The following is a 54,928-nucleotide window of genomic DNA, read 5'->3' as shown; positions in this document are numbered from 1 at the left end:
ATCTCAAAAGTAAAATAAAGCTGGAGAGATGGCTTAGCAGTTAAGGCACTTGCCTGCAAAGCCTAAAGACCTGAGTTCAATTCCCTAAAACCTACATCAAGCCAGATACCCAGAGTAGCACATGTATCTGGAGTTTGTGGCTAGTGGCCCTGGCATGCCATTCTCTATTTCTCTCAGAAAGAAAAGAAGGAAGGAAGGAAGGAAGGAAGGAAGGAAGGAAGGAAGGAAGAAAGGGAGGAAGAAAGAAAAAAGGAAAGAAAGGGCTGGAGAGATGGCTTAGCTATTAAGGATTGCCTGCAATGCCAAAGAACCTCAGTTCAACTCTCTAGGACCCACATAAACCAGATGCATAAGGTGACGCATGCATCTGAAGTTCATTTGCAGTGGCTAGAAGCCCTGGCATGCCCATTCTCTCTCTTTCTCTCTCACTGTCTCTCTCTCTCTCTCTCTCTCTCACTCTGCCTCTTTCCTTCTTTCAAATAAATAAATAAAACTAATTTTTTTTTATTTAAAAAAAAGAAAGGCAGCGGGGCATGGTGGTGCACGCCTTTAATCCAGCACTCAGGAGGTAGAGGCAGGAAGACTGCCATGAGTTCGAGGCCAACCTGAGACTCCATAGTGAATTCTAGGTCAGCCAGTGGGGGCAGGTGGAGGACAGCCCAACTTACCTGTAATTAGAATCCAGAAAGAAGGAATGTGGAAAAGGGAATGTTTAGGAAACAGTGGCTAAGAATTTGACAAAACCAAGGAAAGATGTAATATCCCAGGTTTTAGAAACTGTAGCAGGGTATGGTGGCGCACACCTTTAATCCCAGCACTCAGGAGCAGAGGTAGGAGGATAGCCATGAGTTCAAGTTCAGCCTGAGACTACATAGTGAATTCCAGGTCAGCCTGGGCTACAGTGAGACCTTACCACAAAAAAAAAAAAAAAACACCTCCAAAGGACAAGCCTTTTCTTTCTTATTTATTTTTATTTTTCATTTTTTGTTTTTTCGAGGTAAGGTCTCACTGTAGCCCAGGCTGACCTGGAATTCACTACGTAGTCTCAGGGTGGCCTTGAAATCATGGTGATCCTCCTACTTCTGTCTCTTGAGTGCTGGGATTAAAGGTGTGCACCACCATGCCCAGCAAGCCTTTTCTTTTTAAATTTAATTAATTTATTTTTCTCTAGTGCTGAAGACTGGACCTAGTACCTTGAACTTGCTAGACAAGTGCTTTGCCATTGGGCTAAATCTCTAACTCAGATTTAAACAAAACAAAACATTTATTTATTAGTTTTTTGAGGTAGGCTCTCACTCTGGACCAGGCTGACCTGTAATTAACTTTGTAGTCTCAGGGTGGCCTCGAACTCAAAGCGATCCTCCTATTTCTGCCTCCTGAGTGCTGGGGTTAAAGGTGTGCATCACCATGCCCAGATTTATTTATTTATTTTTACTTATTTGAGAGAGAGAGAATGGGTGCACCAGGGCCTCCAGCCAGTGAAAACAAATTTCAGACACATGTGCCAGTGAAGGATTCAGGAACTACAGGGATACCATGACAAGCTTCAGAGTCACCAGTAGGCCTAAGTTTCTGTTTCCTGGCAAAGTTTAAGTAAGAGTTTAACAGTTTCTGAAAAAAACCACAAATTGCTTATGCCGTACATTCCTGTGGTCATAAGATAAGTTGCCTAAAGTGTTGCTTAAGTTCCTCAAACACACACAGCCAATCACAATAAAGGTTACCTAATCTACCTGGCATTCCCTTAGCCCCTGCCCGCCAATATCCTAAGCCAATCAGGAGAGTACAAGTGCAGTTACTGTTTAAAACAACCAATCATCTAACCATCCCCTACTTCTATGTTCAAATCCCTATAAACACTCTGCTCTCCTGTCACTTGGAGCTTTTGCATGAATCCACTGTGCTGGTGAAGTCAAGAGTCCAAGCTTAAGCCCGAAATAAAGCTCTTTGCCTTTGCGTATGTGTCTGGTTCTCCTTGGTGGTCACTGGGGGCGCCAGGAACTAGACATAACACCAGTTTGTGCATCTGGCTTACATGGGTCCTGGAGAATCAAACTTGGGTCCTTCAGCTTTGCAGCAAGTGCCTTCACCACTAAGCCATCTCTCCAGCCCAAACCCAGTTCTTAAAAAAAAATAAAAATAAAAAGAGGGAGTGGAGAAATGGCTCAGATATTAAGGCTCTTGCCTACAAACCCAATGACCCTGGTTTGATTCCCCAATACTCACGTAAAGCCAGATGCACAAAGTAGCACAGGAGTTCGTTTGCAGCAGCTGGAAGCCCTGGTGTGCCCATTCTCTCTCTCTCTTTCTATTTCTCTCTGCTTATAAATAGATAAAAATATTTTTTAGGGCTGGAGAGATGGCTTAGCAGTTAAGTACTTGCCTGTGAAGCCTAAGGACCCCAGTTCAAGGCTCGATTCCCCAGGACCCACATTTAGCCAGATATACAAGGGGAGAGCATGCGTCTGGAGTTTGTTTGCAGTGGCTAGAGGCCTTGGCACGCTCATTCTCTCTCTCTCTCTCTCTCTCTCTCTCTCTCTCTCTCTCTGTCTATCTCTATCTATTTATCTGCCTCTTTCTCTGTCACTTCCAAATAAATAAATAAAAATAAACAAAATTTAAAAAAATATTTTTTAAAAAGTAAAAAGAATAATATACACAGACATGGTTTTGAAAGCTTATTAAAAAACAAGAGGAAGGGCTGGAGAGATGGTTTAGTGGTTAAGCGCTTGCCTGTGAAGAATAAGGACCCCAGTTTGAAGCTCAATTCCCCAGGACCCATGTTAGCCAGATGCACAATGGGGCACACGTGTCTGGAGTTCATTTGCAGTGGCTGGAGACCCTGGTGTGCCCATTCTCTCTCTCTCTGCCTCTTTCTCTGTCACTTTCAAATAAATAAATAAACATTAAAAAAAAAAAAAACCAAGAGGAAGCCAGGCATAGTGGCACACGCCTTTAATCATAACACTTGGGAGGCAGAGGTAAAAGGATCACCATGAATTCAAGGCCTCCCTGAAACTAGAGTGAATTTCAGGTCAGCCTGAGCTGGAGTGAGACTCTACCTTGAAAAACAAAAACAAACTCAAAACCAAGAGAAAAGTCTAACATGGCCGCTGGATCACAGTTGGCGATGAACAGGAGTGGGCGAAGTCAGAAGACAATGGAGTGCAGCTTCAAACTCCTGAAAGAAACCCGTCCCTCAGGCACTCTAACACACTGTGATCAGATGATGCCCGGTAGAAACAACCTGGGAGAAGACTGATCGTGGCTAGTTTCAGAGGTTCCAGCTCACTGTGGCAGGAGGAAGGCATGGTGGACCACAACAGTTCGCGTCTTGTTTGCCATAAACAGTGGCGCTATAATGGAAGGGGCCAAGGGCAAGAGACAGCCAGCAAGGGCACACCCTCTTCTTCCACCTTCCAGAGTTCCACCACCTTCCAACAGTCTTCCTGTCAGTGGATTAAACTGCTCACTCAGTCAGAGCTCTCATTGATCTAATCGGCTCTGAAAAAACTGTCACAGACACACCTAGAGGATGTCTTAATCCGATCAAGTTAACAAAATCAACCTTAACAACTGGGGAAAATCTCCCTAAAGAAAGACAGCTGGGAGGGAGGGAATTACCATGGGATATATTTTATAATCATGGAAAATGTTAATAAAAATTAAAAAAAAAAAAGAAAGACAGCTGGGGGTGGAGGCTCACACCTATAATTGTAGCATTCCAGAGGTCGAGACCGGAGGGTCACCTGAGCTTCACAGTAAGTTCCAAGGCAGCCTGACTTACAGCACTAGACCCTATCAAATAAATAAATAAATAAAACATGAGAAACAAAAGCATATGTGTGAATACAGAGACTTGTACATGAATATTTATAGCAGCTTTAAAAAAATTATTTGTGAAAGGAGAGGGCCTCTTGCAGCAAACAAACTCCAGATGCATGTGCCATTTTGAGCATCTGGGTTTATATGGGTATTGAGGAATTGAACTTCAGTCAGCGGCTTTGCAAGCAAGTGCCTTTAACTGCTGAGCCACTGCTCCAGCCCCAGCAGCTTTATTTTTACTAGCCACAACCAGGAAGCAACCCAGATGTCCATCAACAGGATATAAACAAATTGTGAGATATCCACCCAAATGTACTATTCAGCAATAATAAGGAATAAGTGTGGAATATACAACCTATGGGGGGATAGTCTTCTACAAAAAAGAAAAAAAGAAAGAAAAGTAAAGTAAAGGTGAGGTGCGGAGTAGAAGAAGCACACGTAGACAACTCTTCTGGAAGGTTCATTGTGACAGCCAAGGGTAAAATCTGGGGGGAGCTGTGGGGCCCATAGGAGATCCAGGTGACATAAAGTGTGCTTCTGTGCTGGTGAGCTCAGGGTCCAGGAAAGTCAGTGGACGGTTGCAAGGAGAGCAAGTAGAGGGAAGAGATGGAGCTAGTGTGCTGAACTTCCATGGCCATTAGATGAGGAAAGAAGATGGTTAGGCTGGTAGTGACAGAGGTTAGGAGCAAGGCAGTTAGTGATGCAGATTAAAAGGCTCTTGTGAGCCGGGTGTGGTGGCATGCACCTTTGATCCCAGCACTTGGGAGGCAGAAGGTAGGTGGATCACTGTGAGTTCAAGGGCAACCTGGGCTAGAGAGAGAGACCCTACCTCAAAGAAAAAAACAAACCAAACAACAACATAAGGCTTTTGTGAGCTGGGCATGGTGGCACACGCCTTTAATCCCAGCACTCAGGAGGCAAAGGTAGGAGAATCGCCATGAGTTCAGGCCATCCTGAGAATACACAGTGAACTCCAGGTCAGCCTGAGCTAGAGTAAGACCCTACCTCAAAACTAACAAACAAAAATAAATAAAAAAAAATAAAAAGGCGTTTGTGCCTCTCCCAGCTGTCCTATTAATCTTCAGACCTTGTATAACTTTATCTCCTCTCATTTATAGTCAATCCACCCTCAGATGGTCCTGAAACAATATAACTCCATTGCCTGGGTCATTTTTGACCGTCCTTAAAACCAGAAAGCCAATAAGAGTAGGAAACAGGCTGGAGGGATAGCTTAGTGGTTAAGGTGCTTGCTTGCAAAGCCAAAGGACCCAGGTTTAATTCCCCAGGACCCACGTGTTAGCCAGATGCACAAGGGGTGCACACATCTGGAGTTGGTTTGCCATGGCTGGAAGCCCTGGCATGCCCATTCTCCCACTCTCTCTCTGACTCTAATAAATAAATAAGAATAAAAAATTTTTTAAAGACTAGAAAACCCTAAAACCTCTCTACACCCCACTTCAGTCTGGAGTCATACACATCTTCTAAAAGATTTTAGGGTCTTAGTTCTTAAGTGGGGACTGTTGGAGGGAGACAGACATTAGGCTTCGAGGTCACTGAAGGAAGGACCCAATCCTGTTTCCCTGATAACATTAGAAAGAGAAGAGACATTTCTTCCCAACCAGAGGAACAAAGTTCTCTGGTCTTGGGAACCTGTCTATCACTCACCTGGTCAAGAAAATACCCCAAACCTATAGACTTACTAAAGAGGTGGAGGAATAGTTATGCCCTTGATGAGATAAAGCCTTTCTCACCCAGCCACGGAGGAAGCTCCTCCCATGGTGTACTTGCTTACAGACCCTCACTGCTGAGCTTGCCTGCTTTTCTGAATTTTAACTCAAAAAGTGTAACTTTCCCCCCTTTTCTTCTTTGAACACTGGCTGAAACCTTCAGCATGCTTGCCCTGACACCTTTGGGCTTTCCGCCTTTGTATTCCCATCTCCAAGCCCTGATTCAGCATCCCTCTTCTCTCACTTTTGGGAACTGTCCCACACCCAGGACACTTTTTCTGTATTTTCCTTTTAAAAAATTTTTTTTTAATTTTTATTTGAGAGTGATAGAGAGAGAAAGAGTCAGAGAGAGAGAATGGGTACACCAGGGCCTCCAGGCACTGCATATGAACTCCAGAAGCGTGCACCCCTTGTGCATCTGGCTAACATGGGTCCTAGGGAACTGAGCCTCGAACCAGGGTCCTTAGACTTCACAGGCAAGCACTTAACTGCTAAGCCATTTTCCTTTTTTTTTTTTTTTTTTTTGAGGTAGGGTCTCACTCTGGCCCAGGCTGACCTGGAATTCACTATGGAGTCTCAGGGTGGCCTCAAACTCGCAGTGCTCCCCCTACCTCTGCCTCCCGAATACTGGGATTAAAGGCGTGCGCCACCAGGCCTGGCTCCATTTTCCTTTTTAAAGTCTACTTTTACCTACCGGTAGCAGCCAGCTTCAGTCACAGTTTATAGGAGGAAGGAATTTGTAGAAGGAGCTGGCCCCCTTCTACAGATCCAAGCTGAGACAGCAGCAGCACCAAGGCAAGCAAGCACACTTCGGGAACCAGACCCAGCAGTAGCACAGCTCATATCTTAGGCTGGAATTCAGATCCGCCCCCAAACACACCCTAGAGCTGGACCCTGGGGTCCACCCCCAGTGACAGTCCTCCAACCACGCAGCTGGAGCTCTAAATTACAAGCTTTAATAGACTCCTGAATCAACTGGGGGACATCCATTCAAACCATCACATCCCCCTCACCTCCACATTCCTTAACTTTTCTTTGGCATACCACACAAACTTGAGAGCCTTAATCATCAGAGTCCAGACCGTCTGGGCTGAGAGAGACCCCATTGCTCTCAACTCCTCTAACTGTAGGTTGTGAGCTTGGGAACAAGAAGAGACTGGCGTTTGCCTCTGATGGGCCCTACTCTCTCGTCGGCATAGCAGGGTGGGCAGTAGCTGGGAGCCCAAGAAAGGTTGTGGAGAAGGTGGAAATGGAGAGCCCACCAGAGCAAACTGAGATCTCTTGTTCTTCGTGACTGAATTCAAGGCTGGCTGCGTCAGCTTGTTTAGGGGGACAATGCTCTCCAGCTATGTTCAGGCTGCCTGGCTGAAGGTGCAAAGAAGCCTGACAGTGATGTTTGTCCAGAGATGTGCAGTCTTGTAAGTCCGTCCAGGAGAACTTTCTGCAGCGATGGGAATATTCTACTGGATCTGTGCTGACAAATCCTATAGGCAACAGACACATGCTGCTGAAGGGCACTGGACATGGAGCTAGTTTGAAGGCCAGTATGGTGGCTCACACCTTTAATTCCAGCAGTAGGGAGGCGGAGGTAGGAGAATCACCATGAATTTGTAGCCAGCCTAGGTGACAAAGTAAGTTCCAAGTCAGCCTGGGCTACAGTGAGACCCTGCCTCAAGAAACTGTTTTAAATACACAGGGCTGGAGAGATGGCTTAGTGGTTAAAACACCTGCCTACAAAGCTGAAGAATCCAGGTTCAATTTGCCAGGACCCATGTTGCAGTCCGGTTCGCATTGCTGGTAGAAATCACCCAACCAAAAGCAGCTTCTGGGAAAAAGAGATTTGTTTTGGCTTACAGGCTTGAGGGTAAGCTCCACGATGGCAGGGGAAAACTATGGCATGAGCAGAGGGTGGACATCACCCCCTGGCCAACAGAAGGTGGACAACAGCAACAGGAGGGTGTGCCCAACACTGGCATGGGAAAACTGGCTATAAAGCCCTTAAACCCGCCCCCAACAATACACTCCCTCCAGGAGGCATTAATTCCCAAATCTCCATCAGCTGGGAACTTAGCATTCAGAACACCTAAGTTTATGGGGGACACCTGAATCAAACCACCACATTCCGCCCCTGACCCCCAAAAACTGATATCCATACATGATGTAAAATACAATGCATTCAGTCTGACTTTAAAAGTCCCCATAGTTTTTGTCAATCCCAATGATGTTCATACATCCCCATAGTCCAAGATCTTTTAACTGAGCCATAATACCAAAAAATAACCTCAAAAAACCCAGAATGGCACTGAATAAATATTCATACTGCAAAAGATGGCACTGGGCATAGCAAAGAAGCATTCAACCAATACAAGATTTAAAACAACCAGGCAAAACATCAAACTCTGTAGCTTCAAGTCCAACAACTATCCAGTGACAAATCTTCAAGTCCGATAATTCTAACCAGCAACAAGTCTCTGGTATTCCAATTCCGCCTCTCCAGCTAGGCTACTCACAGTCCTGGAAAACTTCATCAGGGCCGGCAGCTCCTCGGCAGCCATCTCATGGTCCCGGCATCTCCACTGGGTCTCCACTGCAAGCCACAGTTCACCCTCATGGCCCCATGGGGTCTCTATGCAGGCAACCAGCAAACCTGCTTCACACTGCCCATGGCCATTTCCAAAACACAAAACCGTGTTGCAAACTCAATGACCCTCTTTTCCAGCATTTCTTATACTCCACGATACCAGGTAGGGTGTCAATTTGTTAATCCAGGGGGGATTAAAGCAGACTTTGAAGAACAGGACTCCTTGAGCAGTCAGGCCCCTTCTAAAGTCTACATTCTTCTTGTTGCCCCAGCACAGGTCAGCTAGCCCGGTCTCAAAAGTTGTAATCTCGGGCTGGAGAGATGGCTTAGCGGTTGAGCGCTTGCCTGTGAAGCTGAGGACCCCGGTTCGAGGCTCGGTTCCCCAGGTCCCACGTTAGCCAGATGCACAAGGGGGCGCACGCGTCTGGAGTTCGTTTGCAGAGGCTGGAAGCCCTGGCGCGCCCATTCTCTCTCTCTCCCTCTATCTGTCTTTCTCTCTGTGTCTGTCACTCTCAAATAAATAAATAAATAAATAAATAAAAGAAAAAAAAAAAGTTGTAATCTCTCAGTTGCAGCTGAACAGGCAAGAGTTCACCCAAAGATTTTTCTTTCTGTGCCATATCCCTCTGCACACACCAGTTCATTTCTACGCAAATCAACCCTGCACAACTTCTCAGGACTTGGGCATAAGAGCAAGCTTCTCACACAAACTGCTAGCTCAGTCCAGGCAAAGCTCTTTCACACCCTCATAAGCCAAACCTCACAGTCCATAGTTCTTATTGCATTCAGGTCTTGCAGCTCAGACCAGAACAGTCCATCAAGCTGTACTTACAGCACTGCAAGGCATATCTTAGGCCAAGGTTTCAAATCCTTCCACATTCCTCTTGAAAATCAGCTCCAAAAGGCCAAAGCCACATAGTCAGGTGTCTAGCAGCAACCCCACTCCTGGTACCACTTTACTGATGCAGTCCGGTTCACATTGCTGGTAGAAATCACCCAACCAAGAGCAGCTTCTGAGAAAAAGAGATTTATTTTGGCTTACAGGCTTGAGGGTAAGCTCCACGATGGCAGGGGAAAACGATGGCATGAGCAGAGGGTGGACATCACCCCCTGGCTAACATAAGGTGGACCACAGCAACAGGAGGGTGTGCCCAACATTGGCATGGGGAAACTGGCTATAAAGCCCTTAAGCCCACCCCCAACAATACACTTCCTGCAGGAGGCATTAATTCCCAAATATCCATCAGCTGGGAATTTAGCATTCAGAACACCTAAGTTTATGGGGGACAACGGAATCAAACCACCACAACCCAGATTGCACGGTGGAGTGGGGGCTTGTGCATGCATCTGGAGTTTGTTTTCAGTGGCTGGAGGCCCTAGCCTGCCCATTCTCTCTGTCCTGTTCTCTCTCAAATAAATAAATAAAAATATATTTAAACAAGTAGACACACAGATATTTTTTGCTAGTAAAACTGAGGAACCAAATTTGTAATTTAATTTAATTTTAATCAATTGAAATTTAAGTAGTGTACCCAGAAAAGTTGCAGGACACAAATGAGATGCAGCTGTATTTCTGCATACCAACAATGAACAACTTGGAAAGGAAATGAAGAAAGCGAGTTTACCTACAAGAACATCAAAAAGAATAAAAATACACAGGAATAAATTTAACCCGAAAGGTGAAAGATATGAATACTGGAAATTGCAAAGCACTGGTGAAAAAAAATGAAGACATAAATAAGCAGCAAGACATCTGGTGCTGAGGGGTTGGAAAACATATTTTAAAGATGACGGAATGACACAAAATGCTCCACAGAGTCTGCGCTATCTCTACCAGCCGTAAAGCATTCTGTGCAGGGAATTGGACACAGGGTGTGCGCCTGTGATCTTAGTGCTGGGGGGCTGAGGCAGGAGGAGCCCCATGTTCAGGTCAGCCCGGACATATCAAGACACTGTCTCAAAGACACCAAAGAGCAAAACCAGTCCTAGTCATCCATAGGACTGGCTGCTGTCTCAGGGCAAGTTTAAGAAATAAGGACTTTTTTTTTAGAGGAATATGAGGGTTAAGTTAGGTCAAGATAGAATGGAGTCACCCAGGATAGCAGGAGGGTGACAGAGACATAAGAAGTGGGTCATCCACATTCATCAGGGAACCACCCAGACATTATCCCTTTCTTGCCTAACAATGCCCCAGGTCTAGGTTTCCTGCCCCCTTATCTCACCTAGTCAGTGTTCTGGTCTCACACCCTAGCTATTTCCCTTCCTCACCTTCCCTCAGCTGAAGAACTCTATATAACCCACCATCTGTAATCTCAAAGTTGGCTGTGCTCCACTCTTGACAGTCAGTCCTGGCAGCTTGCGCTTTTCCTGAATAAAAGCTTCCATCTTTGCCTCAAGTGGTTTCTGTGGTATTGGTCACTCCCAAACCTTACAGGTTACTAATGGGAAAGGAGGGAAGCTTTTGCACTAGGATTATATCAAGATTTTAGGGACTGGGGAGATGGCTCAGTCAGTAAAGTGCTTGCTGTACAAGCATGAAGACCTGAGTTCAGGTCCCCACATCATGGGCATGGCAGCACATGCCTGTAAGCCCAGCGCTGGGGAGGCAGAGGCAGGAGGATCCCTAAGACTAGGCTAGCTAGTCTAGCTAATCAGTGAGTCCCAGATTCAGTGACAGACCCTGTTAGAAAAATAAGGTAGAAGAGGGATGAGAATGACAACTAATGTCAGCCTTTGCATACATACAAACACAAACATGTGCCCATACATACAAACATATATACACACATCTATTTATTTATTTATTTTTAGTTTTTTAGTTTTTTGAGGTAGGGTCTCACTCTAGCTCAGGCTGACCTGGAATTCACTATGGAGTCTCAGGGTGGCCTCGAACTCACGGCGATCCTCCTACTTCTGCCTCCCGAATGCTGGGATTAAAGGTGTGCGCCACCATACCCGGTCTATAAGCACATCTATACCATACACATATACACAAAAGTAAAAATGAATAAGTAAATTTTTAAAAATCAGTGTCTTCTACCTACACAAGACCTTCATAATAGGAGTAAAAGATGATGACATCAGGGCTGGAGAGATAACTAAGCAGTTAAGGTGTTTGCCTGCAAAGCCAAAGGACCCAGATTCAATTGCACAGGACCCACGTAAGCCAGATGCACAATGTGTCTGGAGTTCATTTGCAGCAGCTGGAAGCCCTGGTGTAACCATTCTCTCTCTCCTTCTTTGACAAATAAATAAAATTGAAATGCTAAAATCTGCTTATAAAAAAGATGATGAGGGCTGGAGAGATGGCTTAGCGGTTAAGCGTTTGCCTGTGAAGCCTAAGGACCCCAGTTCGAGGCTCGGTTCCCCAGGTCTCACGTTAGCCAGATGCACAAGGGGGCGCACGCGTCTGGAGTTCATTTGCAGAGGCTGGAAGCCCTGGCGTGCCCATTCTCTCTCTCTCCCTCTATCTGTCTTTTTCTCTGTGTCTGTTGCTCTCAAATAAATAAAAAATTAAAAAAAAAAAAAAAAAAGATGATGAAGCCAGGCATGGTGGCTGGGCTAGAATGAAAGACCAAAAAAAAAAAAAGATGATGACATCAAAATAAAGAGAAACTAATGGGAAGAGGCAGGGGATTTAATGGAGGGTGAATTGAGAGAGGGGGAATGGATCAGTGGAGGAAGGGAGTTATCATGGATTATTGTATATACTTATGGAAGCTGTCAATAAAAAGTTTTTTAAGCCGGGCATAGTGGCGCACGCCTTTAATCCCAGCACTTGGAAGGCAGAGATAGGAGGATTGCCATGAGTTCGAGGCTACCCTGAGACTACATAGTAAATTCCAGGTTAGCCTGAGCTAAAGTGAGACCCTACCTCAAAAAAAAAAATAAATAAATAAAGTTTTTTTAAAAATATCTGTTTCTTGCTTCATCATCACCCAACCCTTGGGGTGTCAGATCCTGGTCCTATGAGCAGCGTGTGCTTCTCACAGCACCAGGCCCAGACGGTCCTCAATTCGTTTCTACAGGAAACACTGACAACAGGACAGCAGAGAACAGCGATGGAGGAGACAGAGACCTTGTGTGACCATTCAGAAGGAACAAGCTAGGCAAGTCACCTCAAGTGACTGAGAATAAGAACATCTACACAAGATCATTGCAAGGTTAGAAGCAGTTGAGACCATGCTTCTGAAACAAGAAAGGTCGCTGGTTAGATCACTTTAGACAGATTATTATTTAATTAATTAATTTATTTATTTATTGTTTTTTTGAGGTAGGGTCTCACTCTAGCCCAGGCTGACCTGGAATTCACTCTGCATTCTCAGGGCAATCCTCCTATCTCTGCCTCCCGAGTGCTGGGATTAAAGGCGTGTGCCACCATACCCGGTTTAGACAGATTATTTAATAATTGATAGGATAGTAGTAGTCCACAGATATGTTCTCCCTGATAGCATGTTTGCATGGATTATGTGAGATGATGTAAGTATTTAACAGCATCTGGAACATAATAAGTACTTAAAGCACATTAGCTATTAGCAAAGCTAAAATGAGGTTTGAGACAGGAAAGTGCTCTACTGAACTACTGCAAAACTCCACTAATAGGGCCCAGCTGAACTCACCTGAAAACCGTACTCTTTGGGAAGCTCGAGAGTGCACGCAGGGGTCTCCACTGCCAAAGTCCACTTCCATACGCACACTTTCTGTAAGCAAGAGCACAGTGGGGGCCACGCGAGGCCTCGAGGCCTCCAAGGGCTGCTGAAGAAGCCTACTCTCCCATGGCAACCCTGCAACTCAGGTAACTAAGCAAAGGACCGCAGCCAAGCACTGAACAGGGAGGCCCTGAATCTGCACTGTGGAGTCTGGTCATCAGAGAACAACACACACACACACACACACACACACACACACACACACACACACACACGCCTGCACCAGGCGGCCTGAGCAGAGGTGGCCATGCAGGAGGCTAGCCAGCTTGCAGAAGCTAACCCAAAGCACCCTTTACCTGGATTTCGGCATCTGAGATGGTGGCCAGATACTTGGCATCACGAGTGATGGCTATCGCTCTTATGCCATTACCTTCTGGGCAGCTGTCAAAAATGGTGTGTACAGGGATGCTGCAAAACAAGCCAAGGGGGAATGGCCCTTTTGGGGGACACCTGACTCCCCAGAAGAGCTAGGGCAGCTCAAACCTTCTCAAAACATAACAAAGCATGATCTATCTATGCAAATGAATATTTATATCTAATTACTATTTATGTTCACATAATCTATTGTCCTTTTTTTCCTTGAGACAGAGTCTTGCTCTGTAGCCAAGGCTAGCCTCAAATTTGTAATCTTCTTGCCTCAGGCTCCTGAATGCTGGGATTACAGGTCTGAGCCACTATACACAGCTGAGTTGATTATTTATTAATAATACATGAGAACATTTGTCTTAATTAACTTAGTCATTACTATTCATTATTCCACAAAGAGAAAAGCAGCCCTGAGATGTGATGCAACACAGATGAGCCTTGAAAACATGAGCTACTGAAAGAAGTCAGACACAGAAGGTCACCTGCTGTAGAACTCCATAACATGAAATGCCCCTAATCCACTGGGGCAGACAGCAGACTGGTGCTTGCCAGGGGCCAGGGGAAGAAAGAATGATGAGCAGCTGCATTCAAGATGATTACGTTGTTTTGGAATTTGATAAAGGTGGTGGTTGTAACAATGTTGTGAAAGAACTTTTATGTTATTTTATTTTATTTTTTTTTTTTGTTTGAGGTGGGGTCTCATTTTAGCTCAGGCTGACCTGGAATTCACTATGTAGTCTCAGGGTGGCCTTGAACTCATGGCAATCCTCCTACCTCTGCCTCCCAAGTGCTGGGATTAAAGGTATGCACTGCCATGCCTGACTGAACAATTTCTCTTTGTTCTTTTTGTTGTTGTTCTTGTTTATTTTTATTTATTTATTTGAGAGAGACAGACAGAGAAAGAGGCAGATAGAGAGAGAAAAACGCACCAGGGCCTCCAGCCACTGAAAATGAACTCCAGACGTGTGCGCCCCCTTGTGCATCTGGCTAATGTGGGTCCTGAGGAATTGAGCCTCGAACCAGGGTCCTCAGGCTTCACAGGCAAGCGCTTAACCACTAAGCCATTTCTCCAGCTCTTCTTATTCTTTTTTTTTATTGACAACTTACATAAACAATAAACCATGATACTTCCCCCCTCCTCCACTTTCCCCTTTACAAATCTACTCTTAATCATATCCCCCACTTTTTTTTGTTTTGTTTATTTTTATTTATTTATTTATTTGAGAACAACAGACAAGAGAAAGAGGGAGACAGACAGAGGGAGAGAAAAAGAGAGAATGGGCATGCCAGGGTCTTTAGCCACTGCAAATGAACTCCAGACACGTGTGCCCCGTGTGCGTCTGGCTAACGTGGGTCCTGGGGAATTGAGCCTTGAACTGGAGTCCTTAGGCTTCACAGGTAAACACTTAACCGCTAAGCCATCTCTCCAGCCCAATCATATCCCCTTTTCCTCTCAATTAATTTCTCCTTTATTCTGATGGCATCATTCTTTCCTCCTATTATGAATACTATTTTTTTTTTTTAGGTAAACTTGGTGGTGTCAGGCACTGTGAGGTCATGAATATCCAGGCCATTTTGTATCTGGAGGAGCATGTTGTAAGGAGTTCTACCCTTCCTTTGGCTCTTAATTCTTTCTGCTACCTCTTCTGCAGTGGACCCTGAGCCCTGGAAGGTGTGATAGAAATGTTTCAGTGCTTAGCACTCCTCTGTCACTCCTCAACACTATGGTGACTTCTGAGTCATTCCAGAGGTCACTGCCATTTGAAAAGAGAAGCTTCTCTAATCAAAAGTGAGAGTAGCATCAATATATGGATATGACATTAAAGAAGTGCTTACCAGGGTGTTTGGTGAGCATAATATATGCATTTAGCCAGACACCAACAGACTTTATATCCCTAAGGCTCATGACTTCCTTCATCACAGGTTTTTAATATCAGGCATGTATTCTTCCCTCCTGTGAAGCAGGCCTCATGTCCAAGTAGAGAGCAGTTGGTTTCCCCCGTAACAGACATACCACTATTGCTCATTTGGCCTAGCTGACCTAACTTAAGGCTCTCAGTGTTTTTTAACTCCACTGATTACTTCTCTCTCCCATAGGGCTATATGCAGTGTAGCTTTTTCCAGCTTTCTGTCAGCTAGTCTAATAGGAGGAGGTTTTCAGCTCAGCTCCAGCTTGATTTTTCAGTCATCGTGCAGCCCAAGCATGTAGAGTCTTCAGCAATAGGCTCTTACCATCTATTCCTGGTGAGAAATCAATGGCCTCAGCAATAGCCTGTAATGTTTTGGGAGCATCAGGTATCTCCCAGGTCAACAACTCACTGGACGGTATCCCACCCCTGGCACTGAAAATTTTCTAGTAACAATCTATTGCTCCTGAGTACACCATTTTTCAAAAAAGTAGGTTTCCATGACTTATTCATACCCTCTTAGATTCTGATTAACTTTTCCCCTCATCTTCCTTTTACTCAGTTTCTTCCCCTGACCTTACTTAGGCCTTTCCACCTCCAGTAATCTGAACTTCTACTTACATATATACAATACCATCCCCTTAAGTCCTTCCCTCTATTTCCTTCCACATAGCCCCTTTGTAGCTTACTAGCTGCTGCTACCAAGTTTTGCTCCAACTCCCATACAAGTCTAAACATTTGTAGCTAGGGTCCACATATGAGAGAAAACATGTGGCATTTGGCTTTGTGGGCCTGGGTTACCTCACTTAATATATTACTTTCCAGATCCATCCATTTCCCTGAAAATTTTGTAACTTTTTTTTAACTGCTAAATAGAACTCCATTGTATAAACATACTACACCTTCATTATCCATTCATCAACTTAGGAACATTTAGGCTGGTTCCATTTCCTAGATATTGTGACTAGAGCAGCAATAAACATGGATGTGCAAGTATCTCTATGGTACTGAAAAGAGTCCTTAGGATATACGTCTAGGATTGGTATATCTGGGTCATATAGTAAATCTATTTTAAGCTGTCTCAGGAAACTCTACACTGATTTCCACAATGGCTGTACCAGTTTACATTCCCACCAACAGAAGGGTATAAGGATTCCTCTTTTTCTGCATCCTTGACAGCATTTATTGTCATTTGTTTCCTTGATGATAGCCATTCTGACAGGAGTGAGATGGAATCTCAAAGTAGTTTTAATTTGCATTTCCCTGATGGCGAAGGATATAGAACATTTTTTTAGAGTTTATATGCCATCTGTATCTCTTCTTTTGAAAACTATTTATTAGTTCCATAGCTCATTTTTAATTGGGTTGATTTCTTATTGTTTAGTTTTTTTTTAACAACTTTTTAAAATTCATTAATTAGAGACAGAGAGAAAGAAAAAGAGAGAGGGAGGGAGGGAAAGAAGGGAGGCACCAGGGGCTCCAGCCAATGCAAATGAACTCCAGATGTGCATGTGCCACCTTGTGCATCTGGCTTATGTGGGGAATTAAACCTGGGTCCTTTGGCTTAGCAGACAAATGCCTTAATGCTGAACCATGTTTCCAGACCCCTTATTGTTTAATTTTTTGAGATTTTTGTATATCCTGGATATTAATCCTCTGTCAGGTGTATAGCTGGCAAAGATTTTCTCCTATTCTGTAGGTTGCCTCTTGCTCTGTTCACACAGTGTCCTTTGCTATGCAAAAGATTTTTAATTTCATGAGGTCTCAGTGGTTGATTAGTGGTTTTATTTCCTGAGCAACTGGGGTTATATTCAGAAAGTCATTACCTATGCAAATATATTGAAGTGTTTCCCCTACTTTTTACTCTAGTAGTTTCAGAGTTTTAGTTCTGGTATTAAGGACTTTGATCCATTTGGACTTGATTCTTGTGCATGGAAAGAGATAAGGCTCTAAGGGCATGGTGGTGCATGCCTTTAGTCCCAGCACTTGGGAGGCAGAGGTATGAGGATCACCGTGAGTTAGAGGCCACCCTGAGACTACATAATGAATTCTAGGTATCCTGCGCTAAAGTGAAACCCTACCTTGGAAAAAAGGAGGGGGGGGGGGAGGCTGTATTTTCATCCTTTTACATATAGATACCCAGTTTTTCCAGCACCATTTTTTGAAGAGGCTCTCTTTTCTCCAATGAAGATTTTTGGCATTTTTGTTGAAAATCAGATGGCTTTAGCTGCCCAGATTTACAACTGTGTTCCATTGATCTATGCATCTGTTTTTGTTACTATGGCTCTGTAATATAGCTTAAAATCAGGTATGGTGATACCACCAGCCTTATTTTTGTTGCTCAAAATTGTCTTAGCTATTGGAGATTTTTTTTATGCTTCCAAGTGAATTTTAGGATTCTTATTTATACTCCCATGAGGAATGCCATTGGAAATTTGAGGTGATTGCATTAAATGTGTAGATTGCTTTCAGTAAGAATGGCAGTTTCACAATATTGATTCTTCCAATCCCAGAACAAGGGATTGCCATTTTCTAGTGTCTTCTGCAAAAAAAGCTCTTGAGTGTTTTAAAGTTTACATTGTAGAGATAACAGTTTGCTAGTACAGTCTTTAGGGTCCTATAGAATCATATCATCTGCAAATAATGATAATTTGAACTCTTCCTTTCCAGCTTGTATCTTTTTTGTGAGTCTCTTGTTTTATTGCTATAGCTAAGACTTCCAGTACTATATTAAATAAAAGTGGGGACAGTGGACACCTTTGTCTTTTTCCTGATTTTAGTGGAAAAGCTTCAAGTTTTTCCCCATTTAGTGTTATGTTGGCTATAGGTTTGTCATAAATGGTCTGTATTATATTGAGATATATTCCTTCTATTCCTAGTTTCTTTAGGATTTTTATCATGAAGGGATATTGGATTTTGGCAAATGCTTTTTCTGCATCCATTGAGATAATCATGTGATTTTTGTCCTTCAGTCCATATATGGTATATTACATTTATTTATTTGTATATGTTGAACCACCCCTGCATCTCTGGGATAAAGCCTACTTGGTTGGAATGAATGATTTTTTGATATGTTCTTGTATTCTGTTTGTCAGTATATTTTTGTTTTTTGCTTTTCAAGGTAGGGTATCACTATAGCCCAGGCTATCCTGAAATTCACTATGCAGCCTCAGACTGGCCTCAAACTCACAGCGGCCCTCCTACCTCTGCCTCCCGAGTACTGGGATTAAAGGCGTGCACCACCACACCCGGCTTTGTTTGCCATTATTTTGTTTAGAAAGTTTATATCTATGCTCATAAGGGATATTGGTTTGTAATTTCTTTTTGTTCTACCTTTGTCTGGTTTTAGTATCAGGGTAATGCTGGCTTTCTAGGAGTTTGGCAGTATTTCTTCCTTTTCTATTTTATGGAAAAGTTTGAGAAATACTGGTGTTAGTTCTTCCATGAAAGTCTGGTAAAATTCACTTGAGAATCCATTTGGGCCTAGACTTCTTTTAGTTGAGATACTTAAAATAACTGCTTGATTCTCTGTACTTGTTACAGGTCTATTTAAGTGGTTTAATCTCATCTTGATTTAATTTTGGTAAATCAAGGAGATCATCCATTTCTTTCAGATTTTCAAACTTAGTGGAGTGCATATTCTTAAGGCATATCCTCATGATTTTCTGAACTTCACTGGTATCTGTTGCAATGGTGCCTTCTTTATCTCTAATTTTATTAATTGTGTCTCTTCTCTTTTTCTTTCGGCCAGATCAGGGTTTATCAATCTTATTTACCCTTTCAAAGAACCAACTCTTTGTTTCATTAATTTATTTTTATTTATTTATTTTTTGGTTTTATGAGGTAGAGTTTCACTCTAGCCCAGGCTGACCTGGAATTCACTATATAGTCTCAGGGTGGCTTTGAACTCATGGTGATTCACCTACCTCTGCCTCCCAAATGCTGTGATTAAAGGCATGCGCCACCACGCTTGGCTCATTAATTCTTTGTATTGTTTTTGGATTTCTATTTTATTAATTTCTGCCCTAATCTTTATTATTTCTTCCCATCTACTGATTTTTTTGGTTTGCCTTGTTTTTCTTTTTTCAAGGCCTTAAAGTGAAGCATGAAGTTGTTACTTGCGACCTTTCAAATTTCTTAATATAGGCACTTAAAGCTACCAATTTCCCTCTTAGAACTGTCTTCATTGTGTCCCAAAGGTTTTGGGATATTGTGTTCTCATTATCATTTGAATCTATGAATTTTTTGATTCCTTCTTGATTTCTTCATTGACCCATTCCTCATTTAGTAGTATATTATTTAGTCTCCATGATTTTGTGTATGCTCTGTAGCTTTTCTTGCTATTGATTTGCAGTTTGATCACATTGTGATCACATGGAGTGCAAGGCATTATTTCAATTTTCCTATATTTGTTAAGGTTTGTTTTGTGTCCTAATATATGGTCTATTTAAGATAATGTTCCAGGGCTGGAGAGATGGCTTAGCGGTTAAGCGCTTGCCTGTGAAGCCTAAGGACCCTGGTTCGAGGCTTGGTTCCCCAGGTCCCACGTTAGCCAGATGCACAAGGGGGCATACGCGTCTGGAGTTCGTTTGCAGAGGCTGGAAGCCCTGGCACGCCCATTCTCTCTCTCTCCCTCTATCTGTCTTTCTCTCTGTGTCTGTCGCTCTCAAATAAATTAAAAAAAGAGAGAGAGAGAATGTTCCATGTACTGCTGAAAGAAATGTGTATTCTGTAGTATTTGGATGAAATGTTCTGTAGGTATTTATTAGGTCCACTTATTGAAATGAGCTCATTTAATCCAAATGCCTCTCTGTTTATTTTTTGCAACAATGACCTGCCAATTGGTGAGAGTGGGGTATTAAAGTCACCCACTACAATTGTGCTTGGTGTTATCTGTGACCTTAAGTCTAATAGTGTTTGTCTGATGAAAATGGCAAGCCCCATATTTAGTGCATATATGTTTAGGATTGTAATGCCCTCCTGTTGAATTGTTCCTTTAATCAATATAAAGTGACCTTCTTTATCTTTCCTAACTAATGTTGGTTTGAAGTCTATCCTGTCAGATATTAGGATAGCAACACTTGCTTGTTTCCTAGGCCCATTTCCTTGAAATACCGTTTTCCATCCTATCAGTCTAAGATAGCGTCTGTCTTTTATGCAGAGGTAAGTTTCTTGGAGACAACAAATAGAAGGAGCATGCCTTTTAATCTAGTCTGAAAGTCTGAGGCTTTTCGTTGGGGCATTGAGGCCAATGATATTAAGAGATATTATTAAAAGGTGTACATTTTTCTTTGCCATTCTTCTTGTTTTATAGTGCTTCTTATTAACTATTGTTTGATTTTTTTTTTCCTGTGTTCTTATGTGTGTGCTTTTCTTTCTCTTCAGCATGAAGGATCCCTTCAAGTATTTTCTGTAGAGCTGATTTAGTGGCCATATATTACTTTAGCCTGTTTTTGTTGTGGAATGTCCTTCTTTCTCCATTAATTTGGATGGACAGCTTCACTGGACAGAGTAAACTTGGTTGACAGTTGTTATCTTTCAGAACTTGGAATACATCACTCCAAGCCCTTCTGGCTTTTAAAGTTTGTGTTGAGTAATCTGCTGTTATCCTTATGGGATTGCCTTTGTATGTGACTTGATTTTTCTCTCTAACTGCTTTCAATATATTTTCTTTGGTTTGTGTGCTTAGTAGTTTAATTATAATATGGAGGTAAGAGGTTATTTCCTGATTTTGATTTTCCTGTTTGGCCTTCTAAAGGCTTCCCTGTATCTATACTGGCATCTTTTTCCCTATTTGGAGAAAATATTCTTCTATGATTTTGTTGAAAATATCTACTATGCCTTTGGAGTAAAATTCTTCTTCTAATATATCCTGCATTCTCTTTTTTTTTTTTTTTAGGTAGGGTTTCACTCTATCCCAGGCTGACCTGGAATTCACTATGTAGTCTCAGGGTGGCTTCGAACTCTCAGCAATCCTCCTACCTTTGCCTCCCAAGTGCTAGGATTAAAGGCGTGCACAACCACACCCAGCATATCCTGAATTCTTGTGTTTGATCTCTTCATAGTGTCCTGAATGTCTTAAAATTCCCATTCATGCCTTCCTATTTGTTCGTCTTTCTGTTTATTGGACTGTATTAGATCTTCCACCTAGCCTTCTAGTTTAGATAGTCTAACCACTCCTTGATCCATTTTACTGCTAAGATTTTCTACAGTTTTCTTTTTATTTTTTAAAATATTTTTATTTATTTATTTATTTGAAAGTGACAGACAGAGAAAGAGTCAGATAGATAGATAGATAGATAGAGAGAGAATGGGCACACCAGGGCCTCCAGCCACTGCAAATGAACTCCAGATGCATGTGCCCCCTTGTGCATCTGGCTAACGTGGGTCCTGGGGAATCAAGCCTTGAACCAGGGTCCTTGGGCTTCACATGCAAGTGCTTAACCGCTAAGCCAACTCTCCAGCCCAGAGTTTTCTTTTTAAAAAATATATTTTAATTATTTTTGAGAGAGAGAAAGGAGAGAGGGAGAGAATGGGTGTGCCAGGGCCTTCAGTTACTGCAAACGTATTCCACATGCATTCACCCCCTTGTGCCCACACGGGACATTGCACACTTGCATCACTGTGTATCTATGTGGGACCTGGAGATTCAAACATGAGTTCTTAGGCTTTGTAGGTAAGTGCGTTAACTGCTAAGCCAGCTCTCCAACTCTGTACAGTTTTCTATTTAACTTACTCTGTTTTGCATTTCAAGTATTTCTGATTGGTATTTTTTTTTCATTATTTTTATCCCTTACTCATGTCATATATTGATCTCCTTATTTCATTAAGTTGGTTTCCTGTGTTCTCTTGGCACTCACTCAAGAGTTTTTGTTTTCTTGGTTTTTTCTTCTTCTTCTTCTTCTTTGATTCCTTTGATTTCTTGAACTTTTCTTTTGAATGACCATTTTTTTGCTATGTGAACTTTATCTGGATAATAACAAAAGCCTAACTTGGAGCAGTGTACAAGTGTGCTGTTGCTGATCTGTGCCTAAGGCACCACGGAAGCAATGAAGGAAGGATGCTATAAGGCAGGTCTGGAGGTCTGAGGAATTAAATGAAAGAGAGGAGTGAGTAGCAGCGAGGCAGTACTGTGAGGTGCTTCTCATTCTTCTATGGAGCCCTTGTTTCAGGGAACTTGAACGGCCTTTGTATGTCACAGCTGTGTCCTAATTGGCTGGAACAAAGTCTGCATTACAAATAAGGCTAGTTTGGTTCTTTATCACCTGAAAAACTTCAGCTCATTGGAATATAGCCCCAAATATTCAACTAGAAGGCCTTCAAATTGTTGGTAATAACACAATGGAGTTCTTAGTGGGGGAAAAATGTATCTTTGGGACTGGACAGATAGCTCAGCAGTTATGGCACTTGTCTTCAAAGCCTAACAACCCAAGTTTGATTCCCCAGTACCCATGTAAACCAAGACACAAAGTTGCATATGCATGTGGAGTTTGTTTGCAGTGGCTGGAGGCCCTGGCACACCCATACTTCCTCCACCACACCTCCCACTGCCCCTCTCTGTCTCTGTCCTCTCTCTCTGCTTGCAAATAAATAAATAAAAATATTTTTAAAAATATTGGTCCTGAGCTGGGCATGGTGGCACATCCCTTTAATCCCAGCACATGAGAGGCAGAGGTAGGAGGATTGCCATGAGTTTGAAGCCACCCTGAGGCTACATAGTGAATTCCAGGTCAGTCTGGGCTAGAGTGAGACCCTACCTTGAAAAAAAAAAAGAAAAAAAGAAGATGAAGTCATTTAGAGCTGTTCTAGTAACATATTTATGATTTATTATCCAAAATTTGTTCATACTTTTAGGAATGTGCAAAGTTTAAGAGAATTTGACATATTAGGGTCTAACAGATATGATTTGTGATTCTAATTTACAAATATGTAGTTGAGGGCTAGAGATATGGATTAGCAGTTAAGCACTTGCCTGTGAAGCCTAAGGACCCTGATTCGAGGCTCAATTCCCCAGGACCCACGTTAGCCAGATGCACAAGGGGGCGCACACATCTGTAGTTCGTTTGCAGTAGCTGGAAGCCCTGGTGCACCCATTCTCCCTCTGTCTCTCTGTCTCTCTGTCTCTCTCTCTCTCTCTCTCTCTCTCTCTCTGTTGCCCTCAAATAAGTAAATAAAAATAAACAAAAAAATTTTTAAAAATATGTAGTTGATTTAGACTTTCAATTTAAACCAAAATCATTTTAGGTTTATAAGTAGCATTAGAATATATAAGAAAGCTTATGATTTTACCAGGTCAGCCTGGGCTGGAATAAGACCCTACCTCAAAATGAAAAAAAAAAAAAAATCAGCCGAGGTGGTGGCGCATGCCACATGCATTAATCCCAGCACTTAGGAGGCTGAGGTAAGAGGATCTCTGTGAGTTCAAGGCCACCCTGAGACAATATAGTGAATTCCAGGTCAGCCTGAGCTAGAGTGAGAGACCTTACCTTGAAAAAAAAAAAAAAACAAAAACAAAAAAAAAACCAGAAAAACTCATATTGATGTTGCATTAAATTTTTTGGCATGTGTGTTTGTATGTGTACGGGTACTTGCACACAGGTATGCATGTATGTGTGGAGGTCAGAGACTGATGTCAGGTGTCTTTCTCAATAGCTTTCCACCTTATTTTTATTTTATTTTGTTATTTTATTTATTTATTTATTCACTTTTATTATTATTATTTTGCTTTTTCGAGGTAGAGTCTCACTCTAGCCGAGGCTGACCTGAAATTCACTATGCAGTCTCAGGGTGGCCTCAAACTCACAGCGATCCACCTACCTCTGCCTCCCGAGTGCTGGGATTAAAGGCATGTGCCACCATGCCCAGCTTATTTTATTTATTTGAGACAGAGAACATGGGTATCTGAGACCTCTTGACACTGCAACAAACTCTAGATGGAGGACTGAGGGGATGGCTCAGAGGTTAAAGATGCTTACTTGCAAAACCTGCCCACCAGGGTTTGATATCCCAGTACCCACCCATATAAAGCACAAAGTGGCACATACATCTGGAATTTGTTTGCAATGGCTGGAGAACCTGGAATGCCTGTTCTTTCCATCTGTCTCTCTTCTCTATCTGCTTGCAAATAAATAAATATTCTTTTTTTAAATATAGATTATCAGCCAGGCATGGTGGTGCATGCCTTTAATGCCAGCACTTTGGAAGCAGAGGTAGGAGGATCGCCATGAGTTCGAGGCTACCCTGAGACTACATAGTGAATTCCAGGTCAGTCTGGGCTAGAGTGAGACATTACCTCAAACAATAAAAAAACAAAAATGCAGATTATCCATATAAAAAATATAATTCAGCCATAAAACAAAATGAAGCACTGCTATATGCTACAACATGGATAAACTTTGAAGGCATATGCTTAGTGAAAGAAGGCCAACAGAAAAGGCTACATGTTGCACGATTCTATTCACAGGCAATGTCTGGAATAGACATGTCCAGAGGCCTTCGGAAGGTAGGTCAGAGGAGTTGGGAGTCAAAGAGGAAGGGAATTCACCAGCACAAAGCTGCCAATTTGGAGTGATGAAATGTCTAGAAATAGGTCATACTGAGGGTTGTTCATTGTGAATGTAAGTAATTCTCTTAATTATACACTTAAAATTTGCTGCTGGGAATAGCAGCAAACATTTATTTCAGCACTCAGGAAGCTGAGGCAGAAGGATCATGAGTTCAAGGCTATGCTAGGCTGCATAGCAAAACCCTATCTAAAAACAGCTGCAAAACAACATGGGGGGTGCTGGGGAGACGGATCAGCAGTTAAAGGTCCTTGCTTAAAAGCCTGCCAACCCAAGTTCAGTCCTCCCCAGCACCCATCTAAAGCCAGACACAATGTGGCATGTATACTTGTGATTCCAGTATGCCTATGTCAGTGACAGTGAAGAGTCCAGAGGCTCACAAGCCAGATAGTGTGACACAAGCAATGGCAAAACAAGAGCGATCTGTCTCAAAATAAGGTGGAAGGAAAGGACAGACACTTTGAGGCTGTCCCCTGACCTCCAGGAGCACACTATGGTATGAGCATTCTCAAATGTGCACAAATAAATAAATATGGTTAACATAGTGATCTTTTAAAAATATTTGGGGGCTGGAAAGATTGCTTAGTGGCTAAGACACTTGTCTGCAAAGCCAAAAGATCCAGGTTTGATTCCCCAGGACCCATATAAGCCCGATGCATAAGGTAGCACATATATCTGGAATTCATGTGCAGTGGCAGAAGGCCCTAGTGTGCCCATTCTCTCTTTCTCTACTTGTCCCCCCTCTTTTAAATAAATAAATAAAGCATTTTTATTTATTTATTTGAGGGGGGGAGAGTAACATGGTGATTTTCAAGATGTGTGCATTTTATCACAGTAAAAACAAAACCAGCCAGGCTTAGCAGTTAAGGTGCTTGCCTACAAAGCCTAAGGACATAGGTTTACTTCCCTAGTACCCATGTAAGCCAGATGCACAGGTGACACGTGTCCAGAGTTCGTCTGCAGTGGCTAGATGCCCTAGCATGCCCACTCTCTCTCTCTGCCTCTTTCTCTCTCTCAAATAAATAAATTATTGAAAAAAAAGAAAATGAAAAAAGAGGATTTGTGCTTTCTGTGGGCCCCAGGGCAGAGATTGCAGTCATGGTGAAGATCTCTGGTGCGTTAGGTACGCTCCTTTTCTGTGACAACCCTTGGTCTAGCTGCAGTCTCCACATCCTATACAGCTGTCTGGCTTCAGGTCAGAGTGAGCCGAGCACCTCCAGTGGAGAGCCTGCAGCCTCAGCCAGTGAGCTCTTCCTGCGACACAGCTGCCCCGTCTCCGTCCTCGAGCGGGTTCTTTGAGCTCCTTCCTATCCTCACTTACCGTGGCATCGGGGTGCATGTAAGAACATTGATTATCCCAACAATAGTGAATATATAAGATGAAAGAAAGAAAGAAAGAAAGGAAGGAAGGAAGAAGGAAGGAAGGAAGGAAGGAAGGAAGGAAGGAAGGAAGGAAGGAAGGAAGGAAGGAAGGAAGAAAAAGCCAGCTAGGCGTGGTGGTACACATCTATAATCCCAGCACTTGGGAAGTAGAGGTAGGAGGATTGGCCATGAGTTCCAGGCCAGCCTGAGACTACATATTGAATTCCAGGTCAGCCTGGGCCAGAGTGAGATTCTACCTAAAAAAAAAAAAAAAAGAAAGAAAGAAAGAAAAGAAGCCAGGCATAGTGGCACATGCCTTTAATCCCAGCACTTGGGAGGCAGAGATAGGCAGTCCGACAGCGAACCTGAGGGAGGGAAGTCAGCTAGGAGCTTACTACCACAGCTCAAGCACATGAAGACAGGAGAGGCGGTACAGATGGACACCCATAACACTCTACGGGACTGATGGACATTTTAGCAGAAGCCCAGGAGACATCCAGCAGCTTTCTTCAGGAAGAAGAGGACACATGGTGTCACAGCCTTTTGAGGTGACCATTGAGAACTTTCATGAAGAAGCAACCAGGATTAGAAAATATGTACATAAGGTTTCTTTCCTTTTCTAAAAAATATTTTTTTTTATTTATTTGAGAGAGAGAGAGGCAGATAAGAAAATGGTCGCGCCAGGGCCTCCAGCCATTGCAAACAAACTCCAGACACATGTACTACCTCGTGCATCTAGCTTACATGGGTCCTGGGGAATCAAATCTGGGTCCTTTGGCTTTGCAGGCAAGCGTCTTAACCACTAAGCCATCTCTCCAGCCCAAGGTTTCTTATTGTAAGTTACAGATGTGGCATCTCCTTTAGCCCAGTCTGCTCTGGGCCACCAACAAACGAAGTTGGTACGTACCAGCGTTATTCATTCTTTGCTTGGCCAGGTGCCAGATACCTGCAGAAATGAGGTGGGAAAGAAGTGAAGATACGAGGCCTACCCTGTGAAGGAGTCCCATATGATTATCAGACAGTCTGGCCCTTTGTCTGCCGTGGCGATCCACCGCCTGTCTTCACTGACACACAGGCAGGAGATGATGTTAGGGTGGCCCTACAGAGACAAAGAGAAGCACTTTGAAACAATAGGTGGCCCAGCTGTAGGCACCCTCAAGAAAGGCTGGGCCCACAGAGGCATCTAAGCTTCCTTTAATGTTCACCTGCCTGGAAAGTAATTCCTTTAGGTCTTGGAGTGGCGGGGGCTTGGGTGGGGAGATGGGGGAGGATCTCCATCTCCCTGGCAGGTGCTTCTCAAACCAGGCATGATGGCACACGTCTTTAATCCCAGCACTTGGGAGGCAGAGGTAGGAGGATCATCGTGAGTTCAAGTCCACCCTGAGAACAATGAATTCCAGGTCAACCTGAGCTAGAGTGAGACTTCACCTGGCAAGGGGTGGGGAGGCCTGAACAATGAATAGCAGTACTCACCAAAGGAATAGTGGTGAACCCAGGAGGAGAGGTAAGTACTTGAGGTCTACCTACCCCTACCCCTTGACCACCCTGCTGACCTCATCTACTTCGAACACCGTTCACTTCAGATCACTAATAATAGCTCTGCAACACATCAGTCTCTTACTCAGTCTTGACCACTTTTCCCCACACAACGAAGGCATCTCTCAGAAACATACACATGAAATGGCAACACTCTGTGCTGAGACATGGTCCCATTTCGTTCCCTTCTTCCTCCCTCCCTCTGTACTAGCCACGCTGGCTTTCCTTCTAGGCTTCACACACTAGGCTTGAAAAATTGGAGCTCTTCTGTCTGGAAGGCTCTTCCCCACACTACCTACTGGCTCATTTTCTCATCCTTCAGGTCCCAGCAGAAATAAGACTTCTTTGGTCCCTGCCCACCCAGATGTACAGCAGGCTTCTCTCTTAGAGCACATTCATGTATTCCAACACTGGGTCCATTTGTGGTCATCTCTCAGTTCCCTGGCTTAAGGCCTGACTCTACATGGAAAGCTCCATGAGGACAGGGACCAGATCAGTCTTGTTGATGGCTGTAGACACACACCTGGAGCTCAATGGTTAGGACAGATACAGATGGCACAAATGAATGAGCAGAGCCATTGCCAGCTGCTGACCTAGCGAGGCTGGACTCGTGCCGGGCACTCTCCCTCTGTCTGAGCTGCCTGCCCATCTCAGCCACTTCGCCTCTCTGCTGCCACACCTGTTCTTAGTGCAACATGCTCAACCCCACTTTAGAGAGAAGTGTTTGCTGGTATTTGCAAATGTGTTTCTGCCCTTCTAGAAAATAAATTCCTTAGGTGGGACCTACCTATTTTGGATTCCAAGCGCAATGTTGAGCACTGACTGGGTGCCTGCTCAACACTGGGGTGCTTTGGTCTAGGCATTGACTAAGGAAGGTCCCGTGACAACACACATTCACAAAGAGGTAACACTCAAGTTAGTAGTGGAATGTCAGACTCTGAGAAACAGCTCACTGGAGAGGGGTCTGAATGTTGGGAATGGAGGAAGCAAAGGGATGTGAGGAGGGCAGGCCTGGAGGAACCCAGGGAGGGGCAGGAAGGGTGAAATGATGAATGTTGCTGAAGGAAAGAAGGGACAGGGGGACCACTGGCCCCTGAATGCTTCCAAGTCACAAAACGGAGAGTCACCATACACCAGTGGAGTCTGGGTCCATCATTTAAAGTGCCTGCGTCTTGGTTTTCTCTTCTGTTATAGGTGTACTAACACCCTCTTTTTGCTTTTTAGAGAGAGAGGAGAGGTACAGAAGTGGCACACCAGGGCCTCAGCCACTGCAAACCAACTCCAGATGCTTGTACCATCTAGTGGGCATGTGCTGCCTTGCACTTGCCTCACCTTTGTACGTCTGTACAAAGGTATCTGGAGAGTCAAACATGGGTCCTTAGGCTTCACAGGCAATCACCTTAACCATTAAGCTATCTCTCCAGACCCTAACACCCACTTCTGGGCACAGTTATAAGGGAGTTTTAAGTGCCCATGGATCTGAGTCCCTGGTGAACAGCTGTTTCACTTGGTTCTGTACAGACATTATCTACTCTGCCGCATTCTTGCAAAAATGTAAAATGTAAAAAAAAAATTTTTTTCAGAGATTTCAAACTCCTATAATAAAATTAGTATCAACTGCTGACAATAAATTCATTAGAATAAGACAGTGAACAATAACACAAGTTTCTTTCTTTTCTTTTTTTTTTTGTTTTTGTTTTTGTTTTTGTTTTTCAAAGTAGGGTTTTGCTCTAGCCCAGACTGACCTGGAATTCACCAGTCTCAGGGTAGCCTTGAACTCAAGGCAATCCTCCTATCTCTGCCTCCCAAATGCTGGGATTGGCTGTGAGGGTGATCTACCTGCAACATCTGTCACCCCATTGATCACCAGGGTTGATTCGGCTGATCTGGCTGGCCAGGCGGGTGTCACCTTCCTCCCTCACTGCTCCACGTGCCTCCCTCCCAAAGCTGCGTGCTCAGTCGAAGAGGACAACCTTCCCCGAATACAGGAGGACTGGTCTTCGGTCAGGAGTATACAAGCAGCTGCGCTCCCCTGCTACAACCTCCAAACAAGCTCCCAAGGGCTGGGATTAAAGGCGTGTGCTGCCACACCCTGCTAGTAACACACGTTTCCAAAGGTGGGAAAAGGAGAGGCAGGTAAGCATGATAGCGATGCCCAGAAGTCAGCCTTGAGATCCCAAGCAGAATTCTCAAGGCAAGGCAAGTTGAAGTCATCTTTTTCCAGCCAGGCCTGGCACATGCCTATAATCGGAGCACCGGGGAGGCTACAGCAGGAAAATGTCAAGTTTGAGGCCACCCTGGGCTACAATAGTGAGACTCTGTCTCGAAAACAAAACAAAGCTATCTTTTGCTCACTGGAAGACAAAACCTGCATACCTGAAGGTGGTACTGGGTGTTCCTGAAGACATTGTAGATGACAGCGGTGTGAGCACAGACATACAGAAGGACTCGGTGGCTCTCGTCCCGGATGTAGTACACAGGAAGGGAGCTGTTCCATCCAAATGACCAGGTCATGGTCTGAAAGACAATGGATACATAGCAAGGCCTAGAGACACTGCAGTGTTGAGCCCAGAACTGTGGCTCCCATGCTACTGGCCCCAGGCTTTGAAGAAAATGCCACACCACCACCAACAATTTCATGAAGAGAAACTGTTTAGGAATTCCTCTAAGAAAAATTTATTTAGTTTTGATTTTTCAAGGTAGAGTCTCGGGCTAGCCCAGGCAGACCTAGAATTCACTTTGTAGTCTCAGGCTGGCCTTGAACTCATGGTGATCCTCCTACCTCTGCCTATGCCTGACTCAAATAAATAAATAGCCAGAAATGTATATAGTATGCTCACCAAACTGATCAGTAAGACTTCTCTTAATGTTCATACCCATATGTTAATCCTACTCTCACTTGTGGTTAGAGAAACTTCTCTTTTCAGATGGCAGTGACCTTGGAATGCCTCAAAAGGCACCATGGTGCTGAGAAGAAGTGACAGGATTACTTACCACTGAAGTATCTCAATCACACCTTCCATGACTCAGGGTCCTTTGCAGAAGAGGTGGCAGAAAGAACGTAAGAGCCAAAGGAAGGGTAGGACTCCTTACAACACGCTCCTCTAGACACAAAATGGCCTGGATATCCATGACCTCACAGTGCCTGACACTACCTAAACAAGTCCATCATAACAGGAAGAAAAGATCATGATATCAAAATAAAAGACAGCCGGGTGTGGTGGTGCATGCCTTTAATCCCAGCATTCAGGAGGCAGAGGTAGGAGGATCACTGTGAGTTCGAGGCCACCTGAGACTACATAGTGAATTCCAGGTCAGCCTGAGCTAGAGTGAGACCCTACCTGGAAAAACCAAATAAATAAATAAATAAAAATAAATAAAAGAGAGACTGATTGAGAGGGGGAGGGGATATGATGGAGAGTGGAGTTTCAAAGGGGAAGTGGGGGGAGGAAGGGAATTACCATGGGATATTGTTTACAATTATGGAAGTTGACAATAAAAAATATAAATAAATAAATAAAATAAATAGCCAGATGTGGTGGTACATGCTTTTTTTAATCCTAGCACTCAGGAGGACCACTGTGAATTTGAAGCTACCCTGAGACTACATAGGGAATTCCAAGTCAGCCTGAGCTACAGTAAGACCCTATCTCGAAAAACCAAAAAAAAAAAAAAAAGACAGATGAATATGGGTAGATAGATAATGGGCATACTAGGGTCTCTAGCCACTGCAAATGAACTTCAGACTTATGTGCTACCTTGTACATCTGGCTTACATGAGTACTGGGGAATTGAAAGAGAGACCTTACCTTTTTTTTTTTTTTGGTTTATTTTTATTTATTTATTTGAGAGCGACAGACAGAGAAAGAGACAGAGAGGGAGAGAGAGAAAGAATGGGCGCGCCAGGGCCTCCAGCCACTGCAGACGAATTCCAGACGCGTGCGCCCCCTTGTGCATCTGGCTAACGTAGGTCCTGGAGAATCGAGCCTCGAACCGGGGTTCTTAGGCTTCACAGGCAAGCGCTTAACCGCTAAACCATCTCTCCAGCCCGAGACCTTACCTTTTGCAGGCAAGCACCTTAACCACTTAAGCATTCTCTCCAGCCCCAGGAAATCCTTTTTTGTTTGTTTGCTTATTTGTTTTGACGTAGGGTCTCCCTCCTGCCCAGGCTGACCTGGAATTCACTCTTATTTCTGCATCCCAGTGCTGGGATTAAAAGCATGTGCCAACACACCCAGCCAGGAATTCCAGTTTTGTTTTTGTTTTTGTTTTTTTTAAGGTAGGGTCTCACTCTAGCCCAGGCTGAACTGGAATTCACCACATAGTCTCTCGGTGGCCTCGAAGTTACGGACCATCCTCCTACCTCTGCCTCCCGAGTCAGTGCTGGGATTAAAGGTATGCACCACCACACCAGGCTTCTTTTCCTATTATTATTTTTATTCATTGATTTGCAAGCAGAGAGAGATAGAAAAAGGACAGAGAGAATGAATGGGTGCACCAGGACCTCTAGCTGCTGCAAATGAACTCCAGATGCATGTATCACCTTGTGAATCTGGCTTTACATGGGTACTAGACAATAAACCTGGGTTGTTAGGCTTTGCAGGCCTAAAAATAAATGCTTCTAATAACATGCTGTGATATGGAGGATCTGGAAGACGTCCTAATCAAAAGAGCCTATACATTGATTTCAAAACTGTAGGACAAACCGGGTGTGGTGGCGTACACCTTTAATCCCAGCATTTGGGAGGCAGAGATAGGAGGCCACCCTGAGACTAATTCCAGGTCAGCCTGGGCTAGAGCGAGACCCTACTCTGAAAAACAAAAACAAACAAACAAACAAACAAACCAACAACAACAACAACAAAAAGACACTGGCATATGCCAAGAACTGGGAGGAAGAGATGTGGAGTTACAGTTTAATGAGAGTTGAGTTTTGCTTTTGCAAATGAATGTAGTTCTGTAGTTGGATGGTGGTAAAAGTTACCCAGTGATATGGCTGTACCTCTAAATGATGATAGTGGAAAATTTTTTAATGTATTTTTTAAAGTAGAATCCAAAAAAATTAAAGGGTGGCATCTGCTTTTAATCCCAGCACTCAGGCTGAACTAGGTGGAATGTCATGAATTTGAGACAGTTGCAAACCACCCTGGGCTAGAATGACCTCAAACAAAGTTAAAGGAGCAGCAGGAGGGCTGATGTAGGAGGATCACAGTGAGTTCAAAAGCAGCCTGGATTATAGAGTGAGTTCCAGGTCAGCCTGGGTTAGAGCAAATCCCTACCTCAAACAAACAAACAATAAATAAATGAATAATGGAAAGAAAACTCTTTAACTTTTCTTTCTTTACTCCTTAACTAAAATAGAAGCACCTTCCTATTCTTCCATTGCTCAGGATCCAAGCCTCACTTGGTATCAACTGTTATGCCCAGTTCTCAGCACCCCCAGTGACCACCAAGAAGAACCAAACAGGTATGCAAGGGCAAGGAGCTTTATGTCAGGCTTAAGCTCGGTCTCTTGACTTCACCAATGCAGTGGGTCCGTACAAGAGCCCAGAGTAGCGGGAGGGTAGGGTTTTTTAGGGATTTGAACATAGAATAAGGGGATGGGTAAATAATTGGTTGATTTAAACAGTGTACTCTTCTGGTTGGCTTGGGATTTTGGCGGGCAAAGTTGGCAGACTGGAGCTAGGGGAATTGAATTTATCTATGACTCCAGGAACGTATGGTATAATCAGTTTCCAGTAACTGTTAAACCCACCCTTACCAGAAGATAAAAAAAACTTAGATCTTGCCAGGAAACAAACTTAGGCCTACTGAGGACTCTGAAGCCTGTCATGGTGTCCATCTGGTTCCTGAGTCCTTCATCAATAATAGTAAGAAATTAATATGATGATGAGAGAGGGGCAGAGTTAGGGTGATTGGACCCCTGAAGGTGAAAAATGCAGGAAAATTTGCACTTATTAAAAATCCAAGATGATCTGACTGCCCCCCCCCCCACCCCCAGGTAGGGTCTCACTCTAGTTCAGGCTGACCTGAAGTTCACTATGTAGTCCCAGGGTAGCCACAAACTCACAGAAATCCTCCTACCTCTGCTGGGATTAAAGGTATGCACCACCATGCCCTGCTTTTGACTTTTTTTTCTTGTATAGTTCCCTAGACCTGTTTTTCCACAGTCAGGACCCCTTGTGGGAAGGAGGTCTTTCATAGGATTTAAACATTGTGGTTGATCATGTTCAGTCCCTGGAACTTGGTGCCAGGGCTAACCTCTTCCTGAGACAGCCCCTAGCCCTAACCAACTAGCTGTCCCTCTGGTTCACCTGAGCCAGAAGACAGCCCACCATAAGGTCATAAATACCTTTGCAAGGGGAGGGCAGGCTCTCTGACCACTTGGGAACATCCAGTTGTGGGAGAGTTTTTCCCTCAGCTGGGCCTAAACTTAAGAGGATTGCCATGAGTTCGAGGCCACCCTGAGACTACATAGTGAATTCCAAGTCAGCCTAAGATAGAGCAAGACCCTACCTCAGAAAAACCAACAACAACCATAATAATAATAAATAAAATTTTAAAAGGTTAGGAGAATCACTCAATGATCCAACACAATCCCTAACACCATAAAAACAACACCAAAGGATAGAGAGAGACAATATTCTTTCAGAATTAAAACTTCCAGCCAGGCATGGTACTGCATAGCGCTAATCCCAGAACTCAGCAGGCTGAGACAGGAGGATCACCCTGAGTTTAAAGACAGCCTGGGCTACAGTGAGACCCTGCCTTAAAACAAAAACAAAACCCAATATAGGGGCTGGAGAGATGGCTCAGTGGTTAAGGCACTTGCCTGAGAAGCCTAAGGACCCAGGTTTGATTCCCCAGTACCCACATGCATCTGGAGTTGTTTACAGTGGCTAGAGGCCCTGGTGTGTCTTTTTCTCTCTCTTTATAAATAATTTTTTAAAAACCAACACAACTTCCACGCTTTCAGAAATACAGCCAAAATAAATTCGTGAAATACAAAACAAAAACATTCTGGAAAGGACAAAACTTTGGAGACAGTAAAATAAGATTGGTGGCTGCCAGGGTTCAGGAGGCAGGAGATTGGCCAGGTGAGGCACAGGGGTTTAGGTAGAATCTGTCCTCAGGGAGGCTGTCTTGGAGGACATGCACACACTTGCCAAAGCACGTGGAAGGTACAACATACAGTGGCAGCTAATGTAAAGTTGTTAATTAGAAAGTATTAACATTGGTTTATCAAACCCAACAAATAACCACACTAGTGTATGACATTAATAAAAAGGGAAACTGGAAAAAGAACAGGAAGACACAAAGGAATACATGGAATCTCGCTGTACTGTTAGCTCACTGTTTCTGTAAGCCTGCAACTGCTCCAAAAAGTCAGGACTATTAAGAAAATTATGCCCCATTAATCAAATGCAGTGTTGACAACAATGGTGATTGCTGAAAACCAGTGAATTATATCAGAATATATAAACAAAACTCAGCAAGCTCCTGTTCTATGGCTGAACATTGATAAAGTCAAGTGGATACACTAGAAATGTCTTCACAGGACAGACACAGCAGGTAATGTGGCAGCTTCTCTCCTAGACTTCATTCTCCATCCTCTCCTGGTTCCATCTGCTCATTCCCTTTGATTTATATTTCTATTTAGAACTCTGATTGTGTGGGTGTGAGTGGTAGAATTATGGAATCATAATTGTTTCAAGTTGCAATTTCTAGGAACAGAATTACTTAATATTTGGCTGGTTCTTAAAAGCCAATTTATGCAAATGAAATTGTTCTTTTGGAAACTTGCTAATCCTAAAAGGATCATCTTATTCATCTTGAAATTTTATTTTGCCATTTTAACATTAGTTATAAAAAGGAAACATTCCAGCTGAGCATGATGGTTCATGCCTATAATCCCAGCACTTGGGAGATAGGAAGAGGAGGACCAAGAGTTGAAGGCTGCTGGGCGTGGTGGCGCACGCCTTTAATCCCAGCAGTTGGGAGGGCAGAGGTAGGAGGATCACCATGAGTTCGAGGCCACCCTGAGACTACATAGTGAATTCCAGGTAAGCCCGGGCAAGAGTGAGACCCTACCTTGAAAAACAAAACAAAACAACAATAAAAAAGAGTTCAAGGTCATCTTTGTTGGGCTACATACTGAGTTTGGGACCAGCCAGGAATACATGACACCCAGTCTCAAAAAGAAATAAACAAAGAGAGGGGGAGGGCAGAAATAAAAGAAAGGAAAAGAAAATAATGCTCTTTCAGGGTTGTAACTGGGCTAGCTTCATATGGTGGGGCAGGGGAAATACTGCCACACTCACGCAGCATGCACAATTCATGACATAACAGAGGGTTAATCACATTTCACATCAGTTCTAACATCCTCAGCAACTGATCACAGTGTGGAAGCTACCTCTGCCATTTATGTATTTTCTTAAACTTGATGATATGAAAAATAAAGCTAGATATTGCTATATTTGTCTTTTATTCTTATTTATTTATTTATTTATTTAATTAATTTATTTATTTTGGTCTCACTTTAACCTAGGCTGACCTGGAATTCATTATGTAGACTCAGGGTGGCCTCTAACTCATGGCAATCTGGCAATCTTTTACTTCTGCCTCCCTAGTGCTGGGATTAAAGGCACGCGCCACCATGCCTGGCTATTTTTCAGCTAACCTGAAATTTGCTATGAAGTCTCAAGGTGGCCGTGAACTCAGTGATCCTCCTATCTCTACCTCCTGAGTGCTGGGGTTAAAGGTGTGTGCCACCATGCCTGGCCATTATATTTGAGTTTTTGTTTTTGAGGTAGGGTCTCACTCTAGTCCAGGCTGACCTGGAATTCACTATATAGATTCAGGCTGGCCTCGAACTCACAGTGATCCTCCTACCTCTACCTCCCAAGTGCTGGGATTAAAGGCATGTGCCAACATGTGATTTTTTTTTTTAATATATTTTATTTATTTATTTACTTGAGGGAGAGAAAGAGGAAGAGAGAGAGGGAGAGGGAGTGAGACAGCAAGGGAAAGAACGGGTGTGCCAGGGCTTCCAGCCACTGCAAACAAACTCCAGATGCATGTGCCCCCTTGAACATCTGGCTTACGTGGGACCTGGGGAATTGAACCAGGCTCCTTTGCAGGCAAATGGCTTAACTGCTAAGCCATCTCTCCAGCCCTATATTTGATATTTTTGATTCCTGCTCATAAGTATGTGCTACCTCTGCTTCCTGGTGTAATGAATCCATGATTACGCCTGGTTACCAGGAGCACTGAGTTCTGCTGGCCACTGGACCTAAAATGAGGAGGAAGATATGGACACGAGAGCCAGGTGAACATTTCGCTTGTGGCATCTTTTGTGAGTGTGAGAGCCTACCTAAAAAGAAAAAGAAGGGCTGGAGAGATGGCTTAGCGGTTAAGCGCTTGCCTGTGAAGCCTAAGGACCCCAGTTCGAGGCTCGGTTCCCCAGGACCCACGTTAGCCAGATGCACAAGGGGGTGCACGCGTCTGGAGTTTGTTTGCAGTGGCTGGAAGCCCTGGCGTGCCCATTCTCTCTCTCTCCCTCTATCTGTCTTTCTCTCTGTGTAAATAAATAAATAATTTAAAATAAAAAAAGAAAAAAAGAAGCCAGGCTTGGTGGCGTAGGCCTTTAATCCCAACACTCAGGAGGCAGAGGTAGGAGGATTGCCATGAGTTCAAGGCCACCATGAGACTCCATAGTGAATTATTTTAGATTAGCCTGAACTAGAGTGAAACCCTTCCTCAAAAAACAAAAACAAACAGAGAAAGTGGGACTGGGAAATAGATCAGTGGTTCAAGGTACTTGCCAGCTGTGGTGGTTTGTGTGTGAATGCAAATCCCCTAGGCCTGAGGTAGTTTGTTGTTGTTTTCAAGATAGGGCCTCACCCTAGCCCAGGCTGGCCTTGAACTCACAGCAATTCTTCTAAGTGCTAGGATTAAAGGTGTGAGCCACCATATCTAGCCACCTGAGTTATTTTGTTTTATTTTTTTATTTTATTTTTTTTTTTTTGGTTTTTCGAGGTAGGGTCTCACTCTAGCCCAGGCTGACCTGGAATTCACTATGGAGTCTCAGGGTGGCCTCGAACTTATGGCAATCCTCCTACCTCTGCCTCCTGAGTGCTGAGATTAAAGGTGTGCGCTACCACACCCAGCTTATTTTTGGTTTTTTGAGGTAGTGTCTCACTCTACACCAGGCTGACCTGAAATTCACTATGTAGTCTCAGGGTGGCCTTGAACTCATGGCGATCCTCCTACCTCTGCCTCCTGAGTGCTGAGATTAAAGGTGTGCGCCACCACACCCAGATCTGAGGTATGTTTAACTAAGTTTTCAGTTAAGTCTCCGGAAGTCTTCTGGAGGTTGTACTACTGGGAGTGGATCTTGGAGTCCAGCCCTTCTAGGTGTGTGGCAAGAAGCAGATGGAGCTCTGGCTGTTGGTGCTTGCTGCTGTTGGTTGGTTTCTCTCTGCTGTGGATGCTGAAGTGAGCCAGTTTTCTCTATCACTGATGAAGTTTTCCCTGGAATCTGGAAGCCTGAAATAAACCCTTTCCTCCCCCAAGCTGCTTCTGGGCAGATGTTTGTCCCAGAAATGACAAAGTAACTGCAATGCGAACCCAGGTTTGAATCCCCAGTACCCAAGTAAAGAACAAAGTGGCACATGTGTCTGGAGTTCATTACAGTGGTAGGAGGCCTTGGCATGTGTTGCAGTAAGGTTTGCATTGCTGGCAGAAATCACTCAACCAGAGCAGCTTTCGTGAAAAAAGGGTTTATTTTGGCTTATAGACTCAAGGGGACACTCCACAATGGCAGGGAAAATGATGGCATGAGCAGAGGATGGACATCACCCCCTGGCCAACAGTAGGTGGACAATAGCAACAAAGGAGTGTGCCGAATACCGGCATGGGGAAACTGCCTATAACCCCCATAAGCCCACCCCCAACAATATACTCCCTCCAGGAGGCACTAATTCCAAATCTCTATCAGCTGGAAACCTAACATTCAGAACATCTAAGCTTATGGGGCATACCCGAATCAAACCACCACATCCCGACCCTGTCCGCCATAAACTGACAACCATACATGATATAAAATGCAATGCATCCATCCAGCTTTAAAAGTCTGGGCTGGAGAGATGGCTTAGCGGTCAAGCGCTTGCCAATGAAGCCTAAGGACCCCGGTTTGAGGCTCAATTCCCCAGGACCCATGTTAGCCAGATGCACAAGGGGGTGCATGCGTCTGGAGTTGGTTTGCAGTGGCTGGAAGCCTTGGCGCGCCCATTCTCTCTCTCTCTTTCTCTCTGCCTTTCTCTCTCTGTGGCTTTCAAATAAATAAATAAAAATAAAATGTTTTAAAAAACTTAAAAGTCCCCCCAGTTTTTATCAATTCCAGTGATATTCATAATCAGCATAGACCAAGATTTTTTTTTTTTTCAAGGTAAGGTCTCACTCTAGCCCAGGCTGACCTGGAATTCACTATGGAGTCTCAGGGTGGCCTCGAACTCACAGCAATCCTCCTACCTCTGCCCCCCAAATGCTGGGATTAAAGGCGTGCGCCACCACACCCGGCAGATCAAGATCTTTTAACTGAGCCATAATATCAAAAATTCCCCCCAAAAACCCACAACAGCACAGAATAAACATTCCCACTACAAAAGATGGCATTGGGTATAGCAAAGAAATATTCAACCAATACAAGATTCAAACAGGGTGTGGTGGTTTGATTCAGGTGCCCCCCCATAAACTTAGGTATTCTGTATGTTAGGTTCCCCAGCTGATGGCAATTGTAAATTAAGGCCTCCTGGAGGCAGTATATTCTTGGGGGCGGGCTTATGGGTGTTATAGCCAGTTTCCCCATGTAGTGTTTGGCCCACTCCCCTGTTGCTATTGTCCACCTAATGTTGGCAGGGGGTGATGTCCACCCTCTGCTCATGCCATCGTTTCCCCCTGCCCTTGTGGAGCTTCCTCTCAAGCCTGTAAGCCAAAATAAATCTCTTTTTTTCCCACAAGCTCCTCTTGGTTGGGTAATTTCTACCAGCAATGTGAACCTGACTGCAACACAGGGCAAATACCAAACTCTGTAGCTACAAATCCAACAATTCTAGTCAGTGACATATCTCTAAGTCCAATAATTCTAACCAGCAACAAGTCTCTGGAGTTCCAGTTCTGCCTTTGCAGCTAGGTTACTCTCTGGAAAACTTCACTGGGGCTGGCAGCTTTCCTTAGCAGTCATCCCATGGTCCCGGCATCTCCACCGGGTCTCCACTGCAACCCAAGGTCCATCCTCACGGCTCCATCAGGTCTCCATGCAGGTATACAGCAAATCTGCTTCACACTGCCCATGGCCATTTCCAAAACACAAGACTGCATTGCAAATTCAATGACCCTCTCTTTCCTGCATTTCTTATACTCTACAATACCAAGTGCCAATTTGTTAATCCATGGGGGAATAAAGCAGACTTTAAAGAACAGGGCACTCCTTGAACACTCAGTCCCCTTCAAAAGAATCTACATTCTTTTTGTTGCCCCAGTGCACGTCAGCTGGCCCAATCTCAAAGGTTATAATCACTCATACAATAGCAGCTGAACAAGCAGCAATTTGGGCCTAAAGGTTTCTTTCTGTGCCATATCCCTCTGCTCACACCAGTCCATTTCTTTGCAAAGCAACTCTACTCAACTTCTCAGGACACAGCCATAACAGCAAGCCTCTCACACAAACTGCTTCTAGCCTGGTCCAGGCAAAGCTCTTTCTCACCCTCACAAGCCAAACCTCACATTCCTTAGTTCTTACTGCATCAGGTCTTGCAACTCTGACCAGAATAGTCCATCAAGCTGTACTGACAGCACTGAAAGGAGTCTCTTAGGTCAGGTTTCAAATCCTTCCACATTTCTCTTGAAAATCAGCTCCAAAAGGCAAAGCCACACAGTCAAGGGTCTAGTAGCAATGCCACTGTCAGTACCAACATTACTGTTGCAGTCAGGTTCACATTGCTGACAGGAATCACCCGACCAAGAGCAGCTTTTGGGAAAAAAAAGGGGGGGCTTATTGTGGCTTACAGACTCAAGGGGACACTCCATGATGGCAGGGAACACAATGACATGAGCAGAGGTGGACATCACCCCCTGGCCAACATAAGGTAGACAATAGCAATAGGAGAATATGCTTAACACTGGTAAAGGGAAACTGGCTATAAGACCTATAAACCAGCCCCCAACAATACACCGCCTCCAAGAGGCATTCATTCCCAAATCTCCATCAGCTGGGAACCTAGCACTCAGAACACCTAAGTTTATGGGGGACACCTGAATTAAACCACTACAACATGCCCATATGCTCTGTTTCTCTCTCTCTCTCTGTTTTTGTTTTTTGGTTTTTTTGGCTTTTACAGGTAGGGTTTCACTCTAGCCCAGGCTGACCTGGAATTCACTATGTAGTCTCAGGGTGGCCTCAAACTCATGGCGATCCTCCTGAATGATGGGATTAAAGGAGTGTGTCACCACACCCAGCTCTTTCTCATAAATAAATAAAAAACACACACATACACATACAACCCAAAAAACAAAGCACACTGGTGTGGTTGCACATGCCTATAATTCCAGAGCTCAGGATGCTGAGTTGAGAGAATGGTAAGTTTGAGGCTAGCTTGAACTATATAGGAAAACCTTGTCTCAAAACACACACACACACACACACACACACACACACACACACACACACACAACTTGGGCAGGGCATGGTGGCACACACCTTTAATCCCAGAACTGGGGAGGCAGATGTAGGAAGACTGCTGTTTGAGGCCAGCCTTGAGCTAAAGAATGAATTCTAGGTCAGCCTGGGCTAGAGTGAGATCCTACCTTGAAAAAAAAAAACTTGGGCCAGGTGTGGTGGTGCATGCCTTTAATCCCAGAACTCACCAGTACACACCCAGTGGTGAAGGCAGAGGTAGGAGGACTGCTGTGAGTTTGAGGCTACCCTGAGATGACATAGTGAATTCCAGGTCAGCCTGGTGTAGAGCAAGACCCTACCTCAAAAACAAAAAGAAAGGGCTGGAGAGATGGCTTAGCGGTTAAGCCCTGGCATGCCCATTCTCTCTCTGTATCTGCCTCTTTCTCTCTCTCTCTCTGTTGCTCTCAAATAATTAAAAAGTAAACAAAAATATTTAAAAAGCATAGAAGAAAGCCCTTATGATTATTAGATATGGCACTGAAAATATGATCCATTAAAAAAAGGGCTGGAGATATGGCTTAGCAGTTAGGGCATTTACCTGTGAAGCCAAAGGACCTAGGTTTGATTCCCCAGGACCCATGTAAACTACATGCACAAGGTGGCACATGTATCCGGAATTCATTTACAGTGGCTGAAGGCCCTAGTGCGCCATTCTCTCTCTCTCTCTCTTTCTCCGTATTTGCCTCTATTTCTCTCTTAAATAAAATAAAATTAAAATTAAAAAAACAACAAACAAATAAAACACTTGGGCAGGAGAGATGGCTTAGCAGCTAAGGCACTTGCCTGTGAAGCCTAAAGACCCAGGTTCAATTCCCTAGAGCCCATGTAGGCCAGATGCACATGCAAGTGCATGTGGGTATAGGAATCTTTGCCTTCAAACACTTCTGTGTTGTTTGAATTTGTTATGAAAATCATGGCTATCTCCCGGGAGATGGCACAGTGGATAAAGCACTTTTTGTGCAATTCTGAGTACCCTGATTCAGATCCCCAGGTTCTACATAAAAGCCAGAAGCTGTAGAGGACTTCTCTAATCCTAGTATCCCTAAGAGAAAGAAGGCTAGAAAGGAGAATTTCTCATTCTCAAGAGGAAAAAAAAAGAATAAAGGAGAAAAGAAAACAAAGAAAGAAGTACCCCTCAAAGCTAAGGAAACTTGCAAAGATCTAGAGGTTTTGGTCCTACAATGAGACAGCTAGCAGGAAACCTAGGCTTGGGGAGTAGCTCTGGTCCAATCCAAATAGTCTTACAGACTCTGTATTCTTACTGAGTTCTTGCCTGAGTGCCTGTTAGCTGGCTAAGCTGACAGAAGTCTTTGTGGGCCCTGAAACTCCAGTATCCTTTCCCTCAGACTCAACAGCGACAACTACGAACAGAGCCTGTCATTTCCCCGCACAGGGAGCAGGTCAAGGAGACTTGGGTTGCCTGTGTTTCCCACTGGACATCACTTCAGTATTGCCACTATCACGACCATCATCCAGTTCTGAGCATTTATCAAGTTCCACATACTCTGGTTTGGAACTGTTGAGTACTTTATATGCTATCAATCTTCCAAAGGCATGACTTGATAGGGACAAATCTTAGGAACAATTTTTAGAAAGTAGCAGATGGAGGATAGGGGAAGAAAAAAAGCCCTCTTTTTCCTTCCTGGGTAAATAATATTTTTATGGTATGCAGATGGTGCCTCCCTGGAATGTTGTCAGCCAAGGCAAATTTCTGGAGACGGCCGGAAGCTTTCTTGGCACAGGGCCTCTACTTCTGACATGCCTGTCACTTTCTGACCAGAGTTTGGAGAGCTCTTTAAAAGTATCCACCAAATTAAGGCAAAAGAGGAGAGGTAAGAAAGGGTGGTGGTACACATGTTTAATGCCAGTACTTGGGAGACAGAGGTAGAAGAATCACTATGAGTCCAAGGCCAGTGTAGGCTACAGTGTGCGTTCCAGAGGTCAGCCTGGGCTAGGGTGAGAACCAGCCTTGTTAAAAAAAAAAAAAAAATTAAGGGAATAAAGGAGAAATGTTACTGTCTAAGACAGAAGGAGAAAAGAAGATGGGAAGAGAGACAGAGAAGGAAAAGGGAAGAGGGGAGGGAGAGGATAGGAAAGGAGAAGAAAAAAGTAGAAAAAGGAGAGGGGAAGAAAGGACTGAATCTCCTACATAAACTAGCCCCCTATGCAATAGTCTAACTATGTCGGGAATTTCCTGCCTGCTGAGCAACACTATTGAACCCAGATGTAGCATCCAAGTTCATGTCTTATTACATATGTCCTGCTAGAGCTCTTGACAGGACGTTTAAAAACATATTTGTCTATGAGGAGGGGATATTATGGAGAATGGAGTTTCAAAGGGGAAAGTGGGGGAGGGGGTATTACCATGGGATATTTTTTATAATCATGAAAGTTGTTAATAAGAAAAAAGAAAAAAAAACATACATAGTTTGTCTAAAAAGTATTTGTTTTTTGTTTGTTTGTTTGTTTTTATTTTTAGAGGTAGGGTCTCACTCTAGCTCAGGCCGACCTGGAATTCACTATGTAGTCTCAGGGTGGCCTCAAACTCATGGTGATACCTCCTACCTCTGCCTCCCAAGTGCTGGGATTAAAGGCGTGCACTACCACGCCTGGCAAGTATTTGTTTGAAAAGTATTTTCTGCCAAGTGCCAAGGCCCACACATTTAATCCCAACACTAGGGAGGTTGAGGTAGGAAGATCACCATGAGTTCCAGGCCAGCCTGGGGTTACAGAGTGAATTTCAGATTTAGCCTAGGTTACACTGAGACCTTGGCTCATAAAAACAACAACAAAAATCTTTCTGGGCTGGAAAAATGGCTCAGAGGTTAAAGGTACTTGCCTGCAAAGCCTGAGGGTCTGGGTTTGATTCCTCAGTACTCACATAAAGCCAGAAACACAACGTGTTGCATGTATCTGGAGTTCGTTTGCAGTGGCAGAAGGCCCTGGCATGCCTATTCTCTTTCTGACTCTGTCTCTGTCCCTTTCTCTATCAAACACACACACACACACACACACACACACACACACACACACACACACGAAATCTTTCTAGGTGTTAGGTTGGAATAGACTCCCAAAAGGAGTCACCAAGGACAGCAGGATGATAACAGAGACTTATCCACATTCCTCAAGAAACGCCCAGCCATATCCCTTCCTGGCCTAAAAATGCCCCCAGGTCATGATTTCCTTCCTCCTTGTCTTGAAGGAACCCCAACGTGGGGACCCCACACTCTGCCCGGATATGGCGACACCCCAAATCACTCACGAGAAGCGATCTTGATGCAAACTGCAAGAGGATTTTATTCCAAGCGCGCTGGGGCCCACAGTCATACACCACACAGGGGTAGAGGACTGCAGAGCCCCGAATGCAGGAACGGGACAGTTTTTATAGGGTTTCTAACAAAGCCTGTGCATTAGACCAATCATTTTTTTAATATCAGGAGCCCGCAGGGTGCGAGCCAGTCAGTTTGTGCCACCCCATAGTTTCTAAGCCAATTAGTTTAATTTGTTCAAGCCCCTTGTGGACCAGTCATCTCCTATGACCTTGGCGGTCAGCATTTGCACAGGTCCTTGGGTGGGGGTAGCAGAGTGTGGTATCAGTCTCCTATGACCTTGGTGGTCTGAGGCAGGCTACTACGTCTTATGGTGCGGGCTACTAAGGCTTCTGGTGCAGGCTATTTACAGAAACCAAATAAGTGGTTCACTTCATTACTCATTTCCCATCCTTGAGGGCTATCTCATGCCCTTTTTACCTAGTTTTATATTAGGAGTGGGCTCTGATACAATGAGAAGAGGGATTCTTTACTTGCTTCCAACAGAGAGTAAAGCCTGGAGTTTGAGGTATGCAGGGGCCCGCTTAAGCGCCCTTTGGAGCGTGATAGTATTTCTGGGCTTCTGAATTCTTGGGCCTTTCAGTCTCAGTGTTCTGGGCTCACACCCTAGCTATTTGAAATGGCTAATGTAAAGAACAAAGGAGTTCTCTTTTCCCTTCCGCACCTTTCCCCAACTGAAGAGCCCTATAAAGCTACTATCTGGAAGCTCAGGTTGGCTGTGCTCCGCTCTTGAGTCAGTCCTGGCAGCTTGTTTTTCCCAAATAAAAGCTTTCATCTTTGCCACAGGGTGGTCTGCATGGTTTTGGTCACTCCCGAACCTTATATCTGGTGCCCTGACTTGGATAGGAGGCTTCTGGTGGCCCTCTTGGGTGGCCAGTCCTCCTTTCCCCTGACCAGACCACTGAGCTGCCACTGACCCTCTGAAGGCTTCGGACCATCTCTGCCTGATACCGGCTTTCACACCCACCACAAGTCAGCCTCGCTCTTCCCTTCTCCGTTTCCTCCCTCCTTCTTGGTAAGTGTCCCTCTTGGGTTGGCCTGCTCTTGGGTTTAATCCCTCCTCATAGAAGCTGTGCCAGCATGCCAGGCTACACCCCTAGGCCACTTTGGGGCCCTAACCCCAGGTCTCAAGAAAGACACACTCTCGGCCTCTTGCTCTCTGGTCTACCATGCCCTAAGGGGAGCCTTTTGGTTCCGTTGCACCATCCCAGGACACCCCTCTCCCTCCTCTCCCCTCCTCCTGAGCTCTCGTCTTCCACAGCCAGCTGCTTTCGCCACCACGAGCACAGTCGCCCGCCTCGCCCAGACTGAAACGCCGACAGCTGCAACCTGTACGGCCTCTGCCCACATGGGAGCTGCAGACGCCGTTCACCCTAACGGGGCCAGGAGGTCACATTGGTGCTCTATGAAAACCCAGCTTAAGCTCTGGTTCGTTTCTCTCATCCTTGTTTTGCTCTTTCCCTGTCTCCTTAAGAACTTAAAGCCTCTACAACTCTTGGGCGATATCTTATCTTTCTCTGCGACTCTGCCTGGCCACAATATAAGCTGGACACTGGGTCCAAATGGCCTGAGAATGGTACTTTTGATTTCCAAATTATCACTATTTAGAAAACTTCTGCCAACATACAGACCGGTGGTCTGAAATACTTTGTATTCAAAATGTTTTCACGCTGCATGCCCAGCCTTCTCTCTGCTCTACCTGCTCTTCTCACCAGGTCCTTCTGGCCCAGGTCCCAGGAGTGCGCTCTCATTCAGCCCCTCCCCCATACTCATCCTCACCCTCCGCTTTTGACTCGGACACCATAGATGACCTCACCTCAAAGCTCGTCTGGCTCCTCCAGCTCCCTCAGCCTCTCCTGATCCCCTGCCTGGTAACAAGGTTTGATTTTGGTCTCCAGAGTTGTTAAGTAGAATAGAAATTTAAAATGGGAATGAATAGCTTCTGATAAATAAATGAATGTGTGAAAGGAAAATGGTTGTCTAGAGTCTATGTGAAAAGTGCACTTGAAGCTGGGCGTGGTGGCGCACACCTTTAATCCCAGCACTCGGGAGGCAGAGGTAGGGGGATTACCATGAGTTCTTGGCCACCCTGAGACTACATAGTGATTTCCAGGTCAGCCTGAGCTACAGTGAGGCCTTGCCTCAAAAACTATTAAAAAAAAAAAAAAGTGCACTTGAAATGAATGTGTGTGTGTATTGAATGTATGTGGCTCATAGACCTAAGGAATGATTTCTGTTCTGAGCAGTGCCATTTCACTGTGGGGGATGTTCTCTACCAAGCCCACTGTACTAGATGACATAGCCAATTGTTACTGTTAAGTGACCCCCAAAAGGAACACTAAAAGTAATTAAGATCATAGGCAAAAAAAATTGCAAGATTCTCCTACTCTTAAAGAGTTGTAAAATGGCAGGATCAGAAAGCTGCCTTGTACCCCTGAGGAAAGTCCAAAACTCTCCCTGAAATTTAGGAAGAAAAAAACATGGGGGCTGAAGAGATGGCTTAGTGGTTAAGGTGTTTGTCTGCAAAGCCAAAAAGGATCCTAGTTCAATTCTCCAGGACCCATGTAAGCCAGCTGCACAAGGGGTTGCATGCACCTGGAGTTCATTTGCAGTGGCTGGAGGCCCTGGTGTGTCCATTCTCTCTGTCTCTCTCTCTCTCTTTCTCTCTCTCTGCCTCTTTCTCTCTCTCAAATAAATAATTTTTTTTTAAATGGCTTTCTTAGCTTCTCTGCCTTGCAGAGCCAGGGGTCTGCAAGCACAGGGAATCTCAGGATCCTGGCCCCAGCATGATGATGGGTGAATACCAAATCGCTGTGAACAGATGAGGACTTCTTATAAGAAATTTGTAATTAAATTTGTTACGTTTACTTTATCTTTCTATGCCTCTATGAAACTACTAACAAACAACAACCTCAAAATTTATTCTTAAATTTAGAAGTACTTGATATTGAATTTGTAAAAAAAAATTCTAAAATTTCTAATAATGTTCAAATCTGTTTTCATATTTTTTCAAAAAAATGTGTTGCAGGAAAGGTATAGGAAACAAAGTTCCAAAATCAGTAAATGATAAAATCTCAATGTTTATTCTGGATAAATAGTATACATCAAATCGGATCTACTCTTTGTAAGGAAGTTATTTCAAAGGCCTTTTATTAAAAGTCTTATGGTAAGGACAATGAAAGTTTTTTATTGGTAGTTATAAAATGAACTGACTAAAAAAGGTAAACAGGAGGAAAACTTTAAATATTGCAAATGTTTGGTGAAAAAAAGATTATTACAGGACTGTTAGAGTGGTGACATAGATTGTAGAGTAAAAGTATGTAGATGAAGGTATGAGTAAGCTTAAATAGAAGGTTTAAAACAAAGTACTGGATCAGATTACAGACTTCTTGAGATATAAAATGACTTTTAGCCTAGGATTTACATCAGACTAACAAAGGAAAGCCCTGGCTGGTAGCTGGTTATTATGGTATTCAGGCTGTAAACTTAAAACTAGAATTTACTGATGTTAATCTGGTCATAATAATGATTATGAAAGGCTGAATTTAGAGTATCCAACCAAATTAGCTAAATTCTTCTATTTGTCAACCTTTCAACTAAATCTTAAGGTTAAAATTGACTCATTAATATTTATCTGTCACACATTTAAAAACTATTTACTTCATGGTGAACAGTAAAAAAAAAAAAAAAAAAAAAAAAAACAATTCGAGGGCTGGAGAGATGGCTTAGTGGCTAAGGCGTTTGCCTGCAAAGCCAAAGGATCCCGGTTTGATTCTCTAGGACACACTAAGTTAGATGCACAAAGGGGCACATGCATCTGGAGTTCATTTGCAGTGGCTGGAGGCCCTGATGCGCCCATTCTCTCCCTCTCTCTCTGCCTCTTCCTCTCTCTCAAATATATTTTTAAAATTCTAAACAAAGTTATGTTATGATTTAAGATGTAATTCCTCAATTCCTCCACAATCAATCTTAAAACTTCAAATTTAACTTACCTAATTATTGAACAAGCTTACCAAAGTACCAAAGACAGAATTATAGAGTTGGTTAAGATTTGAATAGTTATAGGTTGTGTCATGAAATTTTATGTACATTTGGAATTTATTCTATAAAATTTATTTGGAGGAAATTAAAAAAAAAATGCTCAGCAGTCAAAGATGTTTAGTTACAAAGCCAGATGCAGAGAGTGGAGCACACATTTGGAAATTGTTTGCCGTGGCAAGTGGCCCTGGCATGCCCATCCCTCTCTTTTCCATGAGACTTGTCGATTCGTTTTTCTTTTTCTTTTTCTTTCTTTCCTTTTTCATTAGATCATGATAGTATAGTCCAGTTCCTCTATTCTTTAGGTATGTTAGATATAGCTGAATTAAGCCGGGAGTGGTGGCACACGCTTTTAATCTCAGCACTCGAAAGGCAGAGGTAGAGGGATCACTGTGAGTTCGAGACCACCCTGAGACTACATAGAGAACTCCAGGTCAGCCTGGGCTAGAGCAAGACCCTACCTTGAATAAACAAACAAACAAACAAAACAATAACAACAACAACAAAAAAGACATAGCTGAATTAACTTCAGAAACTGACTTACAGATTGGTGGACATCTTATTTAGCTTTTAAAAGTGCTAAATCTCCTCATAAAATATGCATATATATTATATAAAAAATAACCCTCCCCCAGACACAAAATGGCCTGGATATCCATGATCTCACAGTGCCCAACACAACCTACACAAGACCATCCATCATAAGAGGAGGAAAAGATCATGACATCAAAATAAAAGAGAGAATGATAGAGATGGGGAGGATATGATGGAGACTGAAGTCTCAAAGGGGAAGGTAGGAGGAGGAAGGGTATTACCATGGGATATTTTTTATAATCATGGAAGTTGTTAATCAAAATTTGAAAAAAAAAATCCCAATTCTGATAAGCTTTATAAATTATAAATTTTTTCATGTTTTCAAATTTAAGCCAAAAATGTTATTACATAATACAGATTTCATGCTTATTTTCAAGTCTGTTAGCAGATTTTTTGTTTTGTTTTGTTTTGTTTTTTGAGGTAGGGTCTCACTCAAGCTCAGGCTGACCTGGAATTCGCTACATAGTTTCAGGGTAGCCTCAAACTCACAGTGATCCTCCTATCTTTGTCTCCTAAAGGCTGGGATTAAAGGCATGTACCCCCATAACCAGCAAAACTCTGTAATTTTAAGATGGTTCTTGTCATATTCATGCTGGTTTTGCTGGGTGATTATCACTGAGGCTATAATCCAAGTCTTATAAAAAGTGACTTATTGTGATATTATTCTTAGAAAAACTGCGGAAGGACTGGAGAGATTGCTTATTGGCTAAGGTGTTTGCCTGCGAAGCCTAAGGACCCAGGTTTGATTCTGTAGGTCCCATGTTAGCCAGATTCACATCATGGTGCATACATCTGGAGTTCATTTGCAGTGGCTAGAGACCCTGGCATGCCCAGTCTCTTTCTCTCCCTCCATTCCTCTATCTCTAATAAATAAATAAAACAATAAATTTTTTTTTAATCTGAGGAAGCCCCCCATGTCTTAGGAAAATCCACTGTGTACAAACAATGCTAATATAATTTATCTAAACTTCATGTAACAGTCATAAATACTCCTTTCTTTTCTTTCTCTCTCTCTCTCTCTCTTTTTTTTTTTTTTTTTTTTTTTGTTTGTTTGTTTGTTTTTTCCAGGCAGGGTCTCACTCTAGCCCAAACTGACCTGGAATTCACTATGTAGCCTCAGGGTGGCCTCGAACTCATGGCGTTCTTCCTACCTCTGCCTCCCAAATGCTGGGATTAAAGGTATGTGCCACCACGTCTGGTCATAAATATTTCTTTAGTTAAGCCTTAAAATTGTTCAATGGTAAAAGGTACTTATTTAAGAAATTACTTTGTTTCTATCATATTGTCTCTAATGTATGTTAAAATTGGGCTTGCTTAACTCAGCAATGACCAGGTTTTATTTTATTCTTAAGCTATGTATGATCAGTCAAGATTTGATTTAATTGTCACTTTTCTGGTATCTTAAAGTTCATTGCTTATAGAGATATTGATACTTAAGACATGTTTCCTGCCCTAGAAAAATAACCTTAAATTGCTGTTCTACTTCCAGTTTGAGGGGTAATTGGTACTTACATTGATATACAGACTAGCCAAAGTTGTTTTCAAACACAGATGCCAAGTTTTTATACTGTCTTGTCTTTCCCTGGCATACAATTTCTATATCAAATCAATTGCCTTAAAGTTGTTGATAAAATAATTGGTTAAATGTTTTCAGGGCTACTAAAATGCTCTGCCTATACTTATAACTGACAGATACTTAAAAGATGGAACGTGTATGCTTTCTATGTTTCGGATATAGTTTATACTGTGACCTGACAACTAAACCTAAATAGTAAACAGAATGATTTTAAATGAATGTGTCATTCTCTAACAGTATCTGTTTTGCTAATCAGATATGTACAGTCTCTCTGAATGAGTAATAACCATATGTAGAAGCCAAAGTCAATTGGACACATTGGAGTTAAAAGGACAACCAATATTTTGGTTCCTGCTCCCAGGTCAGAAGGCCACAGGAGATGATGGGACACTTGCTAACTTCTAGCCTCTGGTAAGTCACCTGTCTTCTTGATCAGAGAGTATATAGAGACCCGGAAATGAATTCCAAGTCAGTGTACTTGCAACAGGAGAGTCACATTGGGGGAAAATCAGTCTTCCAGGCTTCTCAGGGAGGGTCACTTGCTCAGCACAGCCTTGACTTATCTTAGCAGGTGGTAATGCTGAGAGTCATAGAACTCCTCACAGGTCCCTAAGTCTCTCCTACAGTGCTATTATTGACCTACAAAATATACAGTTAATTCTGGCAGTCTACATGGTCTTAATCACCCAGTAAGAAAAATATAATTACAATATAAACAAAGATTCAGACTAATAGGCTCCCCTGTCTGATACTGGCTTACAATACTAAACTCTAGCATTAACTCATGCCTTCTGCCTCTGCCTGTCCCTGATTACTTCTGAACTTCACCTACCCTGGCCCAAGCTCCTACCACTTGCCTTAGGCAGAATCAGAACTATTCCTTGGGCTCCCCCCTCATTAGCTCTTATCCTACCACATCCAGGGATAGTACACCACCACCCCAAGCGACAGTCTGAAACTTAAACTCCCTCATGTTCCTACTCTTCCCCCATCCCAAAATGCAACTCTTGCATACCCTGATGCCCTCTGCCTCCTCTCTTGTCCTAAGCCCTGTCCCTCACCTCTGAGTGCTCATGCTCCCCTTGCACCTGGCATTTTGATGTCATAGCTGTTGACAAGGGTAACAAGCTCCTTAATTCTTCCTTCTGTCCTCTCACAGGGTGTGTGGTGCCCATCTCCCTCACCTTCTCTATAACAGATGTCACCAATGACTGCTGGAAGCCAACTCAATACAGGGATGATACGAGAGAAGTCTGTGCCTCGCAGGACTAAGCCATAACTGCATGCAACACTGGTGCTGAGGGAGGGTGCTCACTATCAATCTCACCACTCTGCCACCTCTAGCCACCATGAAACTGCCTCCTCAACACCTTCCCTGACTGCATTATTCAGCCTCTTCCATAACAACTCATTGCCCAGTTGACATAAAAAATTAACTTTGTCAGGCTGGAGGGATGGCTTAGTGGCTAAGGTGTTTGCCTGCAAGGCCAAAGGACCCAGGTTTGATTTCCCAGGACCCACATTAGCCAGATGCACAAGGGGGCGCATGCATCTGGAGTTTGTTTGCAGTGTCTAGAGGCCCTGGCTTGCCTATTCTCCCTCTTTCCCTCTCCCCCTTTTCTCTGTTAAATAAATAAATAAATAAAAATATTTTAAAAAATTAACTGTCTCTTTATCATTAACAAAAAGCTGGAATGTTAGGTCATGACGGGCTCCCAAAATGGAGTCACCAAGCACAGCAGGATGGTGACAAAGACTTATCCACATTCCTCAACTAACTGCCCAGCCATTATCCCTTCCTTGCCCCAAGGTCATGGTTTTTTGCTCCCTTATTTCATAAGTCACCTGCTCACTGTTCTGGTCTCACACCTAGCTATTTGAAATGGCTAATGTAAAGGACAAAGGAGTTCTTTTCCCTTCCTCACCTTCCCCTACTGAAGAGCCCTATAAAATGCACTATCTGGAAACTCAGGTTGGCTGTGCATCTCTCTAGTGAGCCAGCCCTGGCGTGTTTTTCCAAAATAAAAGCCTTCATCTTTGCCTCAGAGTGGTTTGTATGGTCTTAGTAGCTCCCAAACCTTACACTAGCCAGGTATGGTGATTCACTCTTTTAATCCCTACACTTGGGAGGCAGAGATAGAAGGATCACTATGAGTTCAAGGCCAGCCTGGGACTACAAAATGAGTTCCAGGTCAGTTTGGGCCAAAGTAAGACTCTACCTCAAAAAATAAAATAATTTTTTCTGCTGTGACCCCCTCCGCCACCCCCACAACATGCATATAACCCTACATCCAAGCCTTGGAGGAGTGAAGGCATGTTACACTTACCAAAGGGTATACCTTGGGGCTGTCTTCTTGTTGAAATAAAGTATCCTCTGTGGAGGAAGACACAAGTGACTCCTTGGAGAACCCTGCTTTGAACTTGAATACTTTTTTATCTTCCCCCTCAATGAGGAAAGATGTTCTTTTGTATGTACTTTCACCCATTTTGGATTCACTGTCTCTTCTTTCTTTGTCTTGGTCAGCTTTCTCAGCAAGCTTCATGGAGGGCTGCTTTTGAAAAGAGACAGTCTCATAATGTGAAGTGAAGTCTCTTAACAACTCACTTGTTTCAGGACTACCGGAATGTGTTGACTTGATAACACCAGAGATTTCCTTTAAGAAAAAAAGAAAGGGAAAAAATAGGGCTACAGAGATGTCCTAGTGGCTGACGTGCTTGTCTGCAAAGTCTAAGGAGCCAGGTTCAGTCCCCCAGTACCCACATAAGCCCAGATGCACAAATTGGAGCATGCATCTAGATAGAGTTCACTTGCCATGGCTGGAGGCTCTAACATGGCCATTCTCTCTCTCTCCTCTCTCTTTTGCAAATAAAATACATAACAATTTCAGAAAAAAAAAGAAAGGAAGATTATGGTTCCATATACAGTACCTGCTGCTACCTTCTCTCATGTACTGTCCTTCCATATTTCTTTTATTTTCATTGTTTTTTTCAAGGTAGGGTCCCACTCTAGCTCAGGCTGACCTGGAATTCACTGTGTAGTCTCAGGGTGGCCTCAAACTCACAGTGATCCTCCCACCTCTCCCTCCCGAGTGCTGGGATTGAAGGTGTGCACCACCACACCCTGCTGTCCTTCCATATATCAGCAGCCATGGGCTGATGAGGTGGTTCAAAAGGTAGCCTGGAACATTTTGTACTTAAGAAATGCATCATGGGGGCTGGAGCCAAAGGACTAAGGTTCAATTCCCCAGACCCACATAAGCCAGATGTACAAGGTGGTGCATGTATCTGGAATTCATTTACAGTGGCTAAAGGTCCTGGTGTGCCCATTGTCTCTCTCTCTTCCCCTCCCTCTTTCTATCTCTCTCTCAAATAAATATAATAAAATTTTCAAAAACTTTTAAAAAATGCATCATGGGTGTGTTGAAGTCTATTAAAAATCATTCTTTTAGATTGGGTGGGGTTGCGCATGCCTTTAATCTCAGCACTCGGGAGGCAGAGGTAGGAGGATCACTATGAGTTCAAGGCCACCCTGAGAAGACATAGTGAATTCCAGGTCAGCCTGGGCTAGAGCAAGACCCTACCACGAAAAACAAAAGCCAACAAACAATCAAAAAAATCTTTCTTCTAAGTGGCACTGGTGTTCTTGGTCTTGGGGCCAGGGCTGAGTTCTACTGCAGGAAGCAGGCTATGGGAAGTCTATGCCACTGCCAGCACAGGAGTTTTCTTCTAAGACATGGGTGCTTTACCGCCATCAACCCTCTTCTGAGCTGGACGCAACCACCTTTCTGTTTTCTTTTTGCAGTACTGGGGGTTGGACTCAGGGCCTCCTGCATGCTAGAAAAGCACTCTACCCCCTGAGTCATTAATGCTTCAGGCCCTCTCTTGTTTTAAAAATATTTTTGTTTATTTTCATTTATTTATTTGAGAACAACATACAGAGAAAGAGAGAGAGAGAGAGGGAGGGAGGGAGGGAGGGAGGGAGGGAGGGAGGAAGGGATAGAATGGGCACACCAGGGCCTCCACCCACTTCAAATGAACTCCAAATGCGCCGCCTCCTTGTGCATCTAGCTTATG

At 43.6% G+C, this 54,928-nt stretch overlaps 1 protein-coding gene across 1 annotated transcript; it reads right to left on the bottom strand.

Annotated features, from left to right (window-relative positions):
- Positions 1-26,897: 26,897 nt before the first annotated feature.
- On the bottom strand, positions 26,898-53,498 carry Cfap251 (cilia and flagella associated protein 251). Its single transcript, XM_045132228.1, has 3 exons — positions 53,182-53,498; positions 29,953-30,093; positions 26,898-27,139 (listed from the first exon to the last, which is right to left on the bottom strand). The coding sequence occupies exons 1-3, from the start codon at positions 53,395-53,397 to the stop codon at positions 27,026-27,028; spliced, it is 471 nt and encodes a 156-aa protein (XP_044988163.1). The 5' UTR covers positions 53,398-53,498; the 3' UTR covers positions 26,898-27,025.
- Between the last annotated feature and the right edge of the window lie 1,430 nt (positions 53,499-54,928).

This window comes from Jaculus jaculus, chromosome 13 (genome assembly GCF_020740685.1).
Source record: "Jaculus jaculus isolate mJacJac1 chromosome 13, mJacJac1.mat.Y.cur, whole genome shotgun sequence".
Taxonomy (NCBI): domain Eukaryota; kingdom Metazoa; phylum Chordata; class Mammalia; order Rodentia; family Dipodidae; genus Jaculus; species Jaculus jaculus.
The sequence above is the reverse complement of the archived record's forward strand: the minus strand, read 5'-3'. Positions and strand labels throughout refer to the sequence as shown.

Coding starts and splice junctions, on each gene's coding strand:
- Cfap251 (XM_045132228.1), bottom strand. CDS start 53,397: ATGAAGCTTGCTGAGAAAGCTGACCAAGACAAAGAAAGAAGAGACAGT. Junction 30,094..53,181: donor GCCCCAAGGTATACCCTTTG/GTAAGTGTAACA, acceptor ATTGTCTTTCAG/ACCATGACCTGGTCATTTGG. Junction 27,140..29,952: donor ACACCCAGTACCACCTTCAG/GTATGCAGGTTT, acceptor TTGTCTCTGTAG/GGCCACCCTAACATCATCTC.